The sequence below is a fragment of the Xyrauchen texanus genome, chromosome 39 (assembly GCF_025860055.1).
Source record: "Xyrauchen texanus isolate HMW12.3.18 chromosome 39, RBS_HiC_50CHRs, whole genome shotgun sequence".
Taxonomy (NCBI): domain Eukaryota; kingdom Metazoa; phylum Chordata; class Actinopteri; order Cypriniformes; family Catostomidae; genus Xyrauchen; species Xyrauchen texanus.
This window is the reverse complement of record NC_068314.1, coordinates 10,316,768-10,388,856: the sequence shown is the minus strand read 5'-3', so window position 1 is coordinate 10,388,856 and position 72,089 is coordinate 10,316,768. Positions and strand designations below refer to the sequence as shown.

The 72,089-nt window shown below is 40.4% G+C and overlaps 1 protein-coding gene across 1 annotated transcript; it reads right to left on the bottom strand.

Moving 5' to 3' along the window:
• Positions 1 to 20,797: 20,797 nt before the first annotated feature.
• On the bottom strand, positions 20,798 to 60,359 carry sarnp (SAP domain containing ribonucleoprotein). Its single transcript, XM_052111705.1, has 11 exons — positions 60,268 to 60,359; positions 58,197 to 58,296; positions 53,952 to 53,992; positions 44,645 to 44,703; positions 30,757 to 30,808; positions 30,511 to 30,584; positions 24,402 to 24,433; positions 23,727 to 23,746; positions 23,544 to 23,612; positions 23,082 to 23,168; positions 20,798 to 21,009 (listed from the first exon to the last, which is right to left on the bottom strand). The coding sequence occupies exons 1-11, from the start codon at positions 60,298 to 60,300 to the stop codon at positions 20,968 to 20,970; spliced, it is 609 nt and encodes a 202-aa protein (XP_051967665.1). The 5' UTR covers positions 60,301 to 60,359; the 3' UTR covers positions 20,798 to 20,967.
• Between the last annotated feature and the right edge of the window lie 11,730 nt (positions 60,360 to 72,089).

Below are 72,089 nucleotides of genomic sequence, written 5' to 3'. Positions count from 1 at the left end.
GAAGTCTCTATGTTTTTCTGATGCAGAGATATGTGATTTGTTACTCGGTTGCTAGGGTAACCCCATCTGGTTGCTAGGCAGTTACCATAGTGATACTAATCAAGTCTCCTTGCCATCCTGATTGAAATAAGTCAACCCGAAGTCTCTACGCTTTTCTGATGCAGAGATATGTGATTTGTTACTCGGTTGCTAGGGTAACCCCATCTGGTTGCTAGGCAGTTACCATAGTGATACTAATCAAGTCTCCTTGCCATCCTGATTGAAATAAGTCAACCCGGAAGTCTCTACGCTTTTCTGATGCAGAGATATGTGATTTGTTACTCGGTTGCTAGGGTAACCCCATCTGGTTGCTAGGCAGTTACCATAGTGATACTAATCAAGTCTCCTTGCCATCCTGATTGAAATAAATCAACCCGGAAGTCTGTACTCTTTTCTGGTGCCGAGATATGTGATTTGTTTCTCGGTTGCTAGGGTAACCCCATCTGGTTGCTAGGCAGTTACCATAGTGATAGTAATCAAGTGTCCTTGCCATCCTGATTGAAATAAATCAACCCGGAAGTCTGTACTCTTTTCTGGTGCCGAGATATGTGATTTGTTTCTCGGTTGCTAGGGTAACCCCATCTGGTTGCTAGGCAGTTAACATAGTGATACTTATCAAGTGTCCTTGCCATCCTGATTGAAATAAGTCAACCCGGAAGTCTCTACGTTTTTCTGATGCAGAGATATGTGATTTGTTACTCGGTTGCTAGGGTAAGCTCATCTGGTTGCTAGGCAGTTACCATAGTGATACTAATCAAGTCTCCTTGCCATCCTGATTGAAATAAGTCAACCCGGAAGTCTCTATGTTTTTGTGATGCAGAGATATGTGATTTGTTACTCGGTTGCTAGGGTAAGCCCATCTGGTTGCTAGGCAGTTACCATAGTGATACTAATGAAGTGTCCTTTCCATCCTGATTGAAATAAGTCAACCCGGAAGTCTGTACGTTTTTCTGATGCAGAGATATGTGATTTGTTACTTGGTTGCTAGGGTAACCCCATCTGGTTGGTAGGCAGTTACCATAGTGATACTAATCAAGTCTCCTTGCCATCCTGATTGAAATAAATCAACCCAGAAGTCTCTCTGATTTTGTGGTGCAGAGATATAGTTACTGCTAAGCGGTTGCTAGGGTACTCTGTTTAGTTGCTAGGGAGTGGCTTGGCAGCTGCCAATCATGAATCTCCAAAGGCTGCTTGTCAGTATGAATGATATAAACCAACTCCCATGCCTCTGTGACATTCAGAATGGAAGATATCCCTCTATGGATTTTGGTTGTTAAGGTGCTTCGACAATGGTTGCTAGGGAGGGGCTAGGAAGTGTTGATTTGATGCATGATTGGCTGTTTGCTGTCCCGAGTCAAACGAGACCACCCTTGTGTTTCTATGACACTTCTATCCGGAGATATCCCTTTGATCTGTTTCAATAGAAGTCTATGGGACTTGTTGCTAAGGTGCTCTTAATGGTTGCTAGGGCGTGGCTTGATAGCTTCACAATGATCCTGAGAGACTGATTGGTCGTCTGAGTAAAATGAGCCCACCCCTGGTCTCTATGACACTGTGATCCAGAGCTATGTTCAATACAAATCCCTATGCCTTTTCATTTCATGGGCCGTCCTACACCATTATAAGTCAATTGGGGCATTTTTGGGCAGCTCCTGCCCCCAGGGTGCAACTTTTACCCCATATTGAGGTATGCTCTTACAGAGCCTGCCAGCCTCTTCAAATGTGGCAAATCACACGTTTCTGTGAAATCCTCGCTCGGAGCTGTGGCGCTCAAAGTTTGTCACAATGTTAAGTCTATGGGATTTTTCGGCCGCTTTTTTGCCCCTGGGGCAAATACCGTACCTCGATCGCTTATAAAAGTCATAGCACACGTGTCCTCAATAGGCCGTTCGATTTGACACCTCATTTGTGGGTCTCACTAAACGGTGCGGGACGAGTTAGGTGCCGAAGTTTTGTGACGGAGATAGAATAATAATAAAAAGAAGAAAAATAAAAATAAGTATGTGAGATTACAATAGTGATGCTTTGCAAGCACCACTAATAACTATTTTAAAGTCTCTTTTAAGAGCCACGCTTCCTGCTGCCTGGTGGTGGCGCTATGTCTGTAACCCAAAATAGTCAAATCCATGTGATTAGCCCCCAACATACATCTCAATTTTTATCTAAATCACACATTGCACACAGAAGATAGTGCTGTTTCCCAATTTTTCCATTAATATATTGCCTCACTATGGCAACACCATTCAATATTTCAAAATCTGTTTGCAATTTAGAATCTTCAATATCTTAGCATAATGTTGTCTTAATGCGGTGACAGTCTAATGAATCCCCCAGGAGGAGTATTTAAAAGTTCAGAGAATGCTTTGTTTTATATCAAAAACTCCATCAATGTTAAAAAAAAAATATTTTGCATTTAAAGCATTACAGTGCATTTTTAAAACATGCGACATGTGAGCGACAGTACTTATGTTTCATGTTCTCTGCTTATGATCCAATCCAATGACTGAAGAAAAAAACAGCATGCATTTCATTGTGAGGGTCCACTGATCGATCGATCTATCGATCTATCGATCTATCTATCTATCTATCTATCTATCAAAAAATAGAACATAACAAAATATGTAACAGACAGTTATTGGAAGCAGTAATAATGTCAAAGAGAGTCTGCAATGCAATGTCAGCAATACTTTTGAAGAAAAATCAGCATGTCTGGAAGGATGGCGTGATCTCTCTGGGCTAACTGTATCCCCAGCAGTAATATGGGGCTGCTAATATTAGCTGAATCTGGTGCGGCAAACATGGTACATTCCTTTAGATTCACGCTGTGTTGAAATAAATGAAAACAAAATCCATTTGTTGCAACCGAAGTGAGGAATCGAAATGCGTGTGTCTTATCGAATCCACGGTTCTTGGAAATTTGGAACCGGTTCTAAAATGGAACAGGTTCTCGATACCCAACCCTAATTCTAATGCACTTGTATGGCTCTGTAGATGGACACACTTTTCCCAGTGTTTCACGTGGGTTCAAAAAACCTTCACAAAACAGGCACTGTTTGCAGACACTGCTTGACACGAGTACCGTATACTGGTAATACATCGATGTTTGATTATTTATTTACGCTGACATCACCTGGGAATATATAGTGTGCAGTGTGTACAGAACCTCAGGTGAGCCCGAAATTGCACACAGACACAATCCCTTCCGTCTTTAAACAGGCACTCGCTACTAGTTCGGACATGAAACAAGTACAAATGTGCTCGGGGTGTTCATTTCCAAAGTTATGTTGCCCTTACTCTGTTGATGAAGATGTGGGATTTCCACGTATGATTAAAACACTCATGTTTCATTACGACATCTCTTCTAGCATACATTTTTACAGGAAGTTTATTCATTCTATAGTGATGTAAAACTTCTGAATATACTGTATGTTGAGTTGACTATGAAATGCATATTATGTTGATGCATAAATGCAGGTATTAAGTTAAATGTTGAGTTAGTAATTAGAGCATTTTTGTGAGTTAAGGACACTAACGAAATAAACCATGGTTTTATTCAGTAATACTGTAGTAGCCATGAGTATGTAGCCAAGTAACAATGACTGCTATCACCATTGTTTCTTGGCAGAAATCATAGTTTTGATACAATTAACCATTGTTTTACAATAGTAACTGTAATTTCCATATAGTAACCTTGATTTTACTATAGTATTGTAACCATGACAGTAACTATGTTAATTTTACGGTACTATGATTTTACTACAAATATGTTATACTGTTGTAAAACCATAGTGATTTGTAGTGAGGGCAAATCTCTTGGAAGTGTCTGTTACCAAATAGAATATATTTATTTTGGGTTTGACGGTAATATATTTCTTTTGAACATAAATACCGAACTGTACCAAAACAGTGACCCTAAAACCGTGATACAAACAGAACTGTGAGTTCAATAATTGTTCAATTTGAAGCAGTAAATTCAACACTGGATGAAATCTCCCAGGATATGCCCTCTGTCTCCTCCCAGGCAAATGAAGGATGACGATGATGACGATACATTTACTATTCTTGCCCAGTAACCCCTAAACCAATCATATGTGCCTTTAGCTTATATTGTCATGGGTATCTGGCAGTTTTCAGAAATAAAATCGGTGAATGGACGGCGATGACCCTGAGACAGGAACCATGGGAATAATTTTTCCCATATTTGAACTCTCAGGCTGGAATAGGTTAAAGATTCTAATCCGTCCATATAAAACGCTATGTTTTAATTAACAAAGATTGCATCTGCACCTCAGTTGATGTATATATTGAGTGGGGACACATTGGTTTCATTTTATTTATGGGATTCGACTGCAAATGACCTCAACCGACTCATGAACTCAGTCCCTGCCCATTCTGGACTGTTGGGAATCATTCAACAATGGAGCTTGGATGCCGTCTATTGGACATTGCTTGTAATTGCCAGTCAGATAATTAACAGCAAATGGATTAGACAGGGGTTTTCTTGTATTTTTACATTTCAGTTGATATTTTTACTATATTTTATTTATATAAAATGTAATAAATATGTTTATTAACATTAAACTTTAAAATTAAATTATGCCAAATACCAAATTATGCCATATAAACATGTGAATATGCACAAAAAGGAATCATGACATTTAATGTATTGCCATACCTAAAACACGGGTTTCCGTGTTTTAGGTGTTATACGGTAAGGAAGACCCCTGCGCATGTTTTGAAAGAGTACGCAACTCTTTGATCAAAGAAACAGACTGCGATCGTCTCAAACATGAAGAAGTGGAGTATGAGAAGCTCAAAATATCAGACATAAACATGCCTTTTTCTCAGCTTTTTGTCTGAAATGTTGTTTTTTGACAAAACCTACCTCTGTTCAAGTCGCAATAAAAAAAGAACAAATGAAGATAAAATAAAATCGTTTTTTTTGCCTAAAAGCAGAGGCCCAGATCTTTATTTTGATATATATAGCATCTTCATATATTCATGGAAGAAAATATTCTGCGGGCCATTAAAATTTAGCGAAAATCGTCAAAAACCCTGGAGGTGGCTGGCAACTTTTTTTTAAAAACGCTGGCGGGGAAAGAGTTAAGATATCAAGAAAATTCTTCAGAATTTAAAATGTGCAATGCCTTGACATTAATCTGTATTATTTTTAAGGAATTCAGGCTAACATAATAGGGATTTTTCAACGTCTGTTAAAAGTGACACACTTCCTTCCGCCAGTTGGTGGCACTACGACCGTGACCCACAATAGTCACATCAATGTGATCTGCCTGCAAGGACAAACATTTGGCTCAATTTTTATATTTTTAATTTTCACTAAAAACAAGCACCACTAATAAGTATGTGAGATAACAATAGTGATACTTTGCTCCGCAAGCATCACTAATAATAATAAGCTTTCAAGCCAACCTAATTATAAGTTTAAATATAATTTCAGTATGTTGGCTTTTGCTAGGATTCAGACGAGGGCAGACGAGGAGTAAGGATCTAAATGCAGCTTTTTAATGAAAAAAGGTGAACCGGATAACACAAACTAACAAAACAATACAGGAAACAAACAAAACATCCACGAGGGGAAAATAAAGTATAAACATGAGAAACATCCACGGAGAACACATGCAGGAGAAACATCCAGAGAGAACCATTACATTCAACATTTGACGACCGACAATGAATGAACAAACAAACAGGTTTAAATACAGAAGGGTGATGATGATTAAATTACATACAGGTGAGAACAATGAAAGTGATGAGGGCAGGGGATTATGGGAAGTGTAGTTCTATGAGAGGTGACAGGTGAAACACTGAGCAGACAACGGGGAATCGTGACAGCTTTCTTAAGCCAACCTAATAATAAGTTTAAATAGAATTTCAGTATGTTGGCTTTCTCAATCCATCATAATAATAAGTTTAAATAAAATATCAATATGTTGGCTTTCTCAAGCCAACAGTTATATACAACATTTAGTTCGGGTCCTCGACACATATTTAACGAGATGTTCCATGAGCACTGATGGTGTGACACCATCAGCACTCCGACTCTTCACTGTGTGTGTATCACTCCGCTTGTGTTTGTGTCGTTCTAAACTAAAGTGTAAGAGCAGTGCAGATCTGTTAAGAGCTATGTTTTGTCCTTTTTTTTTTGTTTTTACATAACATATGTTATCCAGCAGGTGGTGTCAAAATATATTTTTTGTGTGTAATATGAGACTGTTAGGTGACGTGAAGTGAATCTGCATCAGCCGTTTACATACCGCTCTTCGTGATCATTACTACACTACACTACTAAAGCTAGGAAATAGCTTTAAACAGACAACTTCAGCATTACGGCTCATCACAGCTGAGAGACACAACAGACTGATTAATTACCTGCGGCCAAATCCAGAGGCGTTTCCAGCATTGAAGGACATCCGGGGCTTAGCCCAGACCATTTTATGCAAATACAGGGATCACTCGAAGAGTTTTTTTTTTTTTACAGTAACACTTTACTTTCAGTCTAAGCACATCTTAATTGTGTGAGACTTTAGTAGAACATAATATGAACTGTTGTGTATTGGTATATTACATTTAAGTCAACAAAACAACTGTCCTAGAGAGTTCAGTCAATCTCTTTTCACCTGCTCCTGTCGCTCTCCCTTCTCATCAAGTGTTGCTGTCTTTTTCTCTCTCCTTCCACCAGAAAGCTACCAGAGAGACATCATCTGTGATGCAAAAGAACAGATACAGAACATAACTTATTGCAAATCAGCTTCAACCAACTAATTAATCAAGTGCTACATATTTCAAATTGTAGACCAATTCCATTGAAGAAAATGTATTGGGAAGAGCAGATCAGTGGGATTGCCCTAAGATTCTTCATGATCATGATTCTTGAATTTTCATGTACATTACCATAAAGTCATCCCAAAAGGTTGATATTATAGTGAGTAAGGTAAAAAAAAAAACATTTAATATAAATAATTTATATTTTTTGACATAAATAGTCAAAATTATGTAAGTTAAAGCTATACATGAATGACATTAGTCAAAGTTCATTGACACCATGGCATCGAACTGTATATAATTCTCAATGTTCATCTGTCAAAATCCTTTCATTAGGATCATAAGGAGCATTGGGATAAACAATGTTTCACTTGTTTATCCCAATTGTTAGCGGTTTCCATGCCTGATTCTGGCACAGCTGCTGCTGCTGGCTCCTCAGTTTGTAGCTCATCTTTGCTACCCTCTACAAAACCATTTAATCAAATCAAAGTGTATATTTACTACAAACTAATATCACAAAACAAGTCACACATACACTTTATGTTAATGCTTATTGGTTATCCTTAGAGAAAACGACACCTGATAAACAAGAAAAGTATTCAGTGCAGTGGGATAAAACGTCTAGGTTACGTATGTAACCTCCGTTCCCCGATGGAGGGAACGAGACGTTGTGTCAGAGAAGCGACACTAGGGGTCTCTCTTGAGCGCCGATATTCACCTCTGAACTATGAAAAAAGGCCAATGAGAGTTGGCAACCAGTATTTGCATGTCCGCCCCGGACATACGGGTATTTAAGCGGCGCAAATACGGGAGTTCATTCAGGATTTTTCTGAGGAGCCGGAAATGGTCTGGCCACAACAATGGCTCGGCTCAGCGGCGTGGCAGGGGAGACACAGCGTCTCATTCCCTCCATCGGGGAGCGGAGGTTACATCGTAACCTAGGCGTTCCCCTTCTGTCGCTCTCTCCACGTTGTGTCAGAGAAGCGACACTAGGGGTCCACTTATAAAAGTGCCATGCGCTGAGCCGTGTGCGTGAACTGGTGATACAGGAGCGAGCAGGTATTCTTACGTGCAGGGCGACCAACTGTATCAGGCTGCACGTACCCTTCCCCAATGCCCCATTTAAGCCATCAGGATTCCTTATCGTTACCCTGGAGGAAACAAGGTGCTGGCTGCCAACCTGGGAGCGGGCCAAGCCTGGCGGGCCTCTTTTCTCTCTATGTTTCTCACATAGAGCAACTAAGGCAGGGGCCCTTACACGCGTGAGGGAAGGGGGTCTTAGCCCTTATTCAGGGCAGAGAAGACCCTGCGGAGGCCACGCCTACCGAGAGGGAGGCAAGTTTAAGTGGCAAAACCATCAGAGGCCTGACTTAGGGCCTATGTGGAAAAGTTGGTGCTGGTGGTGGATCCAGCCTCATAGAGGGGGAACATACAGCACGGCAACCGAGGCAGCCGTGACTGCCTAAGGGAAACACGGAGTCCGATCGCCAGAGGGGACAGAACCGTGGTGTTACACACAGGGGGAGTCCGAAGGAGGCCTTACCTGTGGAGCACCTATACCAGTACAGGGTAGCTTGCGGTACCCGCAGTGGCTTGGGTCGGCGAGTTCTTCCGCTGAACTGCGACCCACGAGGGCTAGGGAGGAATCAACCAGTGTCCCAAACCTGGGATCTCCTGGGAATGAAGGTGCACTGTTTCCCCTGGTTAGGGGGAAGGGCGCTAGGTGCAAGCTATTCACCCGGTCAGATCATGGGCGTGCTACCGAGTTCTACGGGCTCGGTACCTGAGAAAACATGGGACCATACTGATTCAACTTGGAGATTGTAGAATCTCGCAAAAGTGTTAGGTGTTGCCCAGCCCGCTGCTCTTCAAATGTCTGCTAGGGCAGTGCCCCTAGCCAGTGCCCATGAGGACGCAACACTCCTGGTGGAGTGGGCTCGGACCCGCAAGGGGGGGGCACGGCCTAGGTGTAATAAGCCAGGGAAATGACGTCGACAGTCTCTGCTTGGAGACAGCGTTCCCTTTCTGCTGTCCCCCAAAGCAGACGAAGAGCTGCTCAGAGCGTCTGGTGCTCTGTGTGTGGTCCAGATAAATATGCAAAGCGCGTACGGGACACAGCAGTGAAAGGGCTGGGTCTGCCTCCTCCCGGGGCAGCGCTTGCAGGTTCACCACCTGATCCCTTAAGGGTGTGGTAGGAACCTTGGGCACGTAACCCGGTCGCGGTCTTAGGATCACGAAAGCGTGTGCCGGACCGAACTCCATGCAAGCGTCGCTAACAGAGAACGCATGCAGGTCCCGACCCTCTTGATGGAGGCGGCGCGATCAGCAGGGCGGTCTTGAGAGAGAGGCCCTGAGTCCAACTGAGTCAAGCGGCTCGAAGGGGGTCTCTGTAGTCCCGTGGGGCGACCGAGAGATCCCAGGAGGGGAACAGGTTAGGCCGGGAGGGCACCTTTTAGGAACCTGACGATTAAGTCGTGCTTACCAAGAGACTTGCCGTCTACCGTGTCGTGGTGGGCCGCGATACCGGTGACATACACCTTGAGGGTGGAGGGGGACTGCCTCCTCTCCAGCCTCTCCTGAAGAAACACGAGCACTGACCTAACTGCGCACTTCTGCGGGTCTTCGGTTCGGGAAAAACACCAATCCGTGAACAGACGCCACTTTAGAGCGTAAAGATGCCTGGTAGAGGGGGCTCTGGCTTGATTGATTGTATCTATGACGGTCGATGATAGGCCGGCTAGATCTTCCGCATCCCGTCCAAGGGCCAGACGTGGAGGTTCCAGAGGTCTGGTTGCGGGTGCCAGAGCGTGCCCCATCCGTGAGAAAGAAGGTCCTTCCTCAGGGGAATTCGCCAGGGAGGGGCTGTCGTGAGGAGTGTGAGGTCCGAAAACCAAGTCCGGGTGGGCCAGTAAGGGGCTACCGGAATGACTTGCTCCTCGTCCTCCCTGACCTTGCATAGCACCTGTGCAAGAAGGCTCACTGAGGGAAATGCGTACTTGCACAGCCCCGCAGGCCAGCTGTGTGCCAACGCGTCTGCCCCGAGGGGAGCCTCTGTCTGGGCATACCAGAGCGGGCAGTGGGAGGTTTCTTGGGAGGCAAACAGGTCTACCTGAGCCTTGCCGAACCGGTCCCAAATCAGCTGGACCGACTGGGGTGGAGCCTCCACTCTCCGCCAGGTAAGCTTTGTCTTGACAGCGCGTCCACTATCACATTGAGGTTGCCGGGGATGTGAGTGGCGCGCAGTGACTTGAGTTGCTGCTGACTCCAAAGGAGGAGACGACGGGCGTGCTGTGACATGTGGAGGGAGCCTTGGCGGTTTATGCTGTCTGTCCTGACTTGGACGTGTTTGTTCCGAATTAACGGGAGAAACTTCTGCAGGGCCAGAAAAACAGCCAGCAGCTCTAGGCAGTTGATGTGCAAGCCTCGGTTCCACCGGCCTGCGGCTGCGCGCCCGTTGCACACGGCGCCCCAACCCAATTTGGAGGCATCGGTTGTGACCAGAACGCGTCGGGACACCTGCTGCAAGGGTACTCCTGCCCTTAGAAAGCAGAGGTCTGTCCAGGGTTTGAAGGTTTGGCGGCAGGCAGAAGTAACTTTTACGTTGTGCGTGCCGCGGCGCCATACTCGTCTCGGGACTCGAGTCCGAAGCCAGTGCTGAAGTGGTCTCATATGCATCAACCCCAGCGGCGCGGCCTAAACTCCATGCTAGGGGCACCAAGGGGACGAGTTTTTTGGATGTACCCGGCGGGGCTTCGCAGGGGTGCGGAACAGGTAACGCGGCATCAGGAGGCAACGTGGAGTCCCGAGGCTCTGGTGCTGAGAATAAACTCAACGCACTTACCTTGCTCCGTGCATCTGGCAGGGGGCGGGTTCATGACTGAGGAGGAGGTCTGATGCTGGCGTCCTCTCGACTCGTCTGAACCGGCCGGCCGGGGAACAGTCGTGGGGCTGAAGGCGGGGACACCGTGTCCATGGACCCGGGACTGTTGAGGCCTGAAAGCAGAGTGCAGGCCATGTGCCCCAGAGACAAAGGAAATAGCTCTTTTATTGAGAACTTGGGTACCGCAGCCCCTGTTAAAAACAGGATTCTCCTCCCGGCCCTCCACCGGGGGACGGAGCGGTCTCACCACCTCCGGAGCTAACGTCTTGGGCTCTGGGTGCGTTGTCTCAGGAGCGCCTGGGAGCCTTCCAGGTCCTCGAGGGGGTCCGTGAGACGGGGGGCGTGCACTTCCCGCGGTTTGCTCGATGCTGGGCCCGGGTTGAGGCGGAGCAGGAGCTTGTCTTCTGGCCGCGGGAGGATGCCCTAGGTGAGCAGACGGGGCATGGGCTGTGGCGGCAGGCTTGCGGCAAGGTATGATGTGAGAGACGGCCTCTGTCTGCTTCTTTACCGTGGAGAACTGCTGGGCAAAGTCCTCGACGGTGTCGCCGAAGAGGCCGAACTGGGAGACAGGGGCGTTGAGGAAGCGAGTCTTGTTGGCTTCATGCATCTCGACCATGTTCAGCCACAGTTGACATTCCTGGACCACTAGCGTGGCCATCGCCTGCCCGAGCACTTGCGCTGTGACCTTCGTCGCTCTCAGGGCGAGGTCGGTCGCTGAGCGCAGTTCCTGCAGCGTGTCGGGATCAGGGCCACCCCTGTGCATGTCGCGTAGTGCCTTGGCTTGGTGGACCTGCAGGAGAGCCATGGCATGCAGGGCGGAAGCGGCGCGTCTGGTTGCGCTGTAGGCCTTTGCTGTCAGCGAGGAGGTTGCTCTACAGGTCCGGGAAGGGAGTACCGGGCGACCTAGCCAGGTGGTAGGGGTTCCGGGGCATAGATGGATCGCAACCGCCCTATCCACCTGGGGAATCGCCTCGTACCCGTGGCGCGCTCCGCCGTCGAGGGTGGCGAGGGCGGACGAGCCTGTGGCGGTGTGACGAGTGGAGAGGGGTGCTCTCCATGAAGACGTCAGCTCGTCATGCACTTCCGGGAATAACGGAACCGGGGGGGGGGGGGCGAGGCTGTGAGCGGCGCCCAGACCCCAGGAACCAGTCATCCGGCCGTGATGGTTGTGGGGAGGATGGAGGGTTCCAATCCAAGCCCACGCTGTTGGCTGCCCGGGAAAGCATGTCGGTCATCTGTGCGTCGGCCTCAGCCTGGAGGTGCAGGCCCGAAAGCGGCAGCCCAGGGGAGTCCTCAGCATCAGATACCACGCCCTCCGATGCCGCGGCGAGCTCATCTGCTTCCATCGCAAGAGGGTCGGCAAACTGGCTGTGAGTTGAGTCGCCGCTGCCTCGAGCACGGACGGGAATCAATGAGCGTGCTGGGGTGCGGGTGGTCCGAGGGGGCGTACCCGGCAGAGCTGCACCCGCTGCCATCCACAAATCGCCTCCATCGCCAGCCGCATCGTCCTCAATCCCGTGGGAAGAAGGAGCAACACGGGGGGCGGCTGGAGTGGCTTGCTCACGGTTGTAAGCAAGCCGCGACCGCAACGTTGTTATGGTCATGTTCTCGCAGTGAGAACATGAACCATCCACAAACGCAGCCTCGGTGTGATCGCTACCCAGACACACGAGACAACGCCTGTGGCCGTCGGAAGCGGAGAGCATTCTACCGCATCCAGAAACAACACAGGGGCGGAAAGGCATCTTTATAAAGACGCGTCCTTAAAAGGACGTTCAACGCCGCTGTGTTTTGATCTTTTAGAGGAAATTACTCTTTTAAATAAAATCACTCTTTTATGAAAAAAACTCGTGAGAGTTCTTTAATCTGCGCTGTCGAAGCGCCCAGGGGCAGGAAGTGCACAGCCGTGCAACAGGAGAAAGCCGCTGTTGTGCGCCGTAGAATCCAACAGCATGCAGCAGAGGAATAGCAGGAACTCGGTGTGTACACGCAGCAGTTGCAGACACAACCATCGGCTCCGAAGAAATTTTCTGAATGAACTCCCGTATTTGCGCCGCTTAAATACCCGTATGTCCGGGGGCGGGACATGCAAATACTGGTTGCCAACTCTCATTGGCCTTTTTTCATAGTTCAGAGGTGAATATCGGCGCTCAAGAGAGACCCCTTGTGTCGCTTCTCTGACACAACGTGGAGAGAGCGACAGAAGGGGAACTAGTGTTTCTGGCTACCTACAGCATGAACAATAGCAAGGTTATGTAGCCTACACTTTTCTAGAAATGGGCACACTTATCTCGAAATGTGTAGCCATTGTTTATCTTCAAATGCGATGATAAGCATGCTGGTCCAAGTGCTAACGTAGCCTATGGTAATAACTAGCCTACTTTGGGTGAAAGCCAGCCAGATGATGATCTTCAGACTTTAAGGACCAAAAATAATTCTTACCCAGTGACTTCTTTCGGAAAACTCCCCAAAGCCTCATTTGCTTCATTTTTGCTGTCTTTCCTGCTAACTGCTGTTAACTCGCCAAAAAGTAACGTTAGTTGATGTCAGCGACTGTGCTAGCTCCTCACCTGCTGCATATTCAACAGAGAGGAAGAAACGGAGTAGCCCATAGGCTACCGACAGCAAAGAAACTTATAGGCTAGATTATTTTTAAGACCTATGTCTATTTTTACAGGCTGCATGCAGTATGTGCAAAGCCAAAGCACAATTAAATAAGGCAACTTATGATTTCGGGGATTTACATAGGCTATTATGGCTGTCCGGTTTCATATTTGTCAGTCAACTTTTCAAAATACATTCGGGGCTGAAGCCCTGGCAAAATCGGCTGACGCCGCGTCTGGCCAAATCACAGCAGTGCACTCTAGCTTGTGTGATGTTGCTTTTATATATATATATATATATATATATATATATATATATATATATATATATAGCCTGTTTGAAGTAATATTTACTTACTTGTTGATTTGGACAAGACTTTGAGTTTATAATACTTACAAATAAGAATAAATCAGTAAAATGTCATTTATGAGCTGTGATTAAACATCTCTCAAGCATATTAAACTGCAGAAGAATCTGTGAAAGCACCTGACACCCCACACAAAACTATGATCTTATTAAATGTTTTATATAGTGCTTGGGTTGGGCTCTTTTCAGATGAAGGTCTGTAGCATTTTTCAAATGTCTTTTCTTTCCCATCGAAACACGTTTTCACTACTGTAAAGTGCCGTCACAGATGGAGTTTTGTCATGCTAGAACGAAGATATTCAACGAATCATAACTAAATTAATTATAGATTCTTTTCATTACTGATGATATTTAGATTTTATGGATTAGCTGTTGCAGACCATCATGATCATGATCAAATGCTTAATTCAAAACAATGAGTTTCAATGTATTCATTAATGAAAAAATGTGCTGCAATTAAAATACATATATTGAGGAATGTCATTTAGTTGACCTACGAAACACATTTGCCCTAATTTCACTATCATAAGTCCAGCATATTCTTTCTTTGTTGTAGTGTGTGTTGTCTCAATCATCGTGCTACTCCTAACTAGGTTAGGATACCTCTTCAGCACTCCTAAACAATTTAGGAGCTGAAAGCAAATCTTAACACATTTTTAAGAATAAGAGTAAAATGATGCCATTCTTGAATTTTGACACACTTAAGAGTAAAATTTTACTCTTAAGAGACTTTATACAAATGGCCCCTGTTTTGCAGTGTTTGGTAGATTACTTTTTAAATGTAATCTGGTACTAATTAAAAATTGCCTGACTAAAATTGTAATCATTAATGTGATCTTTTACATTAGGTAATCTAATCAAATTACATTTGGATTACTCATTCCATGTTTTGATAAATCTAATCATTAATTTTAAATGTTTTAAGAACCAAATGAATAGGTAAACACTTATTTTACTAAACAGTAATAAACATGAAATCAAACAGCAACTCACTATTTGTCAGCAGTTGACATGTAAAGGGTCAAAATGTAAACAACAAAATTTAAAGGGTCATGAAATAACACTAGGTTGTTACCCAAGATTCAAGACAATGATAACAGTCATGTATTTTTTTATTTGTAAGATAATATGTAGAAAATTAGGAATGCAGATTGGACTATTTTTTTTTCAATGAGTGAATGTCTCTGGATATTCATGAGAATGTGTGGCCTTAACCTATGCACCTTGTTCAAAGTAGTGCCATATCTAATTTTTTGATGGGAATGAAAGTGAATGAAAGTGTGTCTTCAATGGGTTGTACTGTAGTTTAAATTGGTGTTGATCATTCATGGTGTTGAGCTATATAGAGTGCAAGTTATTGAAGACACTATCCCTCACTGCCCTTTTTTCACTCCTGACAAAAATTAAATATGGCTCTACTTTGAATAAGGTCTAAGACAGCTGCTTTTTCTTCAACTTTCAAGCATGGGCTAAAGTGCATTTGCATGAGACTTGCACCACTGAAATGTTTGTCTGCAAAATCTGTTTTTACAGAAGAGTGTCTAAAAATATGAACAGATGAATGTGGTCTTGTGTGAAACACTGACACCCTAAAAACTATCAAAACTATTAAAATTAGCACATTGATATTTATTTTCAAAGACAGTTTGGCATGTATTTGTGCATTTCAACACAGTGTATTGATTTTGGTGCATGGCTAGATGATCCATAGAATAATTAAAATATCTTATATTGTTTTTATGATTTATTGATTGTAATTGTATAGTGTATTTTTATTTTTTAATGGAAATAGTTGTGTGTGATTACCAGCAGCACGAGAGCACTATGGCTGAATCACAGCAGGAAAATTATGAATATTACTTTATAGTGTTATAAGTAAGGGAGAAAACAAACACTGACTTCCCTGAAATTTTACTTGTTTTTCAGTGTGTTAATGTTTGTAACCTGCATCTACCTTCCTTTAAGGCAGTGTCCCATCCTGCGAACCCCCGCCTATGCCCTAATGCTTTATTTTTACCCCCCAATGTGAGAGCTACAGAGGGTTGAAGTCTGTAGGGACATTTCAATGTCATCTTTGCAAGTTACTATCACCCAAAGACTGGTGCTAAAAAAAAAAACAATAGCTGAACTTAATCAGAAATCTATATACTTGTTTTTGCCTCACTATTGACTACTTTTGGCAAACAAAATGTTATGCTTTAAAACGATTAGCCTTTATAACAAAATTAATTTTTATGATTTATTTTGATAAAACATTTAACCATAAATAAATGCACAGTCTATATTCTATTATTGCCATTGTGTGATCTACTTCATTAGAATAACAGATAAAACACATTTACAAAACAAACAGCTAGTGATTTAAAAAAGTTCATAATAATAATTAAGGGCCTTACTATACACCATAGCAATAAAAGGTTGTCACCAGGGCTGGGCACTGGGCAAAATATTTCAGGCCAGGTGTCTCACACTCATCCAGGCCACACCATAGCCCAAATGTTGAAACGAAAACCTACTGTAATGTATCTAAACAGAAAGCTTAATTTACATTAATTTGAACAATAATAGAAAAATGTAAGGAAAGTGATACCATTGTTCTTTTAGTTAGTATTTCTGTTGTTCCTAAATTTTAAGTTAATTATGGCCTTAATTTCAACTATTAGAGAGCATAACAAACATTGTATAATGTACTGTATATAAAATAATGTATTTCCAATCAAATCTTTTAATATTTTAAAATATAAAAAATATGTATAAAATAGGCAATTTTATAAACACACCTGGCTAAAATCGATTAATAAACCATGAACATACACACTAATTATGCATCATTGGGCTAGTGGAGGAACTGGGACAGACTGAATGCATATTGTCAGGTGCCAGAGAAACAAATGATTAACAATGACATTCAAACTCATTTTACATTAAACTAATTAATATATCTGAACCTGAACATTATCAAATATTAATACCTATTTAATAAAAAAAAAAAAAGATAATTTTCATTAATGGTCCGCTTCTCAGTCAAACTCAGGCAACACTGTATTAATGCATCATACAGCTGACAATTACTCAGCGAAGACCTTGAAACAACAGAAACAATACACTTTTTACCAAAGTTGCATTAGGAAATATCCAAAGGTGCATTGGAACCTATTGTATCTGTAAGCTCTCTTCTTATTCTTCTGCTGTTGAAGTCAAGGACAACACATAGAACCATTTGGAGGGAGGTTATGCAATTTGGCACACTGATAGAGGACATTCTTGTCTTCAATTTTGGGTCTCTATCTTAAACCCTCTAGCGTGTACGTACGATTCACACAAAGTTATCAAAAGCTTTTGATAGACCAAACAAAATAACGCATCAACAAATTTGACGTAGATTGCATTGAAGAGGTCAAGCTATATCTTGCTTATATCTACTTTATCTCCTATCTTCTAACTATCTTTCTATTGGCAGTACAGTACATCAGATTTGCACAAAATGTGTCTGTAACTTCCAAAAAATACCCAGAGGTATGTCTTTTCTTGTAGGTTTTACAGCTCCAATCCAGCAAGTACCTGTTTTTCAGCCATGCTATTTAAATCAAGTTTAAAGTTCTCTTCTCTTATACCTCTGCAGCTACAGATAATTGCAGTAAGTTTTTTTTTGGCAGCTTGCCAGTATGGTGATCAGGTAGTCTTGATCATGTAATTGAATACTATGGATAATACGCCTCTTTTACGTACAGTGCTGTGTAGAAGTATTTGCCCCATTCCCAATTTGTTCTATTTTTGTGTATTTTTCATACTAAATTCTTCTAGATCTTCAAATTACTTATAATATAAAACAAAGGCACCTGAATAAACACAAAATCAATTTTTCAAATATGTGTGTGTGTGTGTGTATATATATATATATATATATATATATATATATATATATATATATATTACTGAAGCAAACAAGTTATCCCACACCCTGATCACCCATGTGAAAAACAAACTGCTACTTAATAGCTGGTTGTGCCATCTTTAGCAGCAACAACTGCAAGCAAACACCTCTGATAACTGGAGATCAGCCTTTCACAACGCTGTGGTGGAATTTTGGCCCACTCTTTTTGCAGATCTGCTTTAGTTCAGCCATATTGGAGGGTTTGAGCATGAACTGCCCATTTAAAATCCTGCCACAGCATTTCAATTGGGATCAAGTCAGGAGCTCGACTAGGCCACTCCAAAACTTACATTTTCGCCATTTGGAGATGGACTTACTCCTATGCTTTGGATCATTGTCTTGCTGCATAATCCTGTTGTGCTTGAGCTTCAACTCATGGACTGATGGCCAGAGGTTCTCCTTAAGGATTTTCTGGTAAAGAGCAGAATTCATGTTTCCTTTTTATTGCAAGTCACCCTGGCCCTGAAGCAGCAAAGCACCATTACACTACCACCACCATGCTTGACCACAGGCATTGTTGTTTTTGTGGAATTCTGTGTTTTTATGCCAGATGTAATGGGACCCCTGTCTTCCAAATAGTTCCAATTTTGACAAATCAGTCATCAGAACACTCCCCCAGAAGGTTTAAGGATCATCAAGGTGTAAGATTATATATGCAGAAGAATTGAAACAACATATATTTGGATCTAGGAAAAACCCAGCCTTTCAGTTTGGAATGTTTCACAGTCATAAATCAAACGCCCCAGGTGCCCCGATTGATCAGAAAAGCCCCTCTGCAACCTGATTTCCCCCACACAGTTGAAGCAGACTTCTCTTCTGTAAGGTTACAATAACAATCAGATCTTAATCTAGCCTTGCTAGACAATGCTGAAAATCACTTTGAACGGTGGTAACATTTGTACCTAACATGATGGAACTCTTTAAAATGAGTGTAGTGATGTGCAATCACCTATAATTGATAAATATAATCTTTAATTTTGTATGATTGATCTCATTTTACTAAGAATGGTTTAACTTGATAAAATACAATGATGTTTAAAACCAATATGATTTTGTAACCAGAGATTTTCATGTTTTATTACCTACACGTATAACATCCATAAAAACATGTCATGTTTAGAATGTAAACATTTGTTTGTGTATGAAGAAAAATCTGATGACAATGAATATCATGTCTCTTGTACCATTCTCAAGATAGAAAAGCTCATGATTAAATCTGCACTATTTTTGAGTGCGACATTTTTAAGAGTCTGAAACAAAGAACCATATCTCAACTGTCGGAAAAGACAGCACAGTTGACCATGTGACTCTGAAAAGTCACTTCTGATTGGCGCAGGACACCTTTGAGGGATGCGGCCAATCTCAGTTCAAATAGTTCCAAACAGGAATAACTCGCTCTGTTGACTCTTCATCCTCTTGAGGCTCTTCGGCCTGCACATGTTTCGTCTGGTCACTCCGCTGACAGCCAGGTCCTCCCAAGTGAGATCCAAGGGAAATCGGGACTCGATATCCTGAGGAGGAGTGAGAAGGCCTTGCCTCACAGCTAACCTCACCATTCATACAGACAATAAATTCGGTCACAAAGAGATCAAAACATCGACGGAACGAACTTTCGACCAAGTGCCAATAACATTGCCGAACCTTTCAACGAACACAAGGAAACACCACAAAGACAAGCAAATACATCTCCAATATTGTGCTCAAAGTGCTGGTGTAATTATCAAATGATTTGGGTAATCCGATAGCAAATCGATGTAGACTCAATGTAGGATGAAATAGTTCTTAAGGCATTGTCGATAGACTCCATAGAGTTCATCTTCACTGTACTGATCAGTTATTTCACATTCTGTCACTACTCACCAACCTGTCTCATGTATATAAGTGTTAGATTAGATTTATGTTTAGAATAGCAATAGTTTGTCTGTAGTCAAAGATGATTTGACTGTGGTATATTTTGATAAATAATCTCATCCCTGTTTCTAAAAGATTTCGCTTCAAATCCGTACCTAAATACATGTAATCTTTTCAATAAGCAATTTGAATATTACTCCAATAAGAGAGTTAATCATAATTCCCCTATTAAAGCTAATTGCTTACTGTAAAAATTGTGAGCTGATAGAATTAGACGTTGTATTATGTTTTCAATGGTGGAGATTTTTTTAATTTATCTAATTTATAATGGTTGTCGAATGCGACTAATTCCGTTATACATTTCCTTACCTAATAAGGACAGTTTAATTTAGTTCATAGCTCACATATTTCGGGACCCTAAATTTAGCATGCATGCAAATTACCCTACATATTATGATGGTAAAATGTGTGCAAAATACCCATTTTAACTGATTGAGTTCACATCTGTAAATTATATATGTATTAAACCAACAAAGGTTTTGGCAAAATTCAGATAAGACTTAATGTTCTTCTGAGTTAGAGCTGGTTTTCGCCTCGCCACTCTTCAATGGATGCCATTTTTGCCCAGTGTCTTTCTGATAGTGGAGTCATGACAGTGACCTTTATTGATGTGCGAGGGGCCTGCAGTTCCTTGGATGTTGTCCTTGGTTTTTTGTGACTTCCTGGATGAGTCGTTGCTGTGCTCTAGGAAGGTTCACTACTGTGCCAATTTTCTCCATTTGGAAATAGCGGCTCTCACTCGGGAGTCCCAGAGCCTTTGAAATACACAAGTGTGGGAAGGGTTACAAAAGCTATCTCAATCAACTTTTTCGTCATCCTTTCGGGAATTTCTTTTGACCATGGCATAGTGTATAGGGTGAGAGCTTTTAGCCAAATTCATGCTGCTGAAAGTTATATTTATGTGTTGATTTGATTGAACAGGGCTGGCCGTAAACAGGCCTGGGTGTGTCTACTCTGAATGCAGTTCCATAGATTCGGGGATTTAGTAACTAAGGGGGTAAATACTTTTTCCACATAGGCCCAGTTGGTATTGGATAACTTTTTTGCCTCAATAAATAACAATAATTTACAACTGTATTTTATGTTTACTCCTTTGCTTTATGTTAGATTTTGTTTGATTTTTTTTTAAACTATTGAGTAGAAGATATACACAAAAACAGAAGAAATCAGGATGGGGGAAAATACCTTTTCACAGCAATGTAAAAAGTTCCACACTCCTAGAGTCTGGCATAGCACTGCCAGAGTACTAAAAAACATTCACCAATGGAGGAAATAAAAGATGACAATTTCGTAAAGAAATGGGGTATATTTAATGTAAATGGCACTGAAATAACAGAAAACCATGGCATTACAGAATTACATTTAAACCTAAAAAATAAAAAAAAATTATATATATTCTTTATATATATTTTATATATATAAAGAAGTTAAAATAGGGTCAGATCCATTTTCATACATTTCCAAACCGCTCGGCACGTTTACGCTTCTTTGCCTGAAAGAGAAATAGTGGGAAAAAAAACAGAATGAAAAGAAGAAAGAATTGAAAACAAGATCATAACAGACATAAGTGACATAAATTAACCTTACCATGGCAAATTCTTAAGTGTATTTTTATAGACTGTCCATTACCTGTTTTTCTGCACTAAAAGCCAACAAAAATTATCAATACAAACCAGCAGGCCACATTAATATTAAAGAAAGCCAACAAGACCTAGCCTGAAGGCCTATTCAGACCAAGCCAGAATTTTCATTACGAATGTTCATAGGGAACAAACACCTGGTCTGAAAAATCAATTGTCCGTTGACAATCCAAAGTTGTTTTTTTATCAAATCTTATTTCATACAAATTCCTTTAATTTAAACATTGGTCACCAAAATTTACTCCATTTAATAATTTAAACCATAACTTGTATTACACATAGATAACTAATATTGGCATTATATTCATGCCGATTAGCCAGAGGGGAACTGGCCCTCCCAGTGAGCCTGGTTTCACCCAATGTTATTTTGCTCCATTATCTACATCATATGGTGTTTTGTGTTCCTTGCCACAGTCGCCTTTGGCTTGCTGACTTGGGCATAATGTGAAATAAAATACAACGGCAAGAAAAAGTATGCAATCCCTTTGGAATTACCTGCATTTATGTATAAACTGGTCTTAAAATCTGGTTTGATCTTCATCCAAGTTACAACAATGAACAAACACAGTCTGTTTTAACAAATAAAGCACTAATAATTGTACTGTTCTTGTACATACTGAATACATCATTACAACATTCACAGTGTAGGTTGGAAAAAGTACGTAAACCCTTAGGCTAATGACATCAACAAAAGCTTATTAGAGTAAGGTTTATGATGGCAAACCTGGCATCCAATTAATAAACAAGATTGGAGATGTGGGTTACAGCTGCTTTGACATATAAAAATCACTCAAACAATTAAAGTTTGCTATTCACAAGAAGCATCTGCTGACTTGGACCAAACCTTGCAAAAAATAAAAAAAATAAAAAATAAAATCTCTGAAGACCAATAAAAAATTGTTGCTTTGTATAAAGCTGGAAAGGGTAAAAAGTTATCTTGAAGAGCTTAGATATTCATCTGTCCATAGTTAGACCAACTGTCTATATATGGAGACGATTTAGACATGTGGCTACTCTCCCTAGAAATGGCTGTCCAGCCAAGATGTCTCAAAGGGCACACTGTAGAATGCTCAATGAAGTAAAGACAAAGGAATCTTTGGAACTGGTTAGCATCTCTGTTCATGAGTCTACTATATGGTAAACATTAAAAAGGCATGGTGTCTATGACAGGACACCACGAAGGAAGTCACTGCTTTCCAACATAAACTTGCTGTATTCCTGAAGTTTGCCAAAGACCACCCTGACACTCCACAAAGCTACTCGGAATAAAGCTAAGGTTGGATTTATACAAGAACACACAGCACTACGTATGCCGTAAAAACGGAACTGCATACCAACATGAAATTATCATCCAAATGGTAAAGTACAGTGGAGGGAGAATCATGATTTGGCGCTGCTTTGCTGCTTCAGGGCCAGGATCACTTGCCATCATCGAGGGAAAAATGAATTCCCAAGTTTATCAAGAAATCCTACAGGATAATGTCAGGGTGGCTGTGCACCAGCTGTAGCTCCTAATAATCCTAATCGGCTGTGTCACTCTACTTTCTCCTCTCCACCAATAGCTGGTGTGTAGTGGGTGCACCATGGCTGCGTCACATCATCCAGGTGGACGATGCACACTGGTGGTGGAGGAGAGTCCCCTGTAAACTACGTAAAGTGCTTTGAGTGTAGTTTCAGAAAAGAGCGACAATATATAAGTGTAATATTCATTCAGTAATTTATCAACTGCAGTGCTTACATAGCAACCTGCAAGGTTCCGTTGCAGTTAGGAGGCTGTCAGGATACAGATAGCTGACTCTACTGAGAGACTCTTCAAAAGCTTTGCTAAAAACTATGGAAATAACACTCCTCACATACACAATTCAATACCACAAACTGATTATCTGTTATTGTCACATATATGAGAATATGTCTGCAGTTATACCTCTGAATCATCCACTCCAGTAGAGGCTGCACTTGTGAGAATGCCAAATCTCTCTTTTCTCTTCTTCAGCTTTTCATCATCCTCAAACTAAAAAAATAAAACAGACAAACAAAAGTCAAAGCAAAAGCACAGTTTACAAAGCAATGGTTCAATGCATGTTCTTAGTTTCCATTTCAGATGTACACTGCAAATCTGTAAACAGTAAAAAGGGAGTGGAAGAGAAAGATAATTGGGCCTCGGGGTGGACTATATCCCGGTAAAATCTGTATACTGTTGATATGTTAACCGGAAGAAATTTGAATATAGATTGAGATTCTGCAAAATGAAATCGGGCATGCAGGTTCCAATCAAAGGTTGCACTAAAAATAATGATTATATTATAAACATTGTATTATATTTGGTTATTAGTTATTTTTTGGTGTTTTTGTATTAAAAGGTGCCTTTTTCTCAAAATTAAGATACCTTTTTAGAAACTGAGGAAACATTCATGCCAAACCGTTCTGCCCTCTTCTTTAACACCTCAACGGTCACCTGACAGAGAGTGGTGCATTTAACAATACTTTTATAAACAGCAGATATATGAAGGCAAGATTTTTTCAGACAGTAAAGTTGTCAAAAATGTGCTACCAGATTACTTGCACTTACTTTGGGAATGGCTGAAGTTCCTAAAACACAAACACAAATAATCAGTGGGACAAATACTTTTCATTAAAAAAACATTTGAAGTACTTTCCTGGTTGTGGAAGAACCAGATTCCTGCACCACTGTCAAATATGTATGCTATAGCTTGCAGTTAGCTATCTGAGGATGCTATAGGCTAGCTGAGCTAGAAGTCTGAACTGAACTTGAGAAGACACAATGACTGGGCACTGCGACAAAAAATATATATAATAAAATATTTAATCAGTATCAAACGCAAAGACAATTTTCAAAGTCAAGTTATCAAACAGAATCTGTCTAAAACTACAAAAACACTGTTTTATTAAACCACAAATGGCTGCAAGAAATTGTCATTTTTTAGCCTACATGGTTTGTGTGTTTGAGAGTTAACAAGTGATGCGCTCTTCTGTTTTCATGCTCTGGGCTCATGATGCCCTGTATTTTAGTGCTCTCAGAGCAGTTCATGTCCATTGTAAAAGCAAAGTGCTGCAAGATCACACATTAGCACAATTCCAAACATTTGTTACCATGAAGTTATTTTACAAATAAAAAAAGAAACACAGTACCATAGAACATTCAATGACAAGGCTTTAACAAATTTGACTTAAGAAAAAAAAAAAAAAAAAAAAAAAAAAATAAGAGAACAAAAACAAAACTCACCTTTGGAAGATTCAGACACAGTCAGCCCAAACCTAATTAAACAAGATGCAATTTTTTTAATATTTAGGAATATTAGGAAGCCTAACACACACAATCATCCATTGCATTATACATGATTGCATTATACATTGCATCATAGCAGCAATGACAATACTTCAATAAGAAACTCAATAAGCAAACTGTAATTTTCAAATACACAATGTTGTTAAAAGAAGAAAAAAAAAAAATCCATAAAAGGATTAGTTCAAAAATTTTTTTTTTAATATTGGGTCACATAATTTATTCACTCTTATGCCATCTCAAATTCGCATGACTTTCTTTTCATTTGCGGTACAGGAATAGGTTTTGAAGGACGTATGATGTGTTTTTGCCAAAACAATGCATGTCAATGGGGCCAAACCTTCCAAGCTACAAAAATGACAAAGGCAGCATAAATGTCACCTATAAAAATCAAGAGGTTTAATCCATACCTGGGCATCTACATGTGCTGTATACACACTCTGCAATGTGCCAAGCCCGAGGACGTGTAATCGAGTTTCTTTCATGAATGTGCCAAGGTGACTGCAGATGTTGAGATTTATAGTGAATAAACTTACATTATGGTCAGTTTCTCACCCAAAACTGATTGTATCGCTTAGTGATGTTATTAATAAATGCCTCACTAAACACCACACCCACTGAGTCTGTCTCTTGCTCACCCCGACACACTTTAGATTTAGTGTGTTTTGATTTAAAAAATAAATAAATATCGTAATATATTTTGTAACTTGGTTTTAGTAATAGTAGCCATATAATAATATCTATGGTTAATTTTGAGGTTTATATGTGGCTTATACTAAGGAAAACAAAGCAGCCAAATAATTTTCTGCTTAAGCCTATAAATATATAAAGAATGTAAGTAATAATTTAAGTTACTAATGTTATCCAAAGAATTCATAAAAATACTGGCCTAAAAGTACTTGGTATCAGATCGGAAAGAAAATTGTGGTATCACCCATCCCTAAGTCGAATAAAAGAGCAGTCATATATATATATATATGTGTGTGTGTGTGTGTGTGTTAAAATATCGTCTCGTTCTTGTGAACCCAGTATCGTGTATCGTCTCATGAGCTAAGTGTATCGTAACACCCCTAATTAGGAGGTAAAAATATGTATGTATGTATATATATATACATACATACATACCACAGTTAGTTCCGGTCCTCGAATCCGATTGGACGAGAGATGTTCCATGAGCACTGATGGTGTGACAGCATCAGCACTCAGACGCTTCACTGTATGTATCACTATATTTACATAGAACAGCGCTATGTTAGTTTCCACATTGGATACATACTGTTTAAAATGGTGGAGGACATCACTGTTTCAATAGTGAATGACATTTACGCACCGGCTACCCCCGAAATGGAGAGGAATACCTCGCTTGGACGTCTATATTCCACTGAGAAAACTGACATTCAGAAAATATCTCTGATTGGGTGTGGCAACATGTGAGCGCGCGCGCGTGCACACACACACTTTATCCAAAGACTTTTTAGAAACAGCACAAGCCGTGATACTATTTCTGAAGTGAACATTTTGAATTACTAACGGAGGCTTAGACACATCATTTGTTTTGAACCAGCAACGGCAGATTCTGATCGGTTGCGTAAGAAAGTAGTTCCATGAACAAATGCGTTTTTATGACCGTACTTAGTTTTTCCTATTTTTTTTTTTAAATGTTCTTGTTCATTGATCTGTTGAATACAATCAATATCACAGTCGCAATCATGCAATATGGCCCTACATCAGCACTGCTGTGATTCAGCCGCAGGTGACGTAGGGCCATATCGCACGATTGCGACTGTGATATTGCTTAAATATATAAACACACACACACACACACACTTTTCATAGATGTGGCTGTATTATAGGGCACTTCTAACGCATCTTACCATCTAGCTGATCCCACAAAAGCTCAATGGATCCATAGCACTCTTTTCCAATTATCTGTTGTCCAATGTCTGTGTTTCTTTGCCCACTCTAACCTTTTCTTTGTGTTTTTCTGTTTTAAAAGTGCCTTTTTCTTTGCAATTCTACCCATAAGGCCTGCACCCCTGAGTCTTCTCTTTATTGTTGTAAATAAAACTGGTGTGACATGTGAGGCATCGATTTATTAAACTAGAGACTCTGGTGTACTTATCCTCTTGTTTAGTTGTACATCTGGCCTTCCACATCTCTTTCTGTCCTTGTTAGAGCCAGTTGTCCTTTGTCTTTGAAAACTATAGTGTACACCTTTGTATGAAATCTTGGCAATTTCAAGCACTGCATTGCTCAAAACAATGATTGACTGACGAGTTTCTTTTTTTTTGGTATTTTTAACCCAATATTGACCTTAAGACATGCCAGTCAATTGCATACTGTGGCAACTCAAAAACAAACACAAAGACAGTGTTAAGCTTCATTTAACAAACCAAATAGCTTTCAACTGAGTTTTAGTACCAAATTAACAATTTAGCATGATTAGTAAAGTATAAGGAGATGGCTGCTGGAAATGGGGCCTGTATACTGTAGATCTGAACAAAAATTACTTTTTTCAGAAAGTGATGATGCTGACTTTTTCATCAGTAATGTCCTGACTATATTTTTTGATCAGTTGAATGCCACTTTTGTGGTGAATTAAAGTACAATTTCCTTCCGAAACAGCAAAATATCTACATTATTCCAAACTTTTGTCCACCAGTGTAAATAAATAAATAAATAAAACAACAGAAAACCGTTGCCCCCTTAAAAACCTGCAACTAACTACTGTTTTCCATACACAGTCAGGAAGACCATGTAAAATACTTAAACCTCTTTATCAGCAAAGCCTAAGAGTTAAGTGCCAACACAATGGTGTTGATCAGAACACATTGATTCTTAGAAAATCATCAATTAATCTTTTAATTAAAAAAAAAAAAAAAAAAAAAAAAAAAGAAGAAAAGCAAACTTAGAATAAAAAAATACCTGCAACTAACTCCAGCATTGCATACACCGTAAGAACGATAATTTAGGGGATTTACTTCTGCATTTAAATGCATTTTTTTAAAGAATTTATTTGTATAGTAGGCCTACCTTTTTTACAAACAAAGATATATAAAATAGTGCCTTACAAAACCCCAGTGAGCAAGCAAAAGGTGAATAGTGTGACAAGGACCCAGTAAGCACAGAACATTCCCCTTACGTTTGCATGTGGTTCCCATTTGGTTAATTTTTGGGAACCAATTCCTAACATTGTAGGAATGTTCTCTTTAGGTTATATTTTCAAAAACCATAAACTAACATTCCCAGCACATTGCTGGTAGGATTTTTATGTGGCAATATTAAAAGCACTTATGCAGAACTTTCTCTAAATGGTATTTTGAGGTTTTATTTTTCGTTCACATTTTTCATTATCATATTTGATTATTTTTCAAAAATGTTTAAGAGAGGTTGACAGACAACAATGAATGAAATGAGTTAAGTAGGCTAGCATTTACTTAAATGCAGAAAATAGATAACAGTAAATGGTATATGAATGCATTATCATGAACAGATGAGAAAAAGATTCAAGAAAATGCTACCTTCTTAACTTCATATATTTTCTAAATATCTTATTACCTTAGTCGCTGTCCAATAGCTATACTATCGAACATGCATTTGATCTGCATGCGATTCAATCAGCCACAGAAATTCACACTCATGCAAAATTTTAAATTAACGGTCATTCGGGGACAAACTCAATGATTGACATTCTATCAATTTCATTAAATAATTACTTCTATATGTGAGGTTAACTATAGGCTAAATGTTATCGCTTTAATACAGATTTGACAAGAATATGATTTGTAAGTTTAACCGAGAGGTGTTCCGTTTTTTTGACTACAACTGAAAAAAAAAAAACAGATGTCTCCACTAAACTGTACGGTAAGAAATTAATCTAACATTAGCCTGGTTAAGGTTTATTGAATGTGTATTAGATTTTTTTTTCTTATGTCTGTCAATACATTTCTGATTTTAAAAACCCTCGATTGTGTTGGAGTCATTGGTTATTTGGAATAATTTCCTTTAATATCTGCAATATAAATGTTGCTGAGGAAGTTTTTTTGGAAACTGAAAAACAAGGCACAGTTTTCAGTGTTGAAGCACAGAGGGGTTGATGAAAGGATTCTTCCAAATCATGGGACCATTTCAAAATGTGTTGATTTGAAAGATTATATAATAATTATAATTTATTAAAATAAATAAATAAATGTATAGATGGCTTGTCTGTTTATCGAGGTTGCAGCATGGTTGCAAAAAGGATCTAGAAATTAAGAGGTTAAGGGAACATAGAGGAACCATTGTGAACAACCTAAAACAATCGGTCGATTTCCGTAAATACTTTCCTGGAAAACCAAAAAAAATTTACTTTAAAGCTTTGTTCTGGGAATGTTCTAGAAAACCAAAAATTGTTAGTTGGGGAAACATACTAGATTAATAATAATAGGCTAATGGTCATGATGATGAAAACTAACTCTCTTCATAGAGGCGCAATGGTATAATATTAGATTACAATATTGTGTCCTATAACATGATTGATAACAAACACATTGACTGGCTGCTGCATTATAAGTGAACAGATGTGACCGGGGAAACAAAAGTAGCGGACCGTAAATTTGTTTCTACATGCTGCCGTTATCATGAGCGCACAACAACACGTGTCCTATTTCCACTGTGTAGAAGAATCAACAAGCAGTAGAAGTTTGTTTCCTGCGATTGTGATTCCGGTCTAAATATATTTATACCAGCTCTGTACATAGTCTGTATGCACATTTTAATTGTAAACAATATGACGTTTCAGATGCTCCATTTATCCGCGTCGAGAAAAAACACTGTTTTCTATTATACTAAATATGAAAGACAAATTCATCTCACATCTGACTTCATATTTACAGTTACAGTAAGTCTTTACAGTGCGTACAGTGACGTTTACCTTGGGAAAACATTTATCTTTTACCAGGGAAAGCATTTAGTGAAAACGGTTGTATAAATGCTTACTTGGTTGTTTTGTCCAAGAGCTTGTATTATCATTGTCAAATTCACAACGCTCCTCTTACGAGCACTGGTGATGATTCAGTGGCACGCTATAATTCGCATCCTCGAAGAAAATTGGAGATGGAGTTCGAGAGAGAGAGATTTTATACATAGAATATTATTTTAGTTAAACTAACTGTGTTTTCAAGGTGGCCTTTCATTTACGCTGATATAACGATTCAGTCCAAGTTGGCGGAACTCACATAAAACTTTCAACACAGGCTAGTCACAGCTCACGGCTGGTAATGCACTGTCTGCATTCCACCAGTTAATTTAGGATGAACACAGACTACTAATTATTATCCATATAATCCTTACAATCCTAAACATTTCCTTACTGACACAAAAGTTTTTTATCATTTAATCTAGTCAATAAACATGACTTTTAAAGCTAAACCTCCTTTATTACACATACTACATAGCTAAACAGTAAAGGCATACACACATTTGTTGTAATGCCAGCCTAGTCTGGTTCCTCAAACTTTTTCTCTCCACTAACAGAACATCGAAGGGAGTTTTTTTTCTTTTCTTTTCAAATCAACAGTCAACCTTTGCTTGCTCACTGACAGCTTCAATAAATTAGGGCATTATTTTATACAAAGCTGTTCACTGGGTGCTTTAAGACAAAGTCATGATTTTCTGTAAAGCTGCTTAGAAACTGTGTATTTTCAAAAGTGATATATGAATTAGTATTAATTGAATGTAAACAAAATAATGCTTGATGTCTCGAGAAAAATTTTTAACAACCGCAATGCATTTCTTAACTTGTCATAAGAAAAACTCACATTAACTCACACAATGTTAAAGTTAATTTATTATAGAGCTCATCTTTTTGTTGCTAATGTCAGTCACTGTTGCTTAAGATTTAATATAAAATACTTAAAATATATTTAACTTATCCTTCAATAAGTTTAAGTGGAACATTTGTGGGTACTTCCAAAAAAAGAAAGAAAAGAACCGTCTTGAATTATGGGGCTACTGTATCAAATTGAGAAATCTGTGTATTGTTTCATGCCTATTTCTGAAATAGTCAAACCTTGCAGCACGTGCAGCTTTTTTGCTGTCCACATTTGGTGGCATATTAAAGCGCTCCGCTCTCTTCTGAAATATCTGCAATCACAATAAAAATCATAATTTAAAACAACTGTATAGCAACATATAACAAACTTACATTATGGCAATACTCTTTAAACTAAATGAAGAATGCCAGAACTAAAAAGACCTTTATAGATCATCAATCCAAAAGCAAATGATAAATGAAATGTTGAGATTTGGTCATTACCTCATCAGTTGCAGCAGGTATTTTGATCTTCACCACTTTTTTCTCAGTCACCCTGAAATTATTTATCACAAAAGCACTAAATAGCTAAACAATGTTCAAAAGGTTGAATGAAGAACATGTAATGAACATTATAATTTTTGTGTAGTATTATATATGTAGAAGAATTGAAACAACATGACAATCTAGCAAAATCCCAATCTTTTTAATCCTGGAATTCCTCAACATCATAAATTAATGGACCAAGCATCAACAGTCCTACTGAAGATCTGTCTTTAGACAATAAAATGGTCAAGACACTCTAAACAACCTAATTTAAAGCAAAAAGGGTCATTGGGCAGAAAGGGCCCTCAGCATGTCCTTCTGAACTTCCACACAGAGTTAAAGCAGACTTTTCCTTGAAAGGTTTCCAAAATGACCATCAGATTTGTACGACTCGAATACTAAAACATTTCATCTTAATCCAGGAACATTTTACACAAAGTCACAGTACTTTACAGATTTAACCTTCTAATATGTACAGAATACATTTAAAGCCACAAATTATACAATACCTAGTTTTGCAAGGTAATTCTGACCATTGCTTTGAAGTGTGGTAATTGTATAATTGACAAATTAATGATTATAGCCTGATGTACCGCTTTAAAATATGTGTAATGTTTTATCCATGTGGTGTAACCAAGGATAAAAAAAACACTATGATTTGTAACCAGGGATTTTCATGTTTTGTTACCTACACGTATAATATTCATGAAAGAATGTCAAGTTTAGTATGCAAACGCTCGCTTGGTTACATAGAGTTAGCTGATGACAACAAATATCATGTCTCTTGTACCATTCTCAAGATATAAAAGTTCATGTCTATTTTTGAGTGGGAGATTTGTAAGAATCCGAAACACAGAACCATAAAATCAACTGTTGACCCAGTTGACCACGTGAATCCGAAAAGTCACTTCTGATTGGTGCAGGACACCTTTGGGGATGCGGCCAATTTCAGTTCAAATGTTTCAAAACAGGAAGAACACATGCTCATCTCTCTCCCTCTTCTTCTTCTGCTCTTTTGACTGCTCAGACTCTTCCCTCATGGTCTTCTCTGGATCTCTTCGGAACCAGATCCATGCAATGTGTGGTCCAAGGAAGCTCAGGACTCGAAGTCCCGAGGAAGCCTCTCACTCGCCAACGGGAGTTGCGAATCCTCAATGAGAAGGCCTCGCTTCAAAGCCAACCTTATCATTCATATAGACAATAACTATCTGATCTTACAGAGGTCCAAAACATTGACGGAACAAACTTTCGATGAAGAGCCAAGAACAAAGCAACACAAAGAACGCAAGTACATCTCTATACTTTACTCAAAGTGCTGGTGTATTAGTTAAATACTTTGGGTAATCCAATAGCAAATCGATGTAGACTCAAAGAAGGATAAATGGTTCTTAAGGCATTGTCAACAGACTCCATAAAGTTCATTTTCACTGTATTGATCATTTATTTCACATTCTGTCACTCTTCTCACCAACCTGCCTCATGTATATAAGTGTTAGATTAGATTTATGTTTAGAATAGCAATAAAGTTTGTTTGTATTCAAATATGATTTGACTGGTATATTTTGATAAATAATCTCATACCTGTTTCTAAAAGATTTCGCTTCAAATCTGTACCTAAATACGTGTAATATTATTTTCAATAAGCCATTAAAATATTACTCCAATAAGAGAATTAATCATAATTCCCTTATTAAAGCTAATTCCTTACAGTAGAAATTGTGAGCGGATACAACGAGACGTTGTATTACAATTTTAATGGTGGAGTATTTTATTCAGACAAATAATCTAGTTATGTGTCATTTATCTAATTTATAATGGTTGTCGAACAGGACTAATTTCACTATAAATTTCATTACATAATAATGTAGAATAAGGAATTAATTTAGTTCATAGCTCACATATTTCAAGACCCTACATTCCCTTACATACATTGGTGTGAGAAGACGAGCACTTTAAAAGTTCCCATCTAAATTTAGCATGCCAAATTCCCTTATATAATCGCACGAGAATGAGGGCACTTTAACAGTTCCCTTCTAATGGGGCTTTTCAAAAGCACGGTAAAACTCGACTTTTTAGTACCACCTTGGTCGAGGTTCGACGCGAGGCGAGCCGATAATAAATGTGACGTCAAAATCCTGCAGATCACTGATTTGTAAAGGGAAAATTGTCACTACCAGAGTCAGTAGATTTCTGACACGCGACATCAACCCGCTAGTTTTAAAGTTAACAACAGTGATAACAGTATCGCGTTCTTTCGAAATGTGAAAAAAGAAACGGCTGTGTGCAAAATCATGCCGTGATCAATAAACGAGGTCCATGTAAATTCTCTCAGGAAGTGTCTCAGCTGTTGGCCGTACACGGCTACCACCGGACCTAACAACAGTGTAGGGAAAAGTAAAACAAAAAACCTAAGTGACTACAGAACTATCCAGGAAAAGTGGAAGTGGTTCGACCAAATGGACGCTATCTAAACCAGCGAGCAATGGGAGGGAGAGTCCCCTTAGACTGGCGTTGATCCACGACGGAGGATGGTATGTTTTATGTTATGTTAACTCTATACTCTGCTTGAAAGCTTCACTTTATTTAGTTGACCAGCTACTGGAAGCTTGCTTCTAAAACAACCAGGCCAATTTAACAGTTACACTTGTGTAAAAATCAACAACTGCTTTATGCAGCACAATGAGCTAGTATCTAACAGCTAGCGGTCGTCTTATTGTTTTGGTCAGTAATGTTTGGGTCATGTTTAAGATGTCACGGCAGTAGAGGTGGCACAACCATGACAATCAGCCTATAATCCCACCCATGTTGAGATCGCACTAAACTGCAATGGAAATGCAAGCTCAGAAAAGTAAAGCGAGTAGAGTTGAAACGTAATATGCAGTGGAAAAGTGCCATAAATTTAGCTTACCAAATACCTCTACATATAATAGTGTGAGAATGAGGGCACTTTAACGGTTCCCTTCTAAATATAGCATACCAAATATTTAGGGCATAATGGTAATCCAATTCTAGATCTTATCCATGTTTTAACATTTCTAAAGGCTTAAGTACCCATTAAATACAACAGTTCCGGTCCTCAGGCAGCATTCTAGGAATGCTTAATAACAGCACTTGGAGGCATCACTGTTTGTATCACTCTGTTACATTCTAGACAGGCTGTAAGACTGTGTGTTGCTTGGTGATACAGTGGTTGATTCTACTGAATTGGCTTGGAACCATTTTTGCTAGGAGCAAAAAGGACAATATAGGCCATATAGTGTCTAAAATGCAAGTTACTCAAAATTAACTTGCTCTTGTGATATTGCCTACAGGGAAATTCTGTCATCATTTACTCAACCTTATTTTGTCCCATAGCTGCATGATTATGTTTCTAGGATGTTAGGCAGAATGTAAGCCTGAATAGTGAGGCTTACATTCTGCCTAACATCCTAGAAACATAATCATGCAGCTTTCATTGCATCTTTTTTTTTCATGCAATGAAAGTGAATTGTGACAAAGGTCAAATTGTGACTAAGGTTGAAACTGCTATGAGCATTAAGAACTGAGACAGTGATTGGAAATTGAGTTGGTGTGCTGTTTGTTCTCTGTGCTTAATAAAGAAAACGTGCCACAGTAGATCAGACGAGTCTTAATTTTCTTAATACACTCATACAGTTTGTGCCACAAACATTTATAAAAGGAGAAGTTACTGTGAAAATTGGCAAACAGTCAGCATGGGACTCAAGCTTAAAGGGTAAGTTCACCCAAAAATGAAAATTCGCTCATCATTTACCCTCATGCCATCCTAGGTGTGTATACTTTCTTGCTTCAGCAGAACACATTTGAAGAGAAAAAAAAAAATATATATATATATATATCTTGGCTCAGTAGGTCCTAAAAATGCAAGTAGATGGTGATCAGACCTTTCAAGTTCCAAAAAGGACAGTTAGCATAAACATCAACCATACAACTACAGCTGTCAAAATATAGCTGCAAGCAGCAATGACAGGCCCAACCACCATGGGTCCATTTCCACCCGGTGGCTTTTGGAAAACAAAACAAGGTGAACACATGCATTTGGCATTATTCTAAACTATCTTGAAGCAAATTGGTATAAGAGGACTATTTTAGACTGTTGTAAAAGCCACACTTCCTGCTGTCAGGTGGCGGCACTATGACCATGACCCAAAATAGTCACATCCATGCGATTAGCCCGCCCCCAAGACTAAACATACATCTAAATTCTGATCTAAATTACACATTTTACTCACAAGTTATGAGACACTTCCTGTTTCCCATTTATTTAATGCCTCGCCATTGCAATACTGTTCGATATATAAAAAATCAGTTCACAATTTAACGTCTACAATGTCTTGGCATGACGTTGCACAAATTTGGTGTCAGTCACATGAATCCCCTAGAAGGAGTATTTAAAAGTACAGAGCCGGCAATTTAAAGAAAAAAAAAAATGCACATGTAATCAAAAATGGAACTGGTGGGTGGAGCCAATGACAGCAGAAGAAACTGACCCCACCACTTTACAAATTACATTTATGATTAGGGTTGGGCGATGTCCCCTAAATTGGCAGTTGACGATGTTGACAGTAAAACATCGCGATAAATACTATTTTCCACTTAAAAACTATAATTTCGTTATTTTACTCATTGATGAGCAAAAGGTTGAGGCAGAAATGAACATGTACCTGCAGGAATTGGCCATTGATGGGAAAGAGGACCCGCTGACTTGGTGGAAAACGAACAACAAAAGGTTTCCGTTCATGGCAAGATTAGCACGGAAATATCTGTGCATATGTACTTCATCAGAGCGGGTCTTCAGCACAGCGGGTAGTGTAGTTACTCCAATCCGCAGCTTATTAAAACCAGATAAAGCGAATATGTTGGTATTTCTGGCCAGAAACATCGAAATTTAAACATGGTCTATGGTGAAAGATATTAGACTTCTTTACACATTTTTCGCCATCCGTTGCGGAGCTATTCGATTTTCTATATTATTTTTTAAACGTTCATTTGTGTAGTTCATATGACCACTTTACAATATTTCAATAACATAATTTATTTTGTAGCCTGTGCTTAAGTTAATTGTGCTGCTAATTATAAGTGAAATGTTAATGCCGAGTTTCGGTCTGAGTGTTGTTCCCGTTTTCTTGTTTTATTTGTTGTTATTCTATGTTTTAATAAATGTGTGTTATTCATATTCACCTTGTTTCTTTCATTTGATTTGACATTATGGATTTATGGCCAAGGAAATTTTTCTTTAAAAGTATTAACAAGACAAAAGTTATTTGGCGTTCAGCTGGTCTGGGTTTATCTTAAACTGCCGCTTCAGTGTATACAAGAGCTATGTGACAATGAGCAAGATTTTCTGAGACACTACAACTACTAATAATAAATTAATAAAGGCTATTTTCTTGTAGCCTACAACATAAAATATTTTAATCTAAATGTACAGTGTAAGACATGTAAAAAAAAGACAAGCTAACAATGTCAAGATCAATATTTGTGTAGCCTGCCTGACACGGTATTTTCACAGACTAACACGTCACGTCTCTGGCATATACTACAGTATTTAAAATAGCATATATGCATTAGTTATATTCTCAATTTAATTTACAGAGCAATCCCTGCAAAGTTTTTAGGTTAACTATAGAAGAGACTAGGTTTAGTGAGTCACACTAGCAAGACTCGCAAAAGGGGCCGTGGCATCACGATGGTGGCTCTACATCGTGATGTTGGTCAGCCATCACGATGGACGATGATATCGCACAACCCTATTTATGATAAATTACATTTAATACGTTGCAATGGCAACACATAAGATATCAAGAATCTTTAAATCACTGTTTTGACATCATACATTTTTTTTTAAGCAATTCAGGTAAAAATAACAGGAAGATTTCCAAATCTATTAGAAGTGCCACACTTCCTTCTGCCAGTTGGTGGCGCTATGACAACCCACAATAGCCACATAGGGCTGGGCGATAAAACAATATCAATATTTATCGTGATAAAAAATACGCTTGAGTAATTTTCGATATTTAGCCTGTGTTCTACATCTAGACATGCGTGTTGCTAAAAACGCTAACAGTTTGACTTTCTTATCGTATGTTTCCACTGGCGCGTGGTGAGCGAGCGCTTTCAATTCCTTCCAATGGAAGCAGAGCGTCAAGCTCGCGAGGTGGATTGTAAAATTGAAAAAATTAATAAACTTTTTTTTTATATTTAAAAAATATTTTCATATAAGATCCCTCAGACACTACTACATTGGCTGTGTCTGGGCCCCCAATGCAGTTATGTAAAGACTATTTAAACTGTTTAGGATTTTGTTTTCTTTTTTAGAAATTCAAAAAAATTTGCAATGAGCAAATGTGATTGAATATCGTGATAAATATCGATATCGAATGATATGAAAAGAATATCGTGATAATATTTTTTGACATATCGCCCAGCCCTATAGCCACATCAATGTGATCAGCCCACAAGGCCAAACATTTGGCTAAATTTTGACATAAATCACAAGATGCATGCAGCAGATATGAGCCCCTTCCTTTTTCAAATTTTATACATTAATTTATCGCATCGCCATGGCAACATCGTTCGATATATAAAAAATCCATATGCTATTTAGCATCGTCAATGTCTTGGCATGATGTCGCCAACATACCTGTAAAATAAAATTCCTAGGAGGAGTATACACACAAATCAAAATGGCCAACTTCCTGTTGGGCATAGCTTATGACTGTCAACGCAATAGTTGTCCGACTTGAGATCTATAAGTGTACAAATTTGTCCTTTTGTCCTTATTCTAAACAATTCTGAAGCAATTTGGACAAATATAAGAGTATTTTAAAGTTTAAAAGCCACTTGTCCTGCTGCCCAGTAGTGGCGCTATGACTGTGACCCAAAATATTCACATCCATGTGATTAGCCCATAAGACTAAACATACATCTCAATTTTGATCTAAATTGCACACAGAAGGCACTTCCATGCTTCTTTGCCATTAATTGAATTCCTCACCATGGCAACACTCTTTGATAACTCAAAAATCTGTTCACAATTTCGCATCTTTAATGTCTTGGCATAATGTTGTCTAAATGTGGTGACAGTCTCATGAATCCTCTATGAGGAGTATTTAAAAGTTCAGAGACTACAATATTAAAAAAAATCCAAAATGGCCGGCTTCCTGTTGGGCGGAGCTAATGACTAAGAAAGTTGTTCGGCTTCATGAGAACTGTGTGTGTACCAAGTTTGGTGACTATAGGTGAAATCAGGGGTGTTACAGAGCCCCCCATTACATTCCCATTTTCATGGGGATGCTGCAGAGCCCCCACCTGCCCCCTTGTCCAGCCCTAATAGGCAAATGGCCGACGACTCAATGTGTGCAAAATTTCAAGTTTTCTCACATTTAGTACCACAAAAGTACCAAAAACTTTGAAAAGAATAATAATCCTTAAAAGAACAATAGGGCATCTACACTTTCAGTGCTCAGACCCTAATAATCCTTAGAAGAACAATAGATTCTCCACACTTTCAGTGCTTGGACTCTAATAATAATAATAATCTTTAGAAAAACAATAGGGCCTCAGCACTTTCAGTTTCAAAAATCTGATCAACATTCACTTGTCCATTCACAGTATGTCCATTTTATGGACATACTGAGCCAAGATATATTTAATTATTCTTCAAATGTGTACTGTTGAAGAAAGTCATACACACCTGGGATGATATGAGGGTGAGTATATGAAGAGAGGATTTTTATTTTGGTGTGAATTATACCTTTTAAGTACAGTTAATAGGGTTTTCCAGCATTAACATTTTTGAGGGCCACCATAGTAAAATTTCGGGTAGCTGAAAAAAAAAAAATCAGCATATTCATGTTAAATATGCTTCTCATCTGAAACATGCATTCGCACGGCACAACTAAAGCCTTGGATACATGGTCTTACCATCCATGGTCTTACATTAGCTTATGACATTGCACTGCAAATAAGAGGACAAGCACATACAGGGTTTCATGGAAAAATTATGGACAATGTTTTTCTTAAGTATCATACATGTTCTGTTAAAATATTATAACTAGTCTTATAGAAATTATACATGATTTAAATTTAGTTTGATTTCACATAGCATCTTAAAAGTGAAAAAAATAAATAAAATAAAAATAAAATATAGCTGCAAGCAGCGATGGCGGGCCCAAGCCGGTGGCACCGCCACCCCCGTGCCTTTAGGGTTGCTGTGCACGATGGGCAAAAACGTAACCTCGCTTTGACCGTCGAGAAGATGTGTGCTGTAGAGCTTGCATCAGTGTGGGCTCTTCAAAAGTCGCATCGAGGGCACATATCAACCACAAAGTATCTGAGAGCACCCTTCTGATATCTAAAATGAAAAATGACACACCCTACGGTCTCATGGAGTTAATGGACACATGAAATATGTACACAAGACTGAAAATTCATATGAAGTGTGCCATTTGGGACTAGGGATGGGCGATATCTTATCGTTTGCGATATATCGTTGAAAATTCTCCTCACAATAAAAATGTGTCTCCTCACGATAATAATGATAAGTCTAGTTGATGGCGTAGTTTTGTGCTTGTACGCGATTCACTGTTCACGTCGCGGACATTCTCTGTGCGGAGTGAAAACAAGCATGGCGGAACGCAGCCGTTCCGCAACAAATCCGTATCTGGTATTGAAGGGCGGCAGAGCACGGATCCGACACGCAGCGGAGCCGATCCGCAGTTGGTGGAAATCCGGGGTAAGAGTGTGTTTCACTCTGAACTTCTTTACTTTATCAGGATTTATTTGCAGTTGTACTCTGTTGTAATTTTGAAACACAACTGAAGACATGGTTGGTGATTGTTACTTTTGCTGTTTGCTTTGCACTATTTTTCCACCATGAGAGTATAAATAAATGAAGAATCTGTGTTTACATTTTAAATTTGTAATTGATTTGAATTATTATTATTGTGTAATTGTTGTTGTGTGATGTTTTTCAGCACAGTCACTGGAACACAACTTAAACATAACATAATCTGATATTTTACAGAAGAAAATAATTTATACGTCATTTGTATCGTTATACGTAATAAATCCCTGAAATTATCGTGATAAATTTTTTTGGCCATATCAGCCCATCCCTATTTGGGACAGGGCCTATGACCGTGAACCACAATAGTCACATCTATGAGGTAATTCAAATGTAGAATAATTTTTGATATCATAGGATGTCATAGGTCAATATCTTTTGCAGCACTTAAATGTGTTAATCCAGAAGGCCAGTATTTATCTGGAGGTCTTTGTACAGGTTTATTAATGTAATTATAATTTACGCTTATGTGTTCCTATGATATGCAATGGAAGAACATTTTTATGTTTAACATGGGTGTATTCACAATACATAGCATACAATATAATATTTTAAGATTATTTATCATTATGTTAAGTACATCATTAAAGTTAAGATAGTAAATGTATTTATATATTTTGTAGTAGCTAATATAACAAGCAAGTACACTGCGGGAATTATAAATTATACCAATGGAGTATGGATTGCTTTTATGCTGCCTTTATGTGCTTTCTGGAGCGTCAAAGATTAATTTGCAATGTGTTCCACATTCAAACCAAAATATCTGACTGTCTGTTGGTCGGAGCTAATGACTGTAAATTAGAAAGTTGTTCGACTTGGCGAGAACAATATACACGCCGAGTTTTGTAACTGTAGATAGAACTAAGTTATAACACACTTCATGTGTCCTTTTTTAGTCATAAATGAATTTCCTTGCCACGGCCAAAACGTTAGAGATATCAAAAATCCGTCGGCAATGTAGCATCCTCAATGTCTTGACTTCATGCTGACCGAGTTTGGTGGCGATTGGATTAATTCTCTAGGAGGAATATATATAATTCCAGAGCATGTGTTTCCAAACAACCCATAATATCCGACTTCCTGTTGGGCTGGCGTAAAACTTAGAGCACGAAAGTTGTTCGGCCCGATGAGATATAGAAGTGTACCGAGTTTCATATTATTACATGCAAGCATGTTTGATATATGGACCAAGTTTTCAGACCCCATTCAAGGGGCTGTCGAAACCCCTGCCACGCCCGGTACCAGCTTCAGCCCGGCCCCGATGGCCGCGGGTTCTGACCTGTGTGCAAAGTTTCAAGAGTTTTTGAGTACGTTAAGGGCCCCAAAAGTCCCAGAAACCTTGAAAAACAATATCTTAATGCAAATCTTACCCAACAGAGAAATCCCTCTCCTCCCTCCCCCTCCCCTCCCACACACACACACACACACACACACACACACACACAGAATCGCAGGTCTGTCTGTCAGAGAGAGAAAATTCAGAGAAATCCACATTCAAACCACAATATCTGACTTTCTGTTGGTCGGAGCTAATGACTGTAAATTAGAAAGTTGTTCAGCTTGACGAGAACAATATACACGCCGAGTTTTGTAACTGTAGATAGAACTAACTAAGTTATAACACACTTCATGTGTCCTTTTTAGTCCTAAATCAATTTCCTCGCCACGGCCAAACCGTTCGAGATATCAAAAATCCGTCCAGAATGTAGCATCCTCAATGTCTTGACTTCATGCCGACCGAGTTTGGTGGCAATTGGATTCATTCTCTAGGAGAAATATATATAATTCCAGAGCATGTGTTTCCAAACAACCCATAATAGCCGACTTCCTGTTGGGCTGGCGTAAAACTTAGAGCACGAAAGTTGTTCGGCCCGATGAGATCTACAAGTGTACAGAGTTTCATATTATTACATGCAAGCGTGTTTGATATACGGACAAGTGTTCGAATCCCATTCCAGGGGGCTGTCGAGCCCCCTGCCACGCTCAGGTACCATCTTCGGCCCAGCCCTGATGGCCACGGGTTCCGACCCGTGTGCAAAGTTTCAAGAGTTTTCGAGCACGTTAAGGGCCCCCAAAACCTTGAAAACAAAAATAAAAGCATTTCACTCATCAGCAAAATCAGCCCCCTCCCCCCAGACACAGAGAGACGTAGGGTCAGTGAGAGAGGCAGAGAAAATTCTCCAAAAAATCCACATTCAAACCAAAATATCTGACTTTCTGTTGGTCTGAGCTAATGACTGTAAATTAGAAAGTTGTCCGGCTCGATGAGATCAATATAATTACTGAGTTTTGTGACTGTGGGTCAAAGTATAAAACCAACCCCTCACTTTTGTCAAAAGGTGGCGCTACTGAGCCCCTGCACCACGCCCGTTTCTGAAACTTTGCACATGTCTACTGGCTAATAAATGTGATGTGTCTGTCGAGTTTCATGAAATTTCAAGTATGCTAAGAGTCTCAAAAGCATCAAAAAAGAATATTCGAGTTTGAAGCATTGCCGCGGCAACAGTATCCAAGATATCAATAATCCTTTCCCATGTCTACATCTGCCGTGTGTTTACATTACACACCAAAAGTTTTAAGTAAATCGGGTAAAAATAAGAGGGTGATTTAAAAGCATTTTGAAAGTGACACACTTCCTTCTGCCAGTTGGTGGCGCTATAACTTGGACTCACAATACTCACATCCATGCGATCGGCCTGTTACAGCGAACACACTGCTGAAGTTTCATCGAGATCAATTAATGTATGCAGAAGTTATAACACACTTCCTGTTTCTCTTTTCACGCCATCATTTCGTTTCCTCGCCACGGCCAAACCGTTCGACATATCAAAATTTCGCCGGCAATTTTTCATCCTCAATGTCTTGACTTCATGCTGACCGAGTTTCGTGGCGATTGGTGGAATTCTCCAGGAGGAGTATTTCAAATTCCATTGCATGCGTTTTCCAAAAACCCTAAATAGACAATTTCCTGTTGGGCTGAGGTAAAAAGTAAAAGTATGAAGGATATATGAAACGATGAGATCTATATGTGTACCGAGTTTCATATTATTACATGCAAGCGTGTTTGATTTATGGACCAAGTTTTGGAACCCGTTCCAGGGGGCGCCGTCGAGCCCCCCTGCCACGCCCCGGTACCAGCTTCAGCCCGGCCCTAATGGCCTCGGGTTCTGACCCGTGTGCAAAGTTTCAAGAGTTTTCGAGCACGTTAAGAGCCCCAAAAGTGCCCCAATAGTCGTAAAAAAAATAATAATCATAGTCATCCTAACGAAAACAATAGGGCCTTGCCTTTTCAGGGCTTGGGCCCTAATAAATATTAGAATTCAAAAGGTTCCATATACTTAGATGATGAAAAATAACTTCCAATATCCAATGTAAACATGAAATGCAATTTATTTAGTTATAAATTAATAAAATGCAATTATGTTATAAACCAACTTTGAGCATGTGGATGATTATTCATCTGCTAAAATGAAATGGTCAGTTTGATAGTGCTCCAAAGCACTGGTTCAAAAGAAAAAGATTAGTACATGTTTTGAAGCTTCATGAAGCAGTGTTTCAAGCATGACCATCAGTAGCTGTGGGTCTCCAGGAACAGGACTGAAGACCCCTCCTACAGAAAATAATGAGACAAAGCTCAACGATGCTCTCCAAAATAATAATAATAATAGAAGTTTCTTCTTTGAAAATGTTTCTTCTATGTCAGCTTAATTACAGTGTGGTGTGCCTCAAGGGTCGAAGTACAGCATCTCTTATCACTGTTATACTGATGATTACCAATTTTATTTCCCAGTGAGTGTAGACAAGAATTGTTCATCTTAAAACACCCTAAATTGCATCAAAGATATTAAACATTGGCTGGCAAACAATCTTACAATTAAATTAAAGCAAAACTGAAGTTCTGGTTTTAAGTTCTTTCATGTCCTCCTTACCTGGCCTGGTTGCCCAGTTAGGCTCTCTTTTGTCGAATGTACAAGATCACGTGAGGAGTCTTTGAGTGATTTTAGACTCCTCGTTACTTTTCAATAAGCAGATCAGTACCGTTTTCAAGGGTAGCTTTTTCCATCTGAGATTATCGCTAAAATAAAACATTTTCTTTCCCATATAAGACTTGGAAATTGTGATCTCATTACATCAAGGTTAGACTATTGTAACTCATTGTACATTGGTCTGCCACAAACTGCGTTATCCTGCCTACAGCTACGAGAGCAGGTAGTGCCTTGTAGACAAAAATCTGAATTTTTAAATCGTCCCTGAATTTCACAGTAAGCCGGTTTTGAACAAACATGGCAGTAAGGATTTTAACAGGGTCAAGAAAGAGGTATCACATTTCCCTAGTTTTAGCATCTCTACACCGGCTTACTGTGAAATTCAGGGACGATTTTAAAATTCAGATTTTTGTCTACAAGGCACTATCTGGTCTCGTGCCCCAATATAACAGTGACCTTCGACACCCTTTACTCCCCCACCAGAGCCCTCAGGTCTTCTGATCAACTTCTATTGAGGGTTCTTTTCTGTGATAGGTTCTAATCTATGGAATAGTCTCCCTTTCCATGTGAGATCAGCTTCATCATTATCCATTTTAAAATCTTCTTTATTTTTTTTTTTTTAATTCTGTACCTTTTGAATTGATTATTGAATAGTTTGAAATGGATAAAAACATGTATTTAAATGTTTTTAATTTATTTGATTGTTTTACATTTAAATTTAAATCAATCTGTTTTTATATCACTCTGTCATTTTGTTTGTTTGATCTGTAAAGCACTTTGTGTCAACTTCTGTTCTATAAATAAAGGTTGACTTGACATTGGACCAACTGCACTCGACTGTTTAAGATAATAGCATTTTCACTATATGATGGCAACAATTTACACTGTTACAACTTTGAACATTCCTAGAAATGATCTTTTCCCATGTGTCTCTAAAACAACAAGTGATTTTATCAGCAAAAAACAACATACAACAAAATGATGAAAAACTTACGTTTCAGGTACAGTACACTCTTGGTTCTGGGCTGTGCTCTCTTCTTTGGCAAATGCTTCCTGAAATGTTGACATGTGCAAAATGTGTCACGATGAGCCTATCAAACATTATGCCTGCATACACACACACACACACACACACACACACACACACACCAGGGGCATAGGCAGGACTTTTTGTTTGGGTGGGCCTCTAGAAATATGAGTGGGCCTATCTGCAAATCTAAAATTTTCTTTAAGATTAACAAAATGCTGTTCCCCTTTTTTATTTGCATTTACATGGAAAACAAAATATGACTGAAGCACCTTGCAAAATCACAGATTCCAAAATGTTGATGGAATTATTATAGAATGAGGCAAATAGACATGACCACAGTAAACATCAGTAATATCAATATTTAACAGATTATACATGGTGGTCAAAATCAACATGTTCACATTCTTATGAATTATATTACAGTGGAATTACTGTAGAATGCAGCAACAAGATATGACCACATCAGTACTATATACTGTATGAACATAATTGATACATGTTTTGCCCAAAATAAAAAGGCTCATTCTTTAGAATTTTATTTCTGTAGAATAACTGTAGAATGCAGCAAATAGATCTGACCACAGTGAGCATCTGCAACAGAACTATAAAGTAATGATACAAATATACACTGACTAGCCACAAACAGTCACAACATTAAAACCACCTGCATAATATTGTGTAGGTCCCCCTCGTGCTGCCAAAATAGTGCCAACCCACATCTCAAAATATAATTTGAAAAAACTTGATGGCACCTTGGACAAAAACACTGCATGTGAAATTTCAAGTCGATCGAACCAATGGTTCCATAGTTAGAGACATTTTTTGTTTAATTATTCACAGGAAGATCCCAATTGCAATGTATTTAATGGCCGCCAAATACATGGTCCGTGGCCAATTTTTTTTTATGCAAATTGTATATATTAATGAGTTGTAAATTACAAAAAATGGTTCAACTGATATTTAGAAGTACCCTTAAAATTTTACATTCAAAAGATTCATATACACACTATTAAATCTCATAAAGAAAAGAGAACATTCAAACAACATTTAAACCCTCAAAAACCGGCTGTCTACCAACCATATATATTTTTAATAGTATACATTGCAGGTGGGATCTCCCCATCTCAACACTGGGACCACTATGTGACTCCCTTTGTGCAACATGCACCTTTCAAATCAACTGTCCATGAACAGTATATATTTTTGAGAGCTTAGATAGCTGAGCTCTGAAGCTATCTCCTGTGCTTGTATTGACCTCTCCTGTTCATGTTTTGAATATCAAGAAGATTGGTGAATAGTATGTGCATACTTTGGAGTTTTTTGGGGTCACATTTTCTTCCTTTCTCTGATCTACAAGTTTGCACCATTAAAAGGGGTGGCTAGGGCAAGCACAGGACTGCAAGTTTCAAGTTTTTAAGTGGTCCCAACTCTGAGACATGTAGATCCCACCTTCAATGTATACCATTCACAACTACACATGGTTCGTGGACAGTAAGCAATATGAAGTTTTAAAAGGCCTATACTGTTCAGGGGAGTCATATAGTCACCTAAATATGTTTTTAATCATTATTTTGATCATGGACCTTATAAAACGTTATGACCACACACCAGTTATTCAGAACCCATTATATACATTGCACAAGGGACCTCACTTACAATGTATGTAACTGGTGTTGTTAGACATGACTGGTTGACATCAAGTCATAGGAGGAAGGTCCCACCTGCAATGCATTCAATTGCCACCAAATAAATTCTTTGTGGACAGTCCTGTTTTATAATTAAAGTTATGTATATATTTTCATTTGTATGCCACAAGTGCAAAACAGGTGGTTCAATCACTAGCACTTATTGTAAATAATTATATTCATTCAAATTAAATGACCTAGTATTTGGCAGCTATTAAATACATTGCATGTGGGATCTTCCAGTGTTTAGGAATGAAAATGAGTAAAATACTTGGTAAGTGGACAAATATTCCATTTCTGGACAGCCCCCCATCAGCCAATCAGAGCCTGATACTGGGGGGGGATCTTCCCCCAAATATCAGACAAGTGGACAAATACACGGTCTGTGGAACATTGGGGGCATTCCCCAACCCACCTGGATGTCCACCTGCAATGAATGTCAAAGGAGAAAGGACCCATTGCTATAAACCTGCTATGGGATGTGGTGTCAACACCCTGTGGGCGATGGCTGAACTGCTTTTTGGGGGGGCTTATTTTGACGGCTCCTTGCGCTGCCACCGTGGGGAGCAGCTGCTCGGAGATGCCTGCAATCACCTCTGGCAGACCCCAGGCCAGCACGGAAATGCGCAATGTTTAAAAAAAATTGGGGGTCTGTGACGTCCAGACACTTTGAGCAGATTTTTATTTTTACTATTATTACACGACCAAGGATTTGGAGATGTGCACTTGCAAATGTCCTTAGAATGTCTCCATAAATATGTGTACACAAAATTTGGTGACAATATCTGATTCTGTTAAAGAGATATAACCATTTTAGTAAAAGTGGCCACACCCATTACAAATGTTTTGGCATACCATTTGATAAAATACAATTTTAAAATTCCTTTGATAACTTTTCATTTTGGGACTCCAGAGAATGTTTCTGCACTGGTTTGGTTCTGATCAGGCGAATGGCCTATGACTAGTTTGAAAAAGTAATCTTTTAAAATAATCAACTGTGGCCAAATCAACTGTTTGGAACATTCTTAAAAAGAAAGAACGCACCGGTGAGCTCAGCAACACCAAAAGACCCGGAAGACCACGGAAAACAACTGTGGTGGATGACCGAAGAATTCTTTCCCTGGTGAAGAAAACACCCTTCACAACAGTTGGCCAGATCAAGAACACTCTCCAGGAGGTAGGTGTATGTGTGTCAAAGTCAACAATCAAGAGAAGACTTCACCAGAGTGAATACAGAGGGTTCACCACAAGATGTAAACCATTGGTGAGCCTCAAAAACAGGAAGGCCAGATTAGAGTTTGCCAAACAACATCTAAAAAAGCATTCACAGTTCTGGAACAACATCCTATGGACAGATGAGACAAAGATCAACTTATACCAGAGTGATGGGAAGAGAAGAGTATGGAGAAGGAAAGGAACTGCTCATGATCCAAAGCATACCACCTCATCAGTGAAGCATGGTGGTGGTAGTGTCATGGCGTGGGCATGTATGGCTGCCAATGGAACTGGTTCTCTTGTATTTATTGATGATGTGACTGCTGACAAAAGCAGCAGAATGAATTCTGAAGTGTTTCGGCCAATATTATCTGCTCATATTCAGCCAAATGCTTCAGAACTCATTGGACGGCGCTTCACAGTACAGATGGACAATGACCCGAAGCATATTGCGAAAGCAACCAAAGAGTTTTTTAAGGGAAAGAAGTGGAATATTATGCAATGGCCAAGTCAATCACCTGACCTGAATCCGATTGAGCATGCATTTCACTTGCTGAAGACAAAACTGAAGGGAAAATGCCCCAAGAACAAGCAGGAACTGAAGACATTTGCAGTAGAGGCCTGGCAGAGCATCACCAGGGATGAAACCCAGCGTCTGGTGATGTCTATGCGTTCCAGACTTCAGGCTGTAATTGACTGCAAAGGATTTGCAACCAAGTATTAAAAAGTGAAAGTTTGATTTATGATCGTTAATCTGTCCATTACTTTTGGTCCCTTAAAAAGTGGGAGGCACATATACAAACTGTTGTAATTCCTACACCGTTCACCTGATTTGGATGTAAATACCCTCAAATTAAAGCTGAAAGTCTGCAGTTAAAGCACATCTTGTTCGTTTCATTTCAAATCCATTGTGGTGGTGTAAAGAGCCAAAAATATTCGAATTGTGTCAATATCCCAATATTTATGGACCTGACTGTATTTAATTACATAACATCCTCCTGCTTTTTAATGATCACACTTGGCCAGGTCATTTTCAAATTGTCATTGATTTAATCTCAAAACAGTCACATTTCATAACATTTTGTTAATGGCAAGATACTGTAATACGGTACCCAAATTTTTTGGTATTGCGTTATTTTATTAGTACCGGTAAACTGTGCAATCCTAGTTCCCCTATGGCTGTCAAATTTAAGTGGCAAAATAATGCCCCTTAACTGACAAATATTAGGAATCATAGCTTCAATTATCCACTTCAAATACAAACAAGTATTTGTTTGCCGTTTACAAAGTCTACAGATGTCACAGAGACTGGTGAGATATCTCAGGACACTTATTTAAAAATTATCTATCAGTGTGTGGGAACATTATTGCATATTCTTCCATATCCTGCCATGCAAGGCGCTAGCCTGCCATTGTGAGCAACTTGGGATTCAGTGTCTTGCCCAAGGACACTTTGGCATGTGGAGTCGTGTGGGCCAGGATTCAAACCACCAACCCTGCGATTAGTGGACAACCCGCTCAACCACCTAATCTTATCTGTGTATAATGTTGTCTGTGTGCAAGTTATCCAGTAGTTCAACTCCTTTGTAATGATGAGCAGGTATACAGTGTAAAACTTTGCACAATGTAAAAAATACAAAAGAGAGCTTTTGGTTTTCATCATTGTTTTAAGTTTTTGAACAATCCATCGTGTTATCCTGTCCATTAACAGACATATGGATATGCGTCCCGTCTAAGCAGAACAGCCTCCCTACAAAAACAGGTCCTCTCGTTTCTGTTCCACGAGTGCTGTTGAAGTCTTGAGCCTGCCCGGAATCCCCATTACATACTTGAACGTGTTTGAATTGACGTTCTTATGCGAGCTCATGCATAAGGCAGTGCTGCGATTGGATGGAAGCTTTCCTTCTCATTAATAATAAGGAGTAACTCTAAGAAACAAATGTCATTCTAGTGTACTCTACTTCCAACCACAACTCAGAGTTTACACATTTAACTTCTATTTTGTGATGTTCCTTGAACTTTCGTTTTTAAACCCTTAGAACGAAATGGCTCAATAAAATGAAAAAATAACCACTTGCAAGTAACCTCATCTCTTGACCCTCAGAACCTGCTCAAGGCTTAGCTTGCCAAGGGATGATTGAAATTCTTTTTTTTTTTTTTAATGATTCACATTCTAGAGTATAAGAACCTTTGAGTTGTCACTTGTTGCCTCTGAAATCTTCATGAAATCAACATTTTTTCACTTTTTTTAATATGTTCCACCATTAAGATAGATATGAAATATATACAGAGCTGGAACTACAAGCCTGCATTCACTTCACTGATTGGAGTGTTTTTGAAGCTGCAGCCACAGACCTGGACGAGAACACAGATACAGTGACATCATATATCAGTTTATGTGAGGATATGTGCATTCATACTAGGACTTCTTTAACATACAACAATGACAAACCATGGTTTACAGCAAAACTCGGGCAGCTTCGTCAGGCCAAAGAGGATGCTTACAGAAGTGTATTTTGTACAATCAGGCCAAATACAGACTGAAAAAACAATTTTCAGCTAACAAAGCTACATCAGTGTGGAGAGGCTTCAAAGACTTTACCAACTACAAGACACCATACCCCAGTCTCACACCCCACGACCTTCAAAGCACACAAACATTTACACCTCCTGCCACCACCCTCCTCCCCTCTCCTGCAACTCAACATGCACTTAAGATCTGTGAAGAAGTTTTGTGCCAGGTCTTCCAGAAATAGAAGACAAGAAAAGAACAGGGCCCAGATGATGTTTCACCAACCAGCTGGCCCCCATCTTTACACAGCTCTTCAACAGATCACTGGAGCAGTGCGAACTTTCCTGCTGCTTCAAAAACTTCACAATCAACCCTGCCCCAAAGAAACCCAAGATCAAAGGACTTAAATGACTACAGACCCGTCACTCTGACATTCATGGTCATGAAGTCATTTTAGAGACTGGTGTTGGCCCACCTGAAGGACATCACTGAACCCTTCTGGATCCCCTTCAATTTGCTTATAGGGCAAATAGGTCTGTGGATGATGCAGTCAATATGGGACTGCATTACATATTTCAACTTCTAGACAGATTATTGCAAGCTTTTAACACCATCAACTCTGCTCTCCTATGGACTAAATTAACCCAGCTCTCTGTTCCTGGCTCTGTCAATGGATCACTAGCTTTCTGACAGAAAGGCATCAGGTAGTGAGAATGGGTTAGTTCACCTCCAGCACATGTATAATCAGCACTGCATCCCCTCCGGGATGTGTGCTCTCCCCACTACTCTTCTCCCTCTACACAAATGAGTCCACTGCCAAGGTCCCCTCTGTTAAGCTCCTGAAGTTCGCAGACAACACTACAGTCATCGTCCTCATCCAAGATGACGATGAGTCTGATGCAGTCAAAACAACCTGGAGCTGAACATGCTTAAAACAGTGGAGACGATAATGGACTTTAGGATGAACACCCAACATAAGACCCACTCACCATTCTGAACAGCACTGTGGCAGCAGTGGAGTCATTGAGGTTCCTGGGCACTACCATCTCACAGGACCTGAAGTGGAAGACCCACATTGACTCCATTTTGAAAACGGCCCAGCAGAAGTTGTACTTCCTTCGCCAGTTGAGGAAGTTCAAACTGCCACAGGTGCTGCTGATAAATTGAGTCTGTCCTCTGCACATCTGTAACTGTCTGGTTTGGTTCAGCTACCAAGACAAACATCAGATAGTTCGGACTGCTGAGAGGAATACTGGCACTAACCTACCCACCCAGATAGAACTGCAAGCATCCAGAGTGACGAAAAGGGCTGGAAAATCACTCTTGACCCCATTCATTCACCCAGCACACTTACTCTTTGAACTGTTGTCCTCTGGCCGGTGCTATAAAGTACTAAGCACCAGAACAGCCAGGCACAGCTTTCCCCTCAGTCCATCCACCAAATTATTTCATTTGGATACAACCATGTGCAATACTCAATCCATCCATTCCTACTTATAGCCATATTTCATTTATATTCTTTAACATATCCTACCTCTTCTTCAATACATTACATCAACTTCACATAACTGTATAACTGAATAAAATATTCTAACATTATTGTGCTATTGTATATTTATCTTTTATATTGCATTTTATGTCACTATATGTATATATATATATGTTTAAATGTATAGGTTTGAATGTATGTTTATACATTGCACTGGAAGCTTCTGACACCATGATAAATTCCTTGTGTGTGTAAGCATACTTGGCAATAAAGCTCATTCTGATTCTGATATTGGAATTAACTTGATGTAATCAATGTGAATTTTTCATACAAAATTCTTTTAGATCTTCAAACAAGATATAACATAAAACAAAAGGTAACCTGAGTAAACAACAGTTTTCAATTATATATTTTTAATTGAAGAAAAAAGTTATCAAACACCTATATCACCCATGTGAAAAACTAACTGCCCCTTAAACTTAATAGCTGGTTGTGCCAACTTTAGCAGCAACAACCACAAGCAAACACTTCAGATAACTGGAGATCAATCTTTAACAAAATGTGGTGAAAATTTGGCCGCTTTTCTTTACAGAACTGCTTTAGTTCAGCTACATTAGAGGGTTTTTGAGCATGAACTGCCAGTTTAAGGTGCTGCCACAGCATCTCAATTGGGTTCAAGTCACAAATTTGACTAGGCCTCTCCAAAACTTTAATTTTGCTTCTTTTGTGCCATTCAGAGGTGGACTTATTGTCTTTCTGCAAAATCCAGTTGCGCTTGAGCTTCAACTCATGGACTGATGATGAGACATTCTCCTTTAGGATTTTTTGGTAAAGGGCAAAATTCATGTTTCCCTCTATTATTGCAAGTAACCCTTGCTCAGAAGCAGCAAAGCATACCCACACCATCAATGTACCACCACCCTGCTTGACAGTAAGTATGATGTTCTTTATGTGGAATTCGGATTTACTACAAATGTAACGGGACCAGTGTCTTCCAAACAGTTCCACTTTGGACTCATAAGTCCACAGAAAATTCTCCCAAAAGGCCTGAGGATTATCAAGGTGGGTTTTGACAAAATTCAGATGAGCCTTAATGTAGTGGTGGTGGCGTAGAGGACTCAAGCACATAACTGGTAATCAGAAGGTCACTGGTTCAATCCCCACAGCCACCACCATTGTGTCCTTGAGCAAGACACTTAATCCAGGTTACTCCGGGGGGATTGTCCCTGTAATAAGTGCACTGTAAGTCGCCTTGGATGAAAGCATCTGCCAAATGCATAAAACTAAATGTAATGTTATTCTGGATTAGCAGTGGTTTTCGCCTATACACTCTTCAATGGATGCCATTTTTGTCTTTCTGATAGTAGAGTCATGAACAGTGACCCTTATTGATGTGAGAGAGGCCTGTAGTTCCTTCGATGTGTGACTTCCTGGATGATTCGTCGCTATACATTAAGGAATTTTGGAAGGATTCACTACTGTTTTCTCCATTTGAAGATAATGGCTCTCATCGCAGTTCTTCAGTGTCCCAGAGCCATAAAAATAGCTTTGTAACCCTTCCAAGACTGATATATTTCAATAACCTTTTTCCTAATTTCTGGAATTTATTTCGACTATGGCATAATGTGCTACTGGTGAGACCTTTTAGCCTACTTCATGCTGCTGAAAAGGTTATATTTAGGTGTCGATTTAATTTAACAGGGCTGGCAGTAATCAAGCCTGGGGGTGTCAAGTCCAGCTGAACCCCATTATGAACACAGTTTCATATATTTGTGGATTTAGTAACTAAGTGGGCAAATACTTCACACAGATACCATAATCATTAGATAACGTTTTTGTTTCAATACATAATAATCATAATCAATCTGTATTTTGTGTTTACTCAGATTACCTTTGTTTTTTGTTAGAATTTTTGAAACAATTTAGTATGGGATATACAAAAAAAATACAAAAATAAAAACACAATCAGGAAGGGGCAAATACTTTTTCACATCACTGTAATTTATTTAATTTAAGTTGCATCTTCAATGTTTGTCTTTGTTGTTTTCTCAAGTCACTGCAAGAGCTACATGTATGTGTGTGAGTTTGCTGAGCTATGACATTATCTAAAGCCTATTTTTTTTAAAAGCGACAAGCCCTTCGTTATGTCCCTCCCCAACTTCCTGCTTAAGCCAGAAATACAACAACACATAGAAGATATTGAGCTTGTCGAGGCAGTTCACAGGGACTTTGAGAGTGTCTAGTACTTCAGACTATACAAACTTCATAATGAATTTCACTTCTATAAAATAACACCCCACACAGGTTTATCTTCAGGCTTTTTTTTTCCTCAAACATTCAAGGAAATATAATACATACAAAGAAACCTACCTCTCCATACACTCCCAGTACATCCTCTTCATTTTCTTCTTCTAAAAAGAGAAGAGACAGCACAAAGAGAGAGAGAGAAAGAAATGCGCCACGTGAAGACAGTTAAAATAAAAATTGTTAAGCTAGGTTTACATGTTTTTCTTGTTGCATAAAAACGTATGATGATTGTAGACAGCGTGCACTTCAATACGAAAACAAAGTCAAATCCAGGACATAATACACATCTTAGAAATCCCTGCCAAACGCTCTTCTAAGATCTGAAAAAGAGGATGTGTTCTATTTAAAATCTATTTGCAGAGATGAGGAACGTTACCGCATTATTTTCCATTATTGTGCTTTTTTCTCTCATGGTCACCAGGTAGAGTGCTCGCTCTCTCTCTCTCTCTCTCTCTCTCTCTCTCACACACACACACACACATGCAGACAGTGCATGCTCTGAAAGAGAGAGAAGCCATTTAAAGATAGTTAAAATGAAAAATTATGTGCTGGGTTTTTAAAGGTTTTCTTTTTTTATCAGTGAAAATGATAGATGACAATTTGAATTATTCATAAATGTTTTTGTAAAAAGGGGTACATTTTCGGTTAAGAAAGCCTCTGATTATAACTGAATTCTTTTTTTAATTGATTTAACTGAATTATCTAAATCTTTTTTTTACCTTCACCGCAAGGCAAGAAATGTGTACTTCATTCTATTCGAGTAACACATACACAGTACACAATCTGTCGGAGAAATAGAGATGGAAGTTGGGGCGGCTTCAAGTGAGACTGGGAGAATTGAAGAAACATGGTTTTTCAGGTACTGAAAATTTTTCAGAGGCCGCCCAAGTGAAATTCAAGCTGCCGAGGCAAATTCAATTACATTCTTCTAGCGCTCCAAATATGCATCTCATCTCACACATGCAGCGGTCACACGTGAGTCTACTCCAGCAGGCTTCCAGATTATGCTCCACATACAGGAGAATGCAGAACGTGTGATCACTGGAAGAACTCAATCCGGCTTCTATCATGGCACAACTTCAAAAACGAACGCAATTCATTTTAATTCTACTGAGCAGGGCAGGCCTGTGGGTTTGTGGGGCCCTAGGTGAAATCATGAAAATCTTTTCCCCAACATCAGGTTAACATGCATGCATGAAGGAATATGTGTATTTTAGCAATTTTATTGCCTTACTTTGATCGCCTTTAAAAAAAAATCCTGAAGTAAACTAGTGTTTCAATTAATATGAGGTCATTGAAAACGCAAGTATGATCATTACTGGGTACAGTAATTAAACATTTTATAATAAGGTTTGTATTAAATATTATTAACAATGTATACTCCAATTTTCCAGCATTGATTAATCTTGGTTAATGTCAATTTATTGTTTGTTCAAGTTAGTTCATATTGTATTAACTCATGTTAACTTATACAACCGTTAGTGTTACCCATTGAAGTAACACAAAATAAGAAAATGCTGTTTAAAATAGTTTTAGATAGATTTAATTGTACAGGACACTGCTGACAATGCTTGAAATTCCATTTCAATCTACATAACTATGCGTAAAAGTTAATTTAGAGCAACAAAATCAATTAAAGATGCAAGCAGGGATGAACGGGCCCCCTCACACCCTGGTGCACGTTGGGGCTGATGTTCAAGGGGAATGTCACTCCAATTTATTAGCACTTAAATGTTAAGAGTGTATCACAGTGTAAACCTACATGTAAAAAATAAAAAAATATATATTTTTTTACATTCCTGTTGCCATTAGGTGGCTATGACTACAGCTGAATATTGTTTTATGAGTCCTGGCCTGAACACTTCTATATGTTAAGTTTGGAGCAGATAGGACATTGCATGGTTGAGTTACGTTTCATGGCGAAACGTCAAATTATGTCAGGCAGCCACGGACACGCCGTTCAAAGAAAACTCAAAAGCGTCGCAATTTAGCATCGCAAAAGGCTTAAGATTAGACTGACCGATTATGATGTTTCTGATTTATTCTCTAGGAGTCTGTTAAAGTACAAGGCCTGGAAATGGCAAAAACTGAGCAACAAATGAAGAGAAAAATCACAATGGCTGACTTACTGTTGGTTTTAGGATATGGTTCTAAAAGAACCATTTTGTACATTTTGACACGTTACATAGGCCTACCAATTTTCTTACGTGTAGGTGAAACGTGGGGTCAGGGCTGCTTCGTTGAAATATTGTAGGTAACTATCAAGCCATTTGGCCAGAATTCTAAAACCAGTATCAAACGTAAGATTTCCCCAGTTTTGAGGTGTGTGCAAAGTTTCATGAGTTTGAGCATGTGTAGGCCTCAAAAATTTGACTTTTCATATCGAACTTGCGAGACCGCCACTGGCATGCCCTTCAACGAAAACGCAATTTAATATAGCAATTTAATATCCCCAAGGCCTTTAGATTAAGACTGACTAAATATAATCTCTAGGAGGAATTTGTTAAAGTACAAGACCTGGAACTGGCTGTTGCCAGTAGGTGGCACTATGACTCTCTGAATATATGTGTGTATAGTAGATGTATTCAGGCCAGGACAATTATCAAACATGTGAAGTTTGGGGCAGATTGGACAATGATTGGACAAAGAGTTATAACAACTTCGAAATTTGTCAGACCATCACAGCCACGCAGTAGAGTGAAAACTCAAAAGCTTCACAATTTAGCATCGCCAAGGCATTTAGATTAGAATAACCAAACATTAAGTAAATCTGATTAAATTTCTAGGAGGACTTCGTTAAAGTACGAGGCCTCGAAATGGCAAAAACTGAGCAAAAATTAAGAGAAAAATCTAAATGGCTGACTTCCTTCTGAGTTTAGGGCATGGGTCCAAGAGACCCATGTTACACATGTATACCGATTTTCGTATGTGTAGATGAAACGGAGCGTAAAACAAACATTGTTGACAGTTTGTAGTTGGACCAATACAGCCATTTTACCACACCTTACTCTGAAACCCATATCAGATGTACATTTTTGCCACTTCTGATGCGTGTGCAAAGTTTCATGAGTTTGAGTATGTTTAGGCCCTCAAAAATGCAATTCCTTTGGAAAAAAATAATAAACGTCTGAAAGAACAATAGGGTCCCTCGCACCATCAGTGCTCGGGCCCTAATGAAAACAAAAAGTAGGCCAGAATGTGAGCAAAAATGAATAAAAGATAAAACAAATACATTTTAAATAGGGCCTATAAATGCAACACCTCAAAATATATATTTGTAAACAATTGTAAAGAATAAACACATACCTCTAAGAGAGCAGAGCAGATTAATTGCTCATATTTTTTTTCATGAGTTTTTTGAGTCTTTATCTCCACAGTGTCTGAATTCCTTCCCCAAAAAACTTGAAAAGCCCTAATGATTTGACAAGCGCCGTTTCCACTATCCTTTACACAGAATAGCCACAAAGCAATATTTTTCATAACTTATTTCCTGCATTTCTGTCAGGCGTTCGCATTAGTCTGCAAGGTGTGCAGTCTGTGTCTAATAATACAGTTATAAGTATCCGCACTCCAATACCCTGTAATGCTTTGCGAACATGATTTCATGTTTGTTATTAACTCATATCATTATTGTAATTGTATCGCTAAGAATAAGTTTGTATATGGTTTTTTTGTCATACTATCGTTTAATTCTCTAATCTGTCAAATCTAACGCAGCAGTCAGTGGGCTTTCTGCCACCACTTACTGCACCTGTGCTGACATTTTTGTAAATAAGAGGATTGGTCTATAGACCTTATTCACAGTAGCGCCATGTTTGATTTTTAATGGGAATGAAAACAAGGCTGTGAGGGATAAGACTTACCATTTCTTCAATGGCATGCATGGTGTAAATCTGTAAAAAGCTGATTTAAATCTGATTTTCCACAACTCATGTTATCTGGAGTTGTTTTTTGGAGTCTACCGAGTGTTTCAAATATCAAAGATACCACTACTGTGCTAATGTTAATAAGGTCTAGCATGTGCAGAATAACATTTATATTTGATTTCTTGGCAGATACCCTGATAAAGGGAAGTTCATTTAAAAATACTATTTTGAATTTTAAAAAATGATTTTGACTCGCGCAGATTCTGCTGTTTTAAGCAGCTCCACAATTCACACCCCTAAATATAAGAACTCTGTAATTTCTTGTAATTTATTTAAGACTTTTAAGAACTTAAATTTCAAAAAGTAAATTTAAGACTTTTTAAAGACCCGCGGATACCCGGAAAACAGGTAGAAGCATTACATTTAAAAGACAGACACTTACCGTGCTCTTCAAGGTAAGCCTGCAGCCGGGTGATCAGGTCAGCTTTATTTCCTTTGGCATTAAGCCCTCGAGCAACACATTCTTGCTTCAGCTCAGCCAACTAACGAGAACACGTGAAATGCATACATTTATTTAGAAACTGATCTCACTGTCTCTGTATAATGTCAATACAGAGCCAGACTTTACATTGATTACAGATTTGTCAGTCCATGAATTTAATATCTGAACACAGGTGTGAGATTGCTCCTTTCTATCTAAAATCTAGGGCTGCCCCTAACAGTCTACGTCAGAAATGTTAGTCGATGAGAAAAGTCTTGGTCGACCAAGTTTTGATTGGTCGATTGGTCGCAGAAAAAAAAAAAACTCCACAGGAAACAAACTTTTATTTAACTACAAATTAAAATGAAACTGGAAAAAAAGTGCAATTAAAATGTATGTTGTTCAACAATTTGAAAGATAGCTTTACAACAGTTGTGGAGGGCAACATCTGTCTGACAAAGAACCTACTTCATCTATGCATTCTTGGCATTACAGCTCATCACAGCTGAGAGACACAACAGACTGATTACTTACACAATGTGTGCTGTTTAAAATGGCGGAGGACATTGCATTTTCTATAGTGATCGACTCCTGCGCACCGGCTACCAAGAAATAGGGAAATACCCACTTGGATGCTATTTTTCCACTGAGAAAGCTGACCTTCAGTAAGCTGACAGCATCTCTGCTTGGGTGTGGCAACAGGTGATCACACACACTCCTGTCTCTCTCTCTCACACAAACATCCATCCTTGTTTATCAAATAACTTGTTTGAAACAGCACAAGCCATGATTATATTTCTGAAGACATCTGACACTTTTTGAATTACTAACAGAGGTTTGAATGCATAATTTGGTTTGAACCAGCAACGGCAGATTCTGACTAAAATTTACTATTTTTTTTTAATATGTACTTGTTCATTGAACTGTTATCATAAATATCGGACCTGGCCTTGTGCCTGCACAGCAGTGCTGATGTAGGGCCATATCGCACGATTGCCAGTGTGATCAATTACATCGGCAAACCCCTGGCTGAGGGATCTGTGAATATTCTTGATTTAGTTCTTAATAATATAATAAAGTGTTTCTTCAATCGCGTATCTGTGTGTCTATGTGCAAATTATTTGTAATATTAATTTGATAATAATAGCCTAATAATAATAATTTAATACATTAATGGGAAAACGAGCTATTAGCGATCACTCTGACCATCGTCGATCCCCGAGATCATCGTCTGTAGGCACAACCCTAATGTGCATTTCTCTCAATAAATTAAAAAATGTTCAGACAGTCTCCTTGCTGGTTTTCCGACATTTTTAGAATCATTACCGCTTTTGCCAGTGTCGCTGCGGCTCGCTTCGTGCGTGCGCGCTTGTAAAATGTATATTTTATGCTCATTATTGCGTTTTAGTGTTTCTCTGTAATGTAGAACAGTGTTAGCAATGTTACTTATAACATTTCTCAGCCATACACACACACATCATAAACTAACGATTACTAGTCGACTAGAAAAATCTTTGTTCGGGGTCAGTCCTGCTAAAAACATATCACACTTCATCTCAGCATTAAACAACAACAACCTGAAACAAATATGCAGCCGCCGATTGTGGACAATCATCTATCATATTATTTTTTTTTAAAAGTACTCCAATATTGTAAATATTTAAACTCATGAAACGGATGTAGGCCGTGTTTCAAAACCTTGTGAGATGGTCTTGCTAGACAGCATTTTGGGACCATTAGGTGCATTCCAGTGCTGCTGATTGAACCTATGAAGGCAAAACATGCAACTCTCTAGGTTTTTTTTTTAGACCATGATGAGCAAAAATGCTGTCTAAACTAGTAGCTCTTTAGGGTTTGAAATCATTGTGATCAAAAATGTTGTCTAGGTAGACACTCACTAGGATGTGAGGCACAAGAATGCCGAATGAACCTTGAAACGGTGAATTAAATAATAATGTATCACTGTCTAGTTCACTAACAGATCCAAACACTAAATAAAAACAAAACCTCTTTATTTTACTGTAACTCTCACCTTCAGCTTCCGCAACTCCACGACTTCCGCCATTTTCTTTAAGAGGTTGTATTTTGAAAACTACCTCCTTCCGGTTTAAAAGTCTATGATGCGTTCAGACCAGAGGTGTCGAGAGCGTCAAATCGACCGGAAGTCGTTCATTTTCTATGGGAGCCAGCGTCTTTATTATTATTATTATTATTATTATTATTATTATTATATTTTTGTTATTATTATTTGAACAAAAGACTAGGGGATAGGTTTTTATGCACTAATAGGATTTAATGCAGCTGGTGGCCACACAAGATACTGACTGTTACTTGCGTGCAAAGAGGGAGGGAGACGTGCAAGGCAAAGCTGGTTATAATAAACACTTGTGTGCAGTGTTGCCAACTATTTTCAATGGAAAGTAGCTAAAGCCTGCTCGAAAAGTAGCTAAATGTCGCCAGATGACGTCATGAGTCATTAGCATATTAATGACGTCATCGCGTCGTATTTGCATTCTACCTAATTTGTCGGTACTGTAGCCTACTTCAGTTTATAATAACGGTTATCTCCCCTAAACCGTGCTCATACTGTTTTTATATAAGTATATAGCCGAATGTCCAGTAAAACGGTTCTCAATTACATATTTTCTGTTAGACAACGGAACGGAACTTAGCTAACGTTACATGTTTATGAGTTTGAAGAAGGTTTATTGTTGTGTTTGGATAAGTAAAATGTATAGAGTCTGTAAATATACGATCTGAAGTTGGAGAGTTCAGAAACCGAACCGGAATGAATTAAAACTCTGATTAGTAGTGAATATAAGTGCATGCCAAGAAAAAGCGGTGAAATTAAATGTTTTGAATTAAAACAAAGGAGAAGGCAGCTGCTATGTGATCACTGATTGGTTCCTGCTAACACAGCGTGCACATGCGCAGCTCATTCATGTCTATGTCCGCTGGCGTGCAGTCAACGGAATGTGCTGCTCCTCTCATCCGCTCACTGAACAGAGCAGACGCCGCGGGGAAGTAAGACCTCACGCTTGCAGTACTGGCGATATTTGGAATTTGGAAAGTTGCTAAGGTTTGTCCAAAAAGTCGCTAGATTTGTCGCTAGTCGCTTTTTTGAAAAAATGTCGCTAAAGGTGTCTGAAAAGTCACTAAAAATAGCGACAAAGTCGCTAAGTTGGCAACAATGCTTGTGTGACCTTCGGGACATTTTTGTCTTTTTCATTATTGTTTTTTTCGATCATTGTGGCTGTGTTAATGCCAACGGCATACATTTTGCCAAAGGTGTGTATTTATTTGGGGAATTTTGATATTTCAACCTCAGTTCCTATGATACAACTATAATACACTGTGTACACAAAATAGTTAAACTCAGGACCTTAAGGACAAAAATGTCCCCACTGAAACCCATTAAAATGACAATATTTGATCACAGTGCCACTAAAGCATGAAATCATGAATTCTATGATATTATGCTGTCATTCTGGAGCCCTGGCTTCAAAATGTAATTTTTTTAATATTTTCCACCAGATGGCGCCATTATTCTCATGTTTAGCTTATGGAGCAAATACATGCTATTTTCCTATTTTCCGTTTGCTGTATTATAGAGCAGTGTAGGCCAATTGAATAAATGATGCAGCTAAAATTGTGTGGGTGTGTTGGTATGGATGTCAGAGTGTGTTTTGTATGTGTGTTGTGAGACATTTCTCAAGATCAGAAGCCCCCTATTTAGTAAGGTCAGTCAGCGGGCTGGTGGCATTAGAGTAGCTAGGCACAAACCTTCGGTAGTAGACAGTCAGCACCAAAAACTGCGAAGGCTGTGATCGCCATGGTTTTGTTAGCCTGTGGATGCACCTGCCCGTGCCCCAAGTGGAAACCCAGATACCTGACTTCCACCCACCCAATTGCGCACTTCTTCGGGTTGGCGGTGAGTCCCGTCTGTCTCAGCGCTCTCAGGACAGCCCTCAGATGTTGAATATGCTGTTGCCAATCATTGCTATAAATTATGATATCATCTAGATATGCGGCGGCATATGCCGTGTGTGGTCTAAGGACCTTGTCCATAAGGTGCTGAAACGTTGACGGGGTTTCCAAATAAACCAAACGGAAGAGTCACGAATTGGTGTAATCCGAACGGTGTGGAAAAAGCCATCTTTTCTCGGGATATTGGAGTTAAAGGGATCTGCCAATAACCCTTGTTAAAAGTTCAGTGTCAAGTAAAATTGAGCGCGCCCAACCAATCAAGTTACTCGTCAAAGCGGCATTGGATACGCATCAAATTTGGCATCGCATTCACTTTCCGGTAGTGAACACAGAACCGGACTGAGCCGTCCGGCATTGCCTCCAATTCTACTGAACAATCTTTTTATTGTGTTCAGGAAGATGACCCCCTGGGATGGTCTCGACATGGTGCTCTATGAGGTTTGTGTGACCGGGTAGGTGTGAAAACACGTCTGCGAATACCGCTTGCAACCTGGCAATATCAGTTATATCTGCCCTCTCCGGAACTACCGTTGCCAAGGCTATAGATACCGCCTCCCTCCATGGTTTGAGGAGATTGAGGTGGTAGATTTGACGCGCCCCTCTCCTATCCATTTACCTAACCTCATAATCGAGATGTCCGACTGATCGTGTGACCTCGAAGGGTCCTTGCCACTTGGTGAGTAATTTGGAGCTAATTTGTAGGTGGGCAGTAATACAAGCACTTTATCTCCCTGTGCGAATTTCCGTAGTCGAGTGCCTCTGTTGTAAATTTGGGGTTGCCGTTCTTGTGCTTGGAGAAAATTCTCCTGTGTTACCTGCCCCAATGTGTGGAGTTTTGCTCAAAGGTCAGGAATTTATTGAATTTTATTTTTACTATTCGAAGGTTCCCCCAGGGAGGGGAGCACGCCACACGGCCGGCGCCAATACATTAGCTCAAACGGGGAAAATCTGGTAGAGGCTTGTGGGACCTCTCGTATTGCAAACAGCAGGGGTTCGAGCCACTTATCCCAGTTTTTAGCATCTTCGTGTGCGAACTAACGAATCATGGTTTTTAAGGTCTTAGTAAATTGTTCGACCAACCCGTTGGTTTACGGGTGGTTAACACCGGTGATGTCTAATAATTAATATAGTTTGAGTAGTGTACATTAGTGTTGTCACGGTACCAAAATTTCAGTAGTCGGTACCAATACCAGTGAAATTTCACGGTATTTTTGAACACTTATATAAGATTTGCTTCAACTTTTGCAACTTTTAATTTAAGTTTTTACCAAGTACTAAAAAAAGCCTAAATAAACAAGCATACAATAGAATTAATATAATTAAATTTCCAAACGAATGTGCAAAGTGCTCTCTTATTAATAAAGCTGCATATTGCCAATTTTCTTCATGATAAGAAATGCACAGTGACATATATTATGATTAAACGCAGTCGCGTTCTAATTTAGCTGCATTTAGTGTGCACGTGCGAGGGAGGAGTTCCCCGAGGCAGAGTCTCTCTCAGCTGGGAGCAGTTTCAATCTGTTCCCCTTAGATCGTGACATTCGCGCAACTCATAGAAGAGGCACCGACCACACAGAGAAATGCCAGTTTCTGAGTTATAGTTATTAACATGACCTGCTTCTGTATTATTTGAACTTTAATAAAGCAATTTTACTGCATTTAAGATGTTACGCCGGGATGTTTCCTTTAAAGAGCTCCGCCTCCGCTTATTCCACAACGGTACATGCTTCTGACTGTACTTTTTTTTAATCATTCCCTAATACTTTGGGATCTACATAAAATAAACTGTGAAAGTTTAGAGTCCATCTGGACTGATCTGTGTAATTCTTCCTCCATCAGGCGTGAATTGCTGCTCTTGCGCAATATCGTTACAGTTTAATGTGATTTTATGTTTGTATGGGCTTTGTATGAAAATTGCGAAAGCAGCGTTTACAAACAGGTTTTTGCTGATCTATGATGTTTCCCTTTTTATCAGCCTCAAATGCAAATAATTTCCAAACCTGGCTTTTTCCACTTTTCATTTCGTCATGATTCAGTTGAGACTCCACAGCAGCAGCTTTGCTTGCCGCAATCTTTTGCTTGTTGTGAGCGTTCGAAAGTTCCCGCCTCTGCATGGGTACCGGGTAGACCCGGTACTCGGTACCCCGGTACCTTCAGAAATTCTGGTATCGTAAATAATTTTTTGTTTGAGTACCGACTTGGTAACGGGGTACCAGTATTTTTGACAACACTAGTGTACATGACATGAAAGTTGTGCCTTGATCAGTGAGGATTTCCTTTGGAATCCCCACCCGGGAGATAATTTTGAAGAGTGCCTCTGCAACATTGCGTGCTGGGATGTTGCGCAGGGGCACTGCTTCCGGATATCGTGTTGCATAGTCCACCAGAACCAATATAAAGCGATGGCCACATGCAGTCCGCTCTAATGGCCCGACAAGATCCATGCCAATTCTGTCGAAGGGGATCTCGATCAATGGCAGCGGGTACAATGTCACTTTTGGGGTGGCCGGTGGATTCACCAACTGACATTCACGGCATGCCGCACACCACTTGTGAACGTCCCTGTGAATGCCTGGCCAAAAGAAAGAGCCATTATACCGTTCAAAGTTTTGGATTAGAATGAGCCGCCTGGAAGATTGTTTCCCGTCGACTCTTTGGTACTAACAGCTGAGTTGTATTCTGTTTGGTTTGACTGTCCTGCATCACTCGATACAACCGCTCTTTAATAATAGAAAAGTGCGGGTATGTGAGCGCAAGACCGGGCTGGAGCTGTTGACCATCAATTATTTTCACTTGGTCGAAGGCATGCGTGAGGGACTCATCACGTGACTGCTCCAGAGGGACGTCCCCCTCAAGGAAGCCCCTGAGAATGGTAACTCCCCCATCTGCGTCAGCCTGTCGTGGAGCCGAAGTTGACGGCCCTAGCACCGCCTCACCAGCCATAGTATCGCATGTCAACCCCCCCCGTCCACGCATATTACCCTCAATAAATTTTTAAAACCGGGCCAATTGGTTCCCAGAATTAGAGAATGGATGGTGCCAGGGCTCCGCCTCTCAAGCCTCCCGAGCCTTCCAGGGCTCCGCCTCTCAAGCCTCCCGAGCCTTCCAGGGCTCTGCCTCTTGAGCCTTCCAGGGCTCTGCCTCTTGAGCCTCCCAGGGCTCCACCCCTCAAGTCACTCGAGTCTTCCAGGGCTCTGCCCCTCAAGCCTCTCGAGTCTTCCAGGGCTCTGCCCCTCAAGCCTCTCGAGCCTTCCAGGGCTCTGCCCCTCAAGCCTCTCGAGCCTTCCAGGGCTCTGCCTCTCGAGCCTTCCAGGCCTCCGTCTCTCGAGCCTCCCAGGGCTCCGCCCCTCAAGCCTCTCGAGCCTCCCAGGGCTTTGTCTCTTGAGCCTCCCAGGGCTCCGCCTCCTGAGCCTCCCGAGCCTTCCACGGCTCTGCCTCCCGAGCCTCCTACGGCTCCGCCTCCCGAGCCTTCCACGGTTCTGCCTCCCGAGCCTCCTACGGCTCCACCATTGAGCCTCCAGAGCCTACCTCCACTCCGCCTCCTGAGCCTCCCTCGGCTCCGCCTCCTGAGCCCCTTCCGACTCCGCCTCCAGTGGCTCACTCAACTCCGCCTCCGAAGCCTCCCTCAGCCCCGCCTTCTGAGCCTCCTTCGCCATCGCCCCCTTCGGCTCTGCCTCCTGAGCCTTTCCCGACTCCGCCTCCAGTAGCTCCCTCCGCTCCGCCTAAGAAGCCTCCCTCAGCTCCGCCTTCTGAGCCTTCTAGGCCCTCGCCTTCCTCGGCTCCACCCCCAGGGTCTCCTGCGGCCCTGCCTACGTCTCCTTCGGCGCCGCCACCCAAGTCTTCGATTGCTCCGCCTCAGAAGCCCTCCTTGGCCCTGCATCACACGGCTCCACCCGCTTCCCCAGTGGCCACTCCCAGGCCACCCAGATCGGTCCTTGCCCTGTGGCCACCTTCCTGGCCTCCTAAACCTGTCCCTGCCCCTTGGACTTCCTGCCTGCCCTCTGTGCCCCCCTGGACTACCCCCCTGCCCCTTGTGCCCCCTTGGACTGCCCTCCTGCCCCTTGTGCCCCCTTGGACAGTCTGTCTGCCCATCGTGCCCCCCTGGTCTGTCTGTCTGCCCCTTGTGCCCACTTGGACTGTCTGTTTGCCCCTGGTGTCCTCATGTTGTTTTTGTGGGTTTTTGTCTTTTGGTTTTTGTTTTAGGATCGTCTGGAATCCGATCCTTTTGAGGGGGGATTCTGTCATGTTCATTGTTGTCTTTTGTTCTTTTTTGTGCTTTTATGTTGAAGTTTAGTTTCGTTCCTGTTTCCTGTTTGGTTTTTTGTAGTCCTTTGTAGTTGTCATGTTCACTGTTGTCTTTTGTTTTGTGCTGTTATGTTGAAGTTTAGTTTAGTTCCTGTTTCCTGTTTGGTTTTCTGTAGTCCTTTTGTAGTTCATTTTTATGATTGGTGTTCCCTTGATTGTTTCCTCCAGGTGTCCCTCATTCCCTTGTTTGTTCCTTTGTGTATTTAAACCCTGCCTTTCCTCTGTTTGTTTGTCGATCGTTGTATGTTATGCTCCATGTTTCCAATGTTTTATGCCTGCTCTTGTTCCCTTGTTTGATCGTTTGTGGATGTTTCGTGTTCGTGTGTTTATTTCATTTTCCCATCGTGGACCTTTAATTTGTTCCAGTGTCAGTGTTCTTTTCACCCGTGTGTTAGTTTGTGTTTGAGTTACTTTTCCCATCGTGGACCGTTTATTTTTGTTCCAGTGTTTTGTGTTCCTCTTATTATTTAATAAAACTGCATTTGGATCTGCACCTCTCGTCTGTCTTGTCCTGCTTCCACACCATTCTTAACATGCCCCCCATGCCACGCTCAGTTCAACACTTGTATCTTAAACAATGTATATATTTTCACACAGCTTGGGGTGATAGTAAAAAGCATTCAACTCACATTTGTAAGGTGCTGTATCCACTGAAGTTTAGCTAGCTGCTACATTCTTCATTATTTACAACTGTCTTACTAGCAGCGCAACCAGGTAACTCCGGCCATTACGCTACGTAGGGCAAGCCACGAGTGCTGAGCGCATGAAATGTCCAACATTCCACACTCCATTTTGATGTTGAAAAAGCATCATCAGGGTACTTAAAGTAGACTTCTTTTTGCTGCATTTTCATTGTTAACATACTACTCACACTATTTGCACTACAAATTAGCGTAGAATAGAGCAGAAGTATGCTGTTTGGGAAGCACCTAGGGTGTTAGTGAAGATAAATGGAACTGGAAGGGAAGAAAGGGTGTTCTGTAATTTGGGGACATTTTTAGCTGATATCAACAAATAAGGTATATTATATTATTATCTAAATAATATGTAAAAGTTTGGTTTGTTATTTCATTATTATTAAATAAATTATATCATTATCATGATAAATCATTGTTTTATACTTGAAAGCCATTGTCTTATAATTGTCATATGTTTATTACTATACCATTATTGCTATACCAATTATTATTGAATTGCCCTGTCATATGTCCAGTATTTGGTTTGTATTCAGCAACTGGCTTACAAAAAGAACACTTCCGCAATGCTGAGTGTAACGAACCCCGCTCCTCTAGATCTCCCCGCTTCATCGAGCTCACAGGCTCGCTCCCCGAGCTCACACGCTCACTCCCAATCACCCCCCTCTGGCTCTCATGCACGCTCCCAATCACCAGAGTATAAGTTTCACCTGTACTCGTCCCAATCACCTGGTTATTCGTTTCACCTGCACCGCTCGTTTTCTCCCCTATATATATATCACAACCCTTTCGTTTCACTCTTGTTGGTTATTGTTTAGTTTACCCCTTCGCTTTGCCAGCTCTAGTGTTCCCCTAGCTCCCCTGTCTATTCAACTCGCTTGTTTACCCGTTCTGCTATTCTGACTTCCCCGGCTTCGACCTTACGCTTTCCTCGACCACTCTTTTGTAGTTTTGCCCGTTGCCATATCCTGATTCCCGGCTCGACCTTACGCTCCCCTCGACCACTCTCTTCGGGATTTGCCCTATTTGTACTTTTGCTTTGCCTGCAATAAACGCAGTTTGACTATACATTGTGACTGTCTCTTCTTGTGCGGGTTACACTGAGACATTTTCTTGCAAAGCATTTAGACATTTTAGAAACTCAACCAAGTGGACAAGATTAAGGTGCTCCTTTATTCATGCATCGGTTTGCTATACTTTGCTTAAAATAAATTATTTAAAACATAAAATTAGTGTATTGATATATTATTACCATTCTTTAGGTGTAACCTGTATAAGATTAACCGCTGAAGTTTTCACATGTTTTCTTGTATTGCAGGGAACAGAATACAATAATATATTATGCTTTGGTGAATATGATTGTGAAGGTTTTACAGCCTTTTATAGCTACAGAAGTGTTTTCTCAGTATTTAGGGAGTTTGTGAGTGTTCTTGATCCAACATTCAATATCCCATCCAGAAAAGTATTGAAAGGTATGGTCTAAGCAAAATACATAGAGAAAAAAGAGAAGGCAAAGGAGGAGGTGCAGAAGACAACAGCAGTGAGTCACACATGATCAGAAATGTGGACTCCAATACACATCAGTGCCGGTACAAGTCTTTTGGGAGCCCTAATCAAAAATGTGTGTGGCCCTGTCAGTATTTTCGTAACACTACTTATGATGTCTTTGGCATTGGTGGCCCTAAACAACTTGATTAGTTTGCCTGTGTGGAGGACCGGCACGGCATGTCATTTTATAATGATAAGGTTGTGTTGTCAACAGCATTATTGGAACATGTTGGAAAATTGTCCAAGGCTCATTCAGCTAAAACTATAGCTGAATTCACAACAGCTCTCATGAGTGAAGCGTTAAGACCAAGGTGAAATGCTTTGTGACTGATGGCACTGCTAATATGATAGCATGTGCAAACACCTTACAATTGAGACACAAAACCTGTATTGCACATGCTCTAAATTTGGTAGCGAAGAAAGCTATAGATCAAACATCTGGACTTGAGGATATTAGGTCTGTGGCAGCGGGGGCGTGGTCAAGCGCCCGTCCGGGGGAGAAAGCGGTAAGGGCACTTGCACCTGAGCTAAATTATGTCTAACACCTGTCTCTAATTTCATTGAGCACGGGGAGAGCGGCATAAAAATGGCGACAGCTGATTCAGGAAGTGGAAACTCACTGAAACAGCACCTAAACCATGCTGCAGTGTTTATTTAGTCAGAGAGAGCCAGCAGGTGCTGAATTAGTGACTCTGAAGACAGACATAACACCTTTAACATCAGAGGGGTATAATACCATTCACTAGTGCCTGCAAGTATTGTCTTATTTCAATGAAGTAACCACAGAACTGTCTGAGGAGAAGAGGATATCGGTCGAACATCATTCATTTTATTCACATGCTAAGACACACTGTTAATGTCAAGCAATCCCAAACTGAAAATGAAAATGCCTTGCAGTTGTGCAGAAACATATTGAGGTTGCTCACTGATAGGCTGTCTTCATATGAGACCACGAGTATAATGACATTGGTCACATTGCTTGACCCACGTTTTAAAACAGAGGGCTTTTATAGCCAGTCTAATGCACTGTTGGACATCATGAGGAATTCCTGAGTACATCCTTCACCTCACCCAGCACACTGTGGTACTCTTTAAATCATTGATTTGTCATTGCATTCTATGGGCTCTTCATTAAAGTTACATTTGAGATATACATTACTTGTGTTGTAGAGTGTTTGAATTCAGCTATTTAATGTATTACAATTTATTACAATTATGTGTAATTTTTTCAGAACTGACATCACAGCAGTCGTGGCCAAGGGGGAGTTCGATCATGACCATTGATGAACCTGGTGTGCGAGTTTCTCCTCTGGTGCAAGAAACATCTATCGATATGTGCAAAGCACATTCCAGGTCACCTGAACTGTGGTGCAGATTTGCTCTCGCAACAGGGCATTATAAAAGGAGAATGGAGCCCTCGTCCTCAGACAGTTCTGATGATATGGGATCTGTAACCCACACAAGAAGAGACAGTCACAATGTAAGTCAAACTGCGTTTTATTGCAGGCAGGCAAAAGTACAATCAAGGGGCAAATCCAGTGAAGAGTAGTCAAGGGGAGCGAGAGGTCGAAGCCGGGGAATCAGAGAATATAAAAGGGGCAAATCCAAAGAGAGAGGTCGTGGAAAGCATAGGGTCAAAGCCGGGGTAATCAGAATCAGCGAGACGGGACTAGAGGGAGCAAAAGACAGGGGAACAAGGGGAGCTGGCAAGCTAAGGGGTAAACGAGAGGAGTTTCAGAACTAGACGAGACTAGTGGGGGGCAAAGACACGGGAAACTAAATACAATAACCAACAACCGTGAGACGAAAGGGTAGTGATATATATAGGGGCGAGTGCAGGTGTAAACCATGACAGGCGATGAGACGGGTGCAGGTGAAACTAATGTGCAGGAGTGCAGATGACGCAAGTGCAGGTGGTCATAATGTTCTGGGGGATTGGAAACGCGTGACAAACTCGAGGAAGGGAGATTGCCTACGAGCATGTGAGCGAGTAGGAGCAAAGTGGGCGTGAGGGCTCGAGCGAGCAAAAAGAGCGTGCAAGCTCGAGGGGGCAGAACGAGCGTGGGAGCTCGAGGGGGGCGGAACGAGTGTGGAAGCTCGAGGGGGCAGAGCGAGGGAGCGGGGTTCGTGACAGTACTCCCCCCTCTAAAACGGATGGCTCCTGACGGCCGCGCTCTGTTGCGAGGAAGTGGTGCTGGACGAACCCAACAAACAAAAAACCCTGAACAGACAACCCACAAAACACACAAACAAAATTGAGGGCAGTCCAAGGGGCACAGAGGGAAATGAGACAGTCCATGGGGTCAATGGGCAGTATCAAGGCAAGGTCTGGGGGAACATAGCGGACAGGCGGGTGGTCGGGAGATCTAGGGGGCAGCCGTAGGGCAGAGACAGGGTCAGGGGGTCTGGAAGGCTGACTGGAGGACAGGGACTGGGTCCGGGGTCTGGAAGGTGACCACCGGACAGGAATAGGGTCCGGAGGCCAGGGAAGAGGCCACAGGACAGGGAGAGGGTCAGGAAGTCCGGGCTGAGCCATGAAAGGCGGTGCCGTCAGAGGCGGCACTGTAGGCGGCTCTGGAGGTGGGGTTCTGGAAGGCTCTGGAGGTGGAGCCGAAGGAGGCTTTAGGGGCGAAGGCCTGAAAGGCTCTGGAGGTGGAGCCGAAGGAGGCTTTAGGGGGGAAGGCCTGGAAGGCTCAGGAGGTGGAGCCAATGGAGGTGGCGCCATGGGAGGTCCCAGAGGCGACGACCTGGCAGGCTCTGTAGTCTCGGGGGGTAGAGCCGTAGGAGGCCTGAGAGGCGGAGCCATAGAAAGCTCTGGAGTCTTTGGGAGCAGAGCCGTGAGGGGCTCGGGAGGTGGAGCCGTGGGAGGCTCGGGAGGCGGAGCCGTAGGAGGCTCGGGAGGCGGAGCCGTAGGAGGCTCGAGAGGTGGAGCCCTAGGAAGCTCTGGAGTCTCTGGGAGTAGAGCCGTGAGAGGCTCAGGGAAAAAGGTCGTGGAAGACTCGAGAGGCTCTAGAGGTGGGGCCCTGGAAGACTCGAGAGACGAAGCCCTGAGAGGCTTGGAAGGGGGTGGAGCCCTGAAAGACTCGAGAGGAGAAGCCCTGAGAGGCTTGAGGGGAGGAGGAGCCCTGAGAGACTCGAGAGGGGAAGCCCTGAGAGGCTTGAGAGGGGAGGAGCCCTGAGAGACTCGGAGAGGCAAAGCCGTGAGAGGCTTGAGGGGTGGAGCCATGAAAGACTCGAGGGACGGAGCCCTGAGAGGCTCGAGGGGAGGAGGAGCCCTGAGAGACTCGAGAGGGGAAGCCGTGAGAGGCTTAAGGGGTGG

What these genes read in the sequence shown, in the direction of transcription:
- sarnp (XM_052111705.1), bottom strand. Translation starts at nt 60,300, where the DNA reads ATGGCGGAAGTCGTGGAGTTGCGGAAGCTGAAG. An exon ending in TGGAGTTGCGGAAGCTGAAG is followed by an intron (nt 58,297 to 60,267) that starts GTGAGAGTTACA and finishes TGTTCTCGTTAG; the next exon opens with TTGGCTGAGCTGAAGCAAGA. An exon ending in GAACTTCAGCCATTCCCAAA is followed by an intron (nt 23,613 to 23,726) that starts GTAAGTGCAAGT and finishes ACTCTCTGTCAG; the next exon opens with GTGACCGTTGAGGTGTTAAA.